This window comes from Lethenteron reissneri, chromosome 21 (genome assembly GCF_015708825.2).
Source record: "Lethenteron reissneri isolate LAM-NWPU_2019-01 chromosome 21, ASM1570882v1, whole genome shotgun sequence".
In the NCBI taxonomy this organism is placed as follows: Eukaryota; Metazoa; Chordata; class Hyperoartia; order Petromyzontiformes; family Petromyzontidae; genus Lethenteron; species Lethenteron reissneri.
In genome coordinates, this window is record NC_083799.1 from 15477058 (window position 1) to 15538005 (window position 60948).

Here is a 60948-nt window from a genome sequence, read left to right on the forward strand (position 1 = left end):
TCGAGTGTTCGTACAGGAATAACTATTGTTTAGAGGCCACTTTGCGTTGTAGTTGAATGACGCACGCAAGAGCGTTAACAGTCGTGGATGACAATCAGCAAACAATGAGGGCGGTAGGCGAATGTCCGCTCTGTTCACAAAGGGACGAAGATAATTCCACACTGAGCTGAATTGGCATTTCCCTCAAGATTTCTCTCCAATGCCACCGAGGGCCAATGCTTTGCAAAGACGATTTACACGACTTTTCGGTCAAAAATAATGTTTTGAATCACGCAGCGTTCTGAAAGGTCGCGCAGACAACAGCAGCATTACATAAACTGCAGTGCAGGGGAGCACGCACCATATCACCCGATCCCTTTTGTAACATCATGTTTTATACAGCACGAATTACACCTTGCAGACAATAAGACATACACACACTCTTTACACATCAGATTTCAGAGACCCACAGGAAGATGCTTTTAAGAGATGGGGGGGGGGGGAAACCCTACCCCAGTGTAAGAATATACACATTTGGAATCAATGTGTAATGCATATTTAAATGAAGTTTTAGTCGAATGTTTCTTTAAAAAAAAACACTTAACATTATCCAATCGATCATTATAATTAGCATAATCTTTTGAGCACTTTTAGCAAAATGTTTGTTTATTTGTGGCCCGATTTATTTCGATGTCTCGTTTTGTCTCCGTTTTAAATGCATTTAATGCCACAAAGCACCCGTTGCAACTACTCATCAATTTGCTCATTGTAGTCTAATCTTTAAAAAGCACTCTCAAAAGCTACTGAAAATGGACATACAGACATACATCCAGTGCCGGATTAAGCTGGTACGGTGTCCGTTCGCATATGTTATTAAGGGGACCTACATTTAAAAAGTGCAGAATCACTGAACCGGAATTAATAGCTTGAAAGCATAATAATAGGGGGTTTTACCCTTTTTTTTGGGCAACAAAATTGAAACCTTTTTACAAGGATTAATGTCTGCATTAATCACAATACTTGCAGTCAAAATGCAAACAAAGAACACACTGATAATATCTGCATTGTCCTTGAAAATGATTGGTCCACACCAAGGGACGGCTTTCTTTTTAGCCTCGACCCAATTGGTGCTCGACCAGAGGACGCCAAAATGCCTTAGTAGTAGTAGCTACATATGTAGCTACTTTTGCTACCAGGATAATCCGGCACTGCATACATCGAACGCACAAACGTTGCAGTTCATCCACTTTTATTTTGCTGCAGCCACCAGTTCGCAGGCATTTTACTGCACACAGAGGAAATACTAATGAGTATTAATATACGATTATTTCGTAATTACGTCGCAGTTTCACTCATTAAACAGTCGAGAACTACTCCGAGATGTACCGCAACATACGAATTGAAATGGCCAAATCCTAGGCAACAGCAGGGCAATTCAGCCTCCAGGAGGGAGAGGAATATCTCTGTCCAGGGTCTCACTCTATGTACAGTTTATAAACCGCATTACCTGCACCGTGAAATGCTGTGTTCTTGCAGTTGCAGGGTGGCTTCACACCGTATCCTGTGCTTTTTTTGCAGCCTCAGAAAATCGCTATACTTTTCCAATCGCTGGCTTGACCTCGTACTCGCAGTCTTTCGTCACGTTTTAAAAGACGAAATTCGCTTGAGCGCCACCAAATCGTTCCACACTGGGCCCCCACTCTCTCCTTACCACCAAGTTCGATCCTTCGTGAGGATAGATTAAATCATGAGAACGATTGTTTTATCCCGTCGCCCACCCCATTCTAAATATAATGTGCAAGTGTTTCAAGCCTTCAGTCAAGTGCAGTGACTATAAAAAGGCCAGGGAAGGGTGAAACTCCACTTGCAAGGCCCCCCCGCCTTGCAGAAGGACGCTCCTGCGCAGAGACAATGCATTCTTAGAATGTAGTTTTTCACGTTAATCACTCGTCTTATAAATGTACAACATTTTCTTGCATGTCTCGCCTGTACATGATGACAACTCGCAACCCACACGTCCTTTAGACGTGGTTGTTCGTCCCTCCCAGCCAGCCAGCCAGTAAAACTTTTAAACTAAAATCTTACGTAGAACCCTGACTCTACACCTTACTCTTATTTCATCTGCACGAGTATCCCAATGTATGTCTTACTTTTATAGGTAGGACTGCCGTCGTTAATTTAATGTATACCGTAATGTATTGCGATGCCCTCTTTGGTGTGGGCGAGTTTTTACTAAAAAAAGACATTGAATGAATAATTGGATGTCTCGCTTTATCTCTACTCCTCTGTTCCCCTCCTGTACCTCTCCCTCCCTCTCTCTATATTTCACCCGCTTCCCTCACCCATATCTCTCTCCCTGTTTCTATTTCGCTAAAGGCAAAGTCTATTTCGCTCACCCTCGCTCTCTCTCTCTATTCCCACCTCTCCATTTCCCGTCCCAATCTCTCTTGACCCTCTCCCTAATCGTCCATCCCACTTGCTCGTCGCTTCCCCTCGCTCTCCTCTTTCTGTTTTGCTCAATCTCTTTCCTCTCCGTGTTATTGCACTTTCACTCTCTCTCTCTCCCTATCCTCACTCACCTCCCTCCTTCCTCTCTTCTCGACACAAAATCTCGAGCTCTTAAAAGTTATGGGAAGAGTCGCATATTTATCAGGACGGCTACCTAAAAAAATAGGACGATCCTAGGAAAACCAGGACAAGTGATGAAAAAATAATAGTTCTTACTCTTTCCAGTAAGAATAGATGTTTAAAAAAAAAGTAACCCGTAAAAACAAAGTTTTTCACTATAAATCCTTTATATGCGTGGCATCGGTTTTATTTTATTATTCATTTCTGTTTTTCTTGAGTAAGAGTTTCATTTTTATCATATTGGTATTTTAAATTAAATATAAAAAAAAATTCCAAAAAAATGGAAAATTTTGGGAAAAATTTTTCACGAAAATAAATTGTCACGCACAACGAGTCTGTGTGCAAAATGTCAGCTCGATTGGATCACGGGAAGCGGGTTAAAAACGACCGAAGGATTTGCACGGTCGTAAGCGCGTAAGCAAGTGAACTTAATATAAAGGATTTAAAAATACACCAAATATCCATCCATCACGAGGCATAAAGTCTGCATGACCCACACGTGCTTGCGGTAAAATATGTAAACAGGACAAGTTGCAATCCTGTAATGCTGTAACGGATAAATGCCTATTGTTTTCGCATTGTGAATATAACCGAATTTGCAACTTAACTGGATTGCAACTTATCTAACCGATTTTAAATTGTCTCCATCCATAATACATTATCTGACAGGACCCCCATTAACAGAGGAGGTACTCCAGGTTCTCTGCTTGGCCCTGTCCTGTTGTCTCTGTATTGGGACATTAATATCTGTCATCTGCACTTTTTCACTAATGACACGGCCCTGTTGACCTCTGGAAATTCCACGGAGTAGTGACAACAGTGTATACAAAAGGACTTCAGTAATTATCTTAAACTTAATGCCCTAAAACTGGTTCTCGATGCTAAAAAGACCAAAGTTAGGTTATTCTCCACCTGACCCAAACCTGTCTTGGCACATTTGCGTATTGTGTCTCTGCACTCACACACTGGCTACTTGGAACAATGAGATAAAAAAAAAAACTAAATTGTATTCCAATACAGAAATAAATTAATATAGTTAATGCCATCGTCATGCTTATATTTGATTATTGTGACAACATCTACTGTCGAGATTCTGAATCTACCCTACAATGTTTCATTCTGCAATACCACTCCACTCCGTTTTGCCCTTTACACCCCCTATAAAACTCATCAGTGCAATCTGCACATTCACTCAAATCTGCCCCCCTAAATACCCAGAGAGACCATCAACAGGCTGTCTTCATCTGAAAGGTCCTCTTAAAATAAATCTACCAATTAGCTAAAGGACCACTTACTTTCTCTAACTCCCTTCCATAGCTTCGAGATTGCCTCCTTATTCCTTCTTAAAATTCAGTTTGCTAAAACTTTGCTTGATTAATCTCGCGATGCTTCTACATGTTTCTTTAAAACCATTGCAGCTCATCTTCAGATCGGCTCCCTTCCATTACTCTCCCTACTTATCTCACTATTAATCCAAAAACACGGCTGATAATTGCATCCACACTTCACATTTTTTTCTGGCGCCTCTTGCTCTCATGTTACATTTTCACAGTTTTATATATTTTTTTATTCGGAGGGAAGCCTGGGCAAACGCCAACCTGCTCCAGAAATCCATCGTCAGCAACCCCACGATCCTCCAACCAGGATCTGACCTACCGATGAAGATCTGGTCCTCGTTGAATCGAGATCCGGACACTCCATGCAAGATGTTTGGGACACTTTCTCCATGAAAATTAACGAGAGTCCAGTTTGAGACTGTGGTGGTGGTGATGGCACGAAATCTCGGACTGTGCAGCATCTCTTGAGCGACCGCCCAATCGGATCATTCAACGGCAATATGAAATCAATCCACGCGGCTACTGCTGAAGCAGTCGAATGGATATCAAATCTCGACAAGAATTTGTAATCTTTTGCGATTCCCAAAAATGGCATACGAAAGAAGAAAACAGTTTTATATTCATTGTGTCTTTCGTTGATGACCGTTAAATATCTTGGGTTTTTTGTGATTGCAATATTCCTTAAGGACTCGTTTGCTGTAATATTGAACTCGTTTGCTGCAATATTGATGTTTTGTCTTGGTTTTGTTGTGCTCACGCCCCACGAATCTTCTTTGTGAAATAGCTGGGCAACTGGCTAAACGGCATCATCCGTGTAACAAATACACTCTAACGCAAGCATAGTGGTCAGTGCAGATTGCTTCGGGCATTATTAGCCGCTGTGTTCGCCGTCACCAGGAATCGAGCTTATGTAGCTGGGTTCTTGGTGCAATGCGCTAAACATTGCACCACCAACACTCTCACCGCTTGTACATACCGTGACCGATGCCAGGCACTTTGTGACCCTTTAACTGAGCTCTGAAGTAAACCCATCAATATTCGCTTGGTAACGGAGAGCATAGGCGGGCCATGCAGATAGAATCTCGCATATTCAACAAGGGTTTGTAGAGCCATCTGGCAGCGACTGGGTGGAACTGCAGGAAATGTTTCATCAGCCAGTGCACGTTCACATTTGAATTGGGCCATTGTGCATTTTTTAACAATTATCTCTACTGCTGGATGAAAGTCACCCGAAGCTGTCGCGCCATCTCTCAGGGCAACGTGATGCAAACATCCACCGTAGCTCCTGCACGCGAGCGGATTAAATCGCTTCGTCTTCGCAGTTGGCTTGTTCCTTTCTTTCGAGATGACCAGCTCGCTCGTTTCGACCCGTGGCACCCAGACACCCATCAGCCCTTCGAGCGCCATGTCCAGCCCAAGGCCACTCTTCCTCCGGTCACAATGTCCCTAACTGCGGCACGTTCTCTCGTGCGTGCGAAAGGGAGCCCCGTTCCATACGAGTCGTCCTGGCAAGGGGACTTTTCTGATGATAGCAACACAACACTCATAACTACACACACTCTCGCGGGAAACTCTCTCGCCGCCAGTGAAACCCCGCGCTCACGTCGCATCCCATTTCTTTTTAAACATCAGAATCAGACGATGTATTTATGCTGGAGGAATCCGATGAGCTGTAAAGCTCTTTTTCACAAATATCCAGTAGGGCCGAGTCAGAACGTTACAAATTAAAAAGATTATACTGGTAGGAACCTCCTGGTTACACCAGCCCACAGGGGATTATTGTGTCCGTCCGTCCGTCGTGCAGGAAGGGGCTGGGTGGGGAGGGGCTGGGTGGGGGGTGGGAGGGGTGGGGCTGGGCTGGGTGGGGAGGGGCTGGGTGGGGGGTGGGAGGGGTGGGGCTGGGTGGGGAGGGGCTGGTCACCCCGTGGTGCCCTTATAAAACTCAACGTTTAACCTACTCACGCCGACTTGTGCCCGCCCTCACAGTCGGCCATATTTGCGGAATACACCACGCCGCCGTTGACCCTGGACATTGACCGAGCAACCCAACGTTCCTACCAGCTCCCTCCGCAGGAATGTGTTTTTGCTGCTATAAATTTGCACATGATAAGCCACATTGCTGAGATATTATTTGTGGCCAGGTCGCTTCTGAAAAATAAGTTAATACCTTAGTGGGTAAGATAAATAAAAACACAGTTGATTTGTATTTGTATATTTGAAGTGATGTGTTTACCTTTATCATATTCTGCACTCCTATCGTGTTTTTGTACCGTGTGTCGTTGTAACGTTCTGACCCCGTGCCCCTACTGGACAGGTGTGAAAAAGAGCTTCATAGCTCATCGGATTCCTTCAGCAGTGTCAATACAGATTCTGATTCATGCATTACCCCGTGTCTTGAGAAGGGGCGGAGGCCTAACTCTAACTGGGCGTGGTCTAAACAAGAAGAGGCGGGGCTTACAGAGGAAGGGGCGGTGCCCAAAAAGAAGGGGGTGGGTGCAAATAGGTGAACTTCCCTGTTGATAGTCTTGGTTCTTTCAGTAAAGTCATGTAGAAGGGAAATAATACAATAATAATATTAAACAATAAAAAATTATCACGTTTCGACTGCAACACAAGCAATCATCATCAGGAGTGAAATCCACAGCAAGATTTTTTTTTCAATATTTTTTTTTATCTTTTTTACTATTTTATTATTTTCCTTCTACGTGACTTTACCGAAAGAACCAAGAATATGAATCCCTGCAGTCACGAAAGCTTTACATCAAAATTCCCTGTTGATATTTAACAGTGCAGTAATAAAGCTTTATACTGCACAGTAATCGAACACGTGCAGCGAGTGTCAGCTTCACGTCCTCAGTGCCGTGCGCACGCGGTGAGAGGCCAACTGGCCGAATCTATAGGTCGTCGTTGCCAAAGCAGCTTGCACCCCAAATCGTCGCATCACATCCTACAACGAGCTCGGGGCATTGCTGCTGCTCGAGTCGCTGTCGGCGATCCACTTGCCCGGCCTGGCACGCACCGCTCATTCTTCTCTCGGCACTCCACTGCCCGGCCTGGCGCGCGCCGCTCGCTCTTCTCTGGGCGCTCGACTGCCCGGCCTGGCGCGCGCCGCTCGTTCTCTCGGCGCTCGACTGCCCGGCCTGGCGCTCGGCTGCCCGGCCTGGCAGTGGCGGTTGACGGGCCCTCCCCCCCCCCCGGTGACGTCATCGCCTAGCCCCTCCCCATCAGTGTCGTAAATGGCGGCCGAGTGATCGCCGGGCCCAGGCTCTGCCGCGTCCCCCCCGCGTCTCCCTCCTCCTCCTCCTCCCCGGCGTCTCATGCCCGGCGTCTCCCCTCGGCTACCTCGACTGCGTCTCTCTCCTCGGCTGCGCGTGCCGCCCGCCTGCCCGCCTCCCCGTCATGACCGTGCTCCAGGAGCCCGTGCAGGTACCACACGCAAGCCTCGGCGTGACCCAGGCCCCGTTGTGGGCGAGGGGAGAAGGAGCGCGGCCAGAGCGGCACAGGGGGCACGGGGGGGCACGGGGGGGCAAGGAGGGGCACGGGGGGGCACGGGGGGGGCACGGGGGGGGGCACGGGGGGGGGCACGGGGAGAGCGGCACGGGGAGGGGGGGCACGGGGGGGGCACGGGGAGAGCGGCACGGGGAGGGGGGGCACGGGGGGGGGCACGGGGAGAGCAGCACGGGGGGGGGGGGGGGCACGGGGAGAGCGGCACGGCGGGGGGGGGGGGCACGGGGAGACGTTCACAGTTGGGGTGGCAAGGAGCGCATGGGGAGTGGGGATCTGGGGCAAATTGACACAACGATTGGGCTGGCAAGGGAGAGAGCGTAGAGAGAGAAAGAGGAAGGGAGAGTAAAGATGTAGGAGGGTCAGGCGGAACAAGGGGAATTAGGAATAAAGAAGGTACTGGCCTGTCACGGGGGGTAACAAAGGAAAGGGGTGGTGGTAGTGGTGGGGGGGCTGATAAGTTGCAGGGGGGGGGTGACAGCGTCTGTCGTCCCTGACCTGTCAGGGGGGAATAAGACGGGACCAGGGCAGGTGGGAGCGGATAATGAGGAACAAGGCTTGGCCCGCTTGGCAGGAAGCAGTGACCGGTGGAGGGAGAGTGGCAGTCGAGGTTTGGGCTACTGCCGGCTTTTTAGATGCCGAGAGCACGGCTCCATGGGGCCGCGTGTGACAGCAGCTGACGGTGACAGCCGCCCAAGATGCCCCATTTTTGGTGGTCACTCTCGCCTCTCCCACCAGGCGCAGAGATTAAAACCCTTTGTGACGAGCTGCTGCTAATGCGAGCACTCCTGGTGCTGCTGTGGTGATGATGGCTCCTGCCATTTAAGTACAGTGCATTTTTTAAAAATAACCACGTTGAATATAACCAGGAGCAGCGGCTTGTTAGGGATATTAAAGGAATTTCCCATTCTTACAACCACAAGTTAACCCGTGGTCCCACTGATGAATGACAGTGCGTACTTATATTAGGGGCCAGCCACCCCTAGGCACCTTAACACGTCTTGGGATCTCTGGGCCCCCAGTGATTTCACTGCAAGGTGATGGTGCGTGGCTTGATCCATGACCGTGTGGCATCAAGGAGTCTTATAAGCGGCTGGTCGAGTGCAAACCGATTGCTTTTGTCACGTACATAATTCACATAGAGCCGATACATTTTAGTGTTAAATTATTACACTTCAAGCAACGCGTTTACACGGTGCCCTTTTGTCTGTTGTTGCACGCAGGCTGCAATTTGGCACGCCTTGAATCACTACGCCTTCCGAGATGCCGTCTTTTTGGCCGAGCGTCTCTTCGCCGAAGGTACAGTGATGGTAACGCACGGGTATAATATAGAGCTTTCCCCTATGGTACGGTCCCTAAAGTTGTCTTAGTCTTGACAGCAGCAGTTTTGCTCCAGACAGCCTACATTGTGTGTGGATTCTTGCAGTTGCATCAGAAGAAGTGCTGTTCCTCCTGGCCACTTGCTACTACCGCTCGGGGAAGCCGTACAAGGCTTACAGCTTGCTGAAGATGCACTCGTGTTCCACGCCGCAATGCAAGCATCTGCTGGCTCGCTGCTGTGTGGAGCTTGAGAAGTGAGTGCTCTTCACGATATCACAACTGAAAGAATGTATGCAATTTTTGGTGGATGTATCTGCTTTTGTGATTGTGGTGTCAGATTATGAAAGGTTCGAACGATTGTTATTAAATGACTCTCAAACTACACTACCAGGTGAAACTATTGGACACCACGAGGTTTATTTGATTAGCGATGTATTTATATTGTTTAACTCTGCTAGGAATTTGTCCCTGCACTGGTCAAGTAGCTCAACCCTGTAAATCATGTAATTAGCTAGTTATCTCCACAGGCTTCAAAGCGTAAAGTGTTACGTACTTGTGAATGTGTATATCACGTGAACAACCCTTGCTGCTGTTGATTGTATAAGGCATCCAATAACAAAAGAGGTGTCCGTTAAATGTCCTTTCCAAAATTCTACTGTCTACAGTGTACCGATTCTGTCTCAACTATTTCAAATGGATTAGTTTTCAGGCCCGCATATTAGTTTTTTTAATGTAACTACCCTATGGTTTTTAACACTACATTTCTTATATAGGTTATGACGGTAATTTTTCGCCCATACCCCAAAATAAATTGTATTGCTAATTTTAAATAAAAATGCCACCCTTTGCTCGTTTGCTGTAGGCAAGCTTTATTAAATAAAACAAGATAATTGTCACAGTGCAATTTTGATCTATGCTACAGACTCGCAGAAGCAGAGCGCATCCTGGCTGGAGGCATCTTGGGGAAAGCCCGCACCTACGAGGAGATAACGACCGAATTTGGAGATGCTGCGTGCTTCGTCCTGGCCACACTCGGCCAGATCTACATGTTAGTCCGGGATCAGGGACAGCTCCTTTAGTTGTTGCTCATTGTACAGCACACCCAGTACATTTGCCATTACCAACTAAACATGCATTCTAAGGTGGCTGTGTCACTCGTGGTCACTGTGTTTTTGCAGTAAAACTGAGCGTACCACAAAAGGTGCAGAGTGCTTCCAGAAGAGCCTGGGCTTAAATCCCTTCCTGTGGTCCCAATTTGAGGCCCTCTGTGATATAGGTGAGTGCTCAACTGTTATGCACGCTCTTATAATGCTTCATTTTTGGTATTCTATGATTATTTCCACTCACCATGAAACTGTGCTTGATTACAGGTGAAAAGCCAGACCCGGACCAGATCTTCAGATTGTCGTCATTGCAGAACTTTGGGACCTGTCAATCCAACTACCCCACACCATGTGGCAATGCTGGGCCTCGTGTGCAGGAAACTCCGGTCATGGAGACCCCACAGGACACCTTGGTAAGGATTGGCAGCGGTGCACAGGCACAAACCAAAAAAACTCAACACGGTCAATAACACTGCCTTTAAGCGGAAAAGTATATAATGGGAAATATTTCGGGCAATGGCTCTTCACAGCACAGAGCGAGGTAGAGTGGTGAACCATGTGATGTGAAGAAGGGCCATCATCCAAAGCATCACCTGTTATGTGCTTCCTTTTAAGGCCACAGTGTTATTAACGAATGTGAGTTCTTAGTGAGAATGAGAGTGGAGTACCAATGCAAAAGGCCAATTTTCTTGGGCATACAGCTGTGCACTATACAAGCATGATGTTGAAGTGCATCATAGTTATTTGTTAATCAACCGTTCTAAATATGCTGGTGTGTACAGGATTTTGCATACGGTTTTAACTAATGCCTAATCTTAAATATAAATAGGTGTTTTCTGCTCTAAGATGCAATATATATGGCAACATTGAAATATTGGTTTAATAATGATTTATTTAAGGCATTCCAGAACTAAATTTAGACTTAAAATAAGTTACAAGCATGCTTATTTATTGCAGACAGCATATATGCTATATTATATTTATTTTGTTTAACTACTTGAAAAGTCATCAGGACCAGGATAGTCTCATTTGAGAGTGACATAGCTAGCTTATTTTGCTCTGCAGTTCAGTATTTTTTTTCTCTTTTTCTCATGATGGTCAACAAGGAACTGAACCGGCTAAACCTGGAGTCGTCGGTAGCGTCGCGACACGCACCACTCACACCGTCCGCCTCGGGCTCCGTCATCGACGTGTCGGTCAGCTCCGATTCGGTGGGACTGCTGACGGGCGACCGCAGCCTCATGTCCCGCCCGCCTCGAATGCGTGCACGGGGCACGTGGAGTATGCTGACCGGCTCCGCCAGCCCTCTCACCCCCAGGTGATGCGGCTTGCACGACGTTTGTTGGGAATTTTATCTGTGCAAATGGGTCATCGGCTCTAAGCTCTGCCGTCGAGTTATGTGAAAGTGCCTAAAAGTACAGGTTCTAGGGAATTCTTCTGGAATTGAGCAACTGCTATTTAAGCCACTATACCAAGACACACGTGCCCCTTTACATACCATTCTGCAACATACAGTGATGTAACTGCTACTATTTCTCTAGCTTTGGGGTTCTGCCCATGGACACCCCAAGCTCGGCAGACTCCTCTGTCCTGTCAGGCATCACGCCTACTTCCGCCATGATCGAAACTGGGCCTGTCTCTGCTCCAAAGAAGGTACAGTGTTCTTCATGATATTAATTACTTGGGAGTTTGCCAATTTCAAATAATAACTGTTTAAACATTGTATGTATGATATTGCCTGTTTTTTTTTATCAGACGCTGACTCGCCTCGGTCAGGGAGTGAAGCCAGTGTTTAGCCAGTCTGGTAACAGCCGTGAAGTCGGAACAAACGCTCTGACCCAGAGTTCCACTCCTCCGTCCAGGTCAGTCTTGTGCAGGTTCTTTTCAGTCATGCCAAATGTGAAAATTACTAGGATGGACACATTCAACAGAACTTTGTGTGGGTGGTGCCTCCTCCAGTACTACCCAAGTGCTCTTCCCTACGAGCGGTGCTCCTGCCAACACGTTCACCAACGCTCCCCCGCGGAGGAGCTCACGCCTATTTACTAGTGCCAGCTCAACCGCCAAGGTGAGTTACAGTTTGAACAGTTTGTAAGTTCCCTTTCAAATTAATAATGGTTCATATTCTTAGGTTTTTTCGGTAAAGTCACGTAGGTAAAACATCAAAATTAATAAAAATAAAATAAAACAAAAATCACGACGTTTCGGAGGCAACACAAGTCTCCGTCATCAGGTGGGACCGTCACAGCCGGATTAGCTGCATGAAGTGATGCAGACTTGTGTTGCCTCCGAAACGTCGTGATTTTTGTTTTATTTTATTTTTATTAATTTTGATGTTTTACCTACGTGACTTTACCGAAAAAACCTAAGAATATGAATCCTTGCAGTCACGAAAGCTTCAAATCTAGAATTAATAATGGTGTCTTCCCTGGACACTGCACAGTTGCATCTTGCTAATACCATTGGAGATTGGCTTTTTCAGGAGAACAGCAAGAAGCCAAAACTGAAGTTTGCATCGCCGAGCAAGTCGCTCAGCCGCAAGCCAAAGAGCAGGAGCAGTAAGGGGGGCCTGGTGCAGCCCAACCTCGGCGAGGGCTTGGACGGCACTAAGCCAGAGCCTGGCCAAATCGCGGAGAGGCTCAACCCTGCACAGGCCGTCACGCTGCAAAAGGCTGCGGCGGGTAAAATAGCATCGCTGGAATCACTTGCATACCAACGGCATGACCATCGAGTATTGTAATGTTTTAAAATATATTCTGGATGAATTTATAAATCTGCTTTATTGTTGGATTTTGACCATTTTTTATATAAAATAGAACTAATTGTACCATTGTTTTTTTTGCTTTTATTGCAGAAGGGCTAATGAGCCTCCTCAGGGAAATGGGGAAGGCCTACTTTGCACTGTGCTCGTACAACTGCAAGGAAGCCATCAACTTGCTGAGTGAACTCCCACCCCACCACTATCACACAGGCTGGGTTCTGGGTCAGCTCGGAAAGGCACATTTTGAGTTGGCAGAGTACACGCAGGTATGATTGAGCACAAGCATGCATGTGCACAGTGATACAACCTTCAAGTAAAGTGATTTACTGTGTATGTGGCTAGACATGGCTTCTGATTTGTAAGTAATTTTCTTTCAACGCATCCCCTGAAGATGCCCTGGTCCGAGCCAAATGGAGAAGACTATGCCGAAAAGCGGACCCTGCGCCACAGCGGGAACAACGCTAGGAAGAAGATTTGTTTCTATAATTTGCTGGTTGATATCAATGAAAAGAAAACGTGTTTTTGTTATACGTGCGTGTAGGCAGAGAAGATATTTCTAGACTTGAGGCACAAAGACCCAACACAGCTGGAAGGCATGGAGACATTCTCCACAACTTTGTGGCACCTCCAGCGGGATGTCGCCCTCTCTGCCCTGGCTCAGGACCTGACCGCTATGGACAAGAACTCTCCACAGGTGAGCCATGGTGGCGGTGGGTTATTTTCACCGTGTGGGGCCCTTTCACAGTTCAGTCCTTTCAGAATAAACATGCCATCATTGCCAAAGCCATTGATGCCACCAAGCCTTGCCCATGCTTTTGACATTCTACTCGAGCCTACAAGTGCTGCACAGAAAACACATGGCATCTCAAGATCTTTCCTAAAAGTATTCCACCATCTGGACTTAGGTCTTCCCCTTGGTCGTGGGACTTGTGGAGACCACTCCAATAACCTTCGGTCCTTTAACAGAGTTTATAAACGGTCAATAGAGCGTTTGTTAAATTGTAAACATGTGCCTTACATGATTTTGGGTTTTGTCAACTTGAGTCAAGGTACTGATTTATTTTTTGTTCCCAAAAAGCCATCCTTGAGGCACCACCTGCCACTAATTCCAATGCGTCTCTTCTTTGAAATGCAATTCGGTCATGTTCACCTTAACTTATTACAGAGTGGTTTTTCAATATGCTAACAGCACATGTACGCCGTGGTAGCGAGATGTTAACTCCTTAGCATGCAGGCGGTTGTGGGTTCGATCTCAACCCTGATGCCTGTATATTTGGAATTTGTATGTTCTCCCTGTGGTCGCCTGGATTTTTCTCCCAGGTCCTCCAGTTTTTCCATCCACATCTAGAAACATGCCTATTTGGCTGCTATAAATTACCACTTGATAAACCACTTCGTTGAGTGATCATTTGTGGCCAAGTCACTTCTGAAAAAGAGCCATATAGCTCGGTGATCCTTACCTAGTAAAATAAAAAATAGTTTTATAGTAGTTTAACAGCTGCAGCTTTCCTCGAATGCTCGTGTTCCGGCAGACGTGGTGCACAGCGGGCAACTGCTTCAGCCTGCAGCGTGAGCACGACGTGGCCATCAAATTCTTCCAGCGAGCGATCCAGGTGGATCCCAGCTTTGCCTATGCCTACACGCTGCTGGGCCATGAGCTGGCGCTCATCGAAGAGCTCGAGAAATCCCTGGCGTGCTTCCGCAACGCCATCCGCATCAACCCTCGCCACTACAATGCATGGCGAGTAGATCTGTGCACCGCCCTGTGCCCTTGTGCACCCTGTACACTCGCTTGCCTTGTGTAGAAACCACCAGGGCGAGTTGTGCATGTGTTTTTCTTAAATGTGATGAAGCGGTGTGATTTAAAGTACTGTTATTCAAAAGTAAACCTTTTGTCCTGCAGGTATGGCCTGGGCATGATTTACTACAAGCAAGAAAAATATAGTTTGGCAGAGGTTCACTTCAGGAAGGCGTTCAGTATAAACCCGCAGAGTTCAGTGCTGCTTTGTCACATTGCTGTGGTAAGTGATAATACAACATTGCTAACAATTGTTGGTGCCATAATATTGTAAGTGCTGCAACACTTGAACGTCTGGAATGAGCTTTCTTTGAACTATCCCCTAATGTGAAAATGTGACCCATTTCCCATCCCACAGGTGCAGCATGCACTGAAAAAATCTGATGCAGCACTCGAGACCCTCACCAGAGCCATCAACGTCGAGCCCAAAAACCCACTGTGCAAGTTCCACCGTGCCTCCATCCTCTTTGCAAATGAGAAGTACAAGGTGAGAGCACGGATTTCTGTGCAAGCTGAGGTGCATGCAAGCCTGCTCGATGCACGCCGCTCCATCGGCAGCGGTGCGAGTGGGATGTAATGTTGTTCCCCACTCTGGTTTTTGTTTGAACAGGCAGCCTTGCAAGAACTTGAGGAGCTGAAGCAGATTGTACCCAAGGAGTCACTGGTGTACTTCCTCATAGGCAAGGTAATGCAAGTTTGTGAATGATGAAGGTACATGTCAACAAGGGACCGTCTTGGGTTTGAAAATTTTATTTTCAGTGTTGGAACTTATTTTGATCATGATATATGATGTTAAATCCCGATATGCGCCAAATGCTCTTTCTTCTGATCTTAGGAATGCTCTTCCGATAATAGGAAGCCACTGGAGCTATTTTAAGTATAGATTGAAAACTCATTTCTTTAAAACTGCTTTTTGTGTTTAGTTTGTTGTCATTCCCCCACACCTCCGAACAGCATGGTTGGCTATGTACGGTGGGAAAGAAGGTCTACATACATATGTAGTTATTGACTCGGAGACACTAAGAGGAGGAGGCACTCTGTTTATTAACACGGCCTGACAGTAACACTTAGTAACTACGGTTCCCAGTCAGGACAGCTGTTAGACTGCCTGACTGGCGACGCCGAGATGGTGAAGACTCCAGCAGCACGACGGAGATCTCCCCACTCCAAACGACAGCCACGAGCTCCCCTCCCGGGGGGGCCCCTCTTTTTCTGTCGGCGTGGCCTGGCTCTGCCCTGGAACCTACGAGCTGGTTCTCGACGTGTCCATTCCGTAACCTTTCCCCCCTAGATCCCTCTCTGGTCTATCACGTGGCCTGCTGTCACAGGGCTGCTGCACGCTGCAGATCTCCTTCCCTGCCAGCAGCCAGCGCTATGCTGCTACGTGACCGATTCTGTGTCAATACAATACACGCACACTGTGCCTGGGCATAAGCTGATGGCAATTATGTACATAGGTTTACAAGAAGCTGGGTCAGGGCCACTTAGCCCTCATGAACTTCTCATGGGCCATGGACCTGGACCCCAAGGGAGCAAACAACCAGATCAAGGAAGCAATCGACAAGCGGTACCTTCCGGACGATGATGAACAGGGTCAAGATTCGGCCATGCAGGATCCCATGGACTTCAACGAGAATGGTAATGCAGCTGCAGCAACACCAAGCACTGGCAAGATTTATCGCCGCTTTTCAATCGCTTATGATAACGCAAGCAATCTACATTTTCGTGAACTGGAAAAGGCATCCAGTGACCTCCACAAAATGCACTGTTGCTGTGTAAATGTAAAAGTCGACTTATAAAATAAACCCCCCCTCCCCGCCCCTCCCATCTTTGTGCGCAGCGGAGGGGTTTGACTCTCACGAGAGCAACATGACGGACGCGGAAGACACTCAACTGCATGCGGCGGAGAGCGACGAAAGCCTGTGACGGTGCCCAGCACCATCCGGGGTGAGGCGAGGCCACGACTGAGCCACGCGCATTCGCTGCACGACCCAGAGCCGGCGGTGCTATTAAAAAGGGGTCTCGCTGACAGTTGCGGCACATCATGTCTCGCAGACCCCTGGGTCTGCCTTCACGAGATGTTTCATGCAACATGCATCCCCAGAGTTCAAGAAGGTTGCTTAGGACACGTTTGTGGCTATGGGTGTCTCGCAGCTTTGAGAACATTGACATGTGCCCTCGTACGATGACTGCAAGCAACCATTTAATTGTAAAATAGCCCTGAACATGCTTATTGACTAGTCATGTTTGAGATAATGGGAGAGCCATTTCAATGCGATTGGCCTCCATGCTGTCTCTTTTAATGTGAAGTGCAGTCAGTTGCTGCACCAAGCTAGTGGATGTGGGTTTGTTTTAGCTCGCGTTAAAAGCAAAACCACTGAAGGTCATAATATACTCATCTTAACAATGGATTCAATTTTATTTCAATGGGCTTGCTTATGCTTCTGCTGGATTCCAATATTCTCATTTTTTTGCAGTGGTATATCCGATGTATCTAAATCTGTGCGTTTCTTTTTTACTCGCTGTTGTATCCACAACTACAAATTTGGTGGGCTACCATCACACACTTGTTCTCATTACCACTAACTTCTCTGCGTGCAAGTGTATGCTTGGTCAATCTGTTCTGTGTGACTGTGTGCCTGGTTCTGTGATTATAAATGTATGCATCTGTAAATTGAACTAAATTACGGCAAATACATGTTCAAGTTTTTGTTTCAAAGTCCATTTAATAAAGGATAAAATGCTGAGTATATGAAACGAGCTGCAGCTGGTGCCATTTTTCTTGCTTTTAAAGATGAATGGCATCGGATACCTCGTCGCTACTGTAATGTAGACTGCAGTATACAGTGTATGTGTACTGTATTGTAGACGAATGTTCCAGTAAGGGGTCCATGTTTCACAAGCATAGAGAAGACATGATTGTGGTTGAGAAGACCCGAAGCGTCGTGTGGAACGACAGCGGGTAGCTTCCACTCAGCGTTACATCGCTGATAAAAAAAAGAATGCCGCTCGACCTGATTCGGAGTGGGACCTCTGCTGTCAAACTAGAACTGGTCACAGGCACACTGCCAGGTATGGAAACGCCACTCTCTCCACAACTCCCCCATCACCAATGGGGAGTTGAGGGGGTGGAGTAAGAATGGCTTTTACCATTTCTGATGAAACAAGTGTTAAGGTGTTAAAACACCAAACATACCTTTTGCAAGGAATCATATCTGCATCAAACATATACTTGTGGTGAACATGCACGCAAAAACTCTGTTTTTGATACTGTCAAGAAAGATCCCATGAGCAGGTTGGAGTGTTTGACAAAATACCCATGCAGGCGATTTGTTTTGGTGGGGCTGATGGTAAGGCCCCGCATCTTAGTAACACGCTCCAGGTTCGACAGGTGCACCTCAAACTCTTGAGCAGCAATCACAAGATCATCAGCATACACAGCATGGTTGACCAAATAGGGATTTGCGTTGGCTAAGTAATGTATCCTGCATGCCCAGCCACCGCATGCCCAAGCAGCTTTTGTTTGGACAGATAGAGGGGGCTAAATGGGTTGCGGCACAGGCTACAGTAGAGATGGAGTGATGTGATACAAGAGGATCTGGAGCTGAGTGGACTTGCCGATGATTGGTACCAGCTGTCAAGATCGGCCTCTGTGGAGGAGGCTCGTGAAGAATTGTACTGGGCAGTTGGAGGCAGTTGCCCTTCAACAAGAGTGGATGGCAGAGGAGCAACGCTCACAACGAGCAGAATGCCGTGCAGCTGAAAGTTTCCACAGGAAGGGACACAGGAAATGCATCTGACATATATTGACTGAGATATGGTACCTGGATTTGTCCCCTGACCTGCCAACGAGCCTTCAACACTTCACCTAACTTAAAAGTGCACATAGCCTGGCAGAAGCGCCATGGTGCCGTTACCGTCACTTAGTGGCGAATGGCGATCATTGTAGATTAGTGTCAGTGCTGTATTGTAGGGTGTCGTGTAGGTGTACTTTAATAACTGCAGATACACCACAAGTCTTATACCAAAAGACATATCTGTATAGCCTCCACATACTTTTGGGGCAAGTGTGGTTGGTGAGGACGTAATGAAGGTTGGCACGGCACACAAGGGGGTGGATGACCACCACCCACACCAACAATCTCGCACACATCTTCAGAACCATCTTATGGGACGTTCGCTTCGGTCGGCAGTCCAAGGCTTGACGCAGGGCTTGGCCTCTTCCACGACTTTGGCTGCCCCCCACGGAGCGAGACGTCGGCTGCACCCATGGGATCGACCCAGAGAGGTTGCGGTCCTCTGTGCTGCCTCTGAACGCCACTCGCCTGCCTACGCAGGCATGCCCATGTGGCCTGCCCGTGTGGCCTGCCTGTGCGCTGCTGCCCACTTGTGCATCACTGCCTGCCTGTTGTTACCACACCTTCGCTGCAGGGGTATACCCAGATACCTGACCTGGCCCGCTCTGCGGGTTGCGGCTGCCCGCCCCTCCACCTTCACTATTGAGTCTCTGCACCTCCATTCTTTCCTACCCAGAATGGCTCTCTCCTCACCCTTCTCTGATCTGCTGCTTTCTCTCCAATCTCATTCCACCTCTCCCCAACCTCATTCATCCTTGCACCACTTTCTTTGGCTCTTGGTTTAAATTCCTTCCATGTGGCAGCACCTAATCTCTGGCATAACCGAGCAAAAATGTTTGGGGTCAAAACCTCACCATATCCTTGTCCTACTTTACATTACTTTTGGATCTCAATTTCTATGGAAGTTGAACTTCATTCGCACCGCATGTAGCCAACCATGCTAACTGGAGGTGCGATTGGCACGTGTGTAGGTGCCAATTGATCACTGCTTTGCAGAATAAGTTGTACATGTGATGTGTTCCAGTAGCCGTGGACGTTCTGTGCTAGTTATGCCACATCGAATCACGACATTCTGTACTTGACTATGTACAGTTGTTTTTGGATTGTTCGTTTTTTTGTGCCGTAACTACGGTAGGTGTTTTATGTCTCCATCTAAAATGAACATTTATTGCCCAGTGGGGTTTACCTGTGCCAAAATAAAACCTAAATGCATAAAAAGTAATAATCCAATTGCTGATTCAGCATCATGCTTGTTTGTGTTTGCAATAACAGTTTTTACACAACACGTACAAATTAATTTGTGTACTTTATTCAAAGAGTATGTTGTGCATGTATTCATAAACATAAGATCGAATTAAAATGTGTGTTTAGTTTTCTAACCTATAAATGTCACATTGCGATATTGCATACCATGCGCGTATTTATCTGTTAAAGAAATAATAGCCTTAACAACCCCTGAAACAAGAATCCTAAATTATAAATCACTGAAGCATATATACTTTGAACTGTGGGAACTAAGTCCGAGCCTTAATAAACTGCTGTAGGGTAAAAACCACATGAAATATGCAAACATGTTGTGTTTTTACAGCAAGTACTCAAATTCGATAATGCGAGTAGAGTGCTGTAATTATTTGTATGGTGTCCGAAGCTAATTGAAGAAAACATACAAGTGCATCGAATCTGCAAAGGCAATGTATCTGCACCTGATTTTAAAAGGAATTCGACACAAGTTATGACTACAAAGAAAACCCTAGGATAAATTCACTCATGATAACAGTCTTAACATTACCGGTATTTTTGGCAAAATTGAAACTTTTCAGCACATTCACTTATGGCAGCCGTTGTCTACAAACCAGCAGTCTACTACTGCACTTTTATGAATCACACTACATTACTTATTACTGTCAATTCTTACGATGATCACGTGACATGTTTGCTCTCAAGCTGTAAGATGCTGTACAGGTTAAATCTGTTTCACCATTGGCTTGTGGACTGTACAACCACTGCATAGTTAAGAGTAATCACAGCTTGCACAACAGTAATGTACTTAATCTAAATATCCTTATATCCAAAAAGAAATGCATCAGTTATATGTTTGTGTGCGTGCTCAGCTTGACTACAACTGAGACCACATCCTCGTGTTTTAGTCAAGCAAAGGTAAATTAAGTCATGCATATTCAGGTGACCAACACACGGTAGCCAATCTCCTTCATTACAATTTGAATTTTATGAGATGTTCGGGGTAGGCCTGGTTATCATTAAAGATGACGAACATAGCTGGGTTGTTCATATTGTTCGTCACGCTGTCGTACAGCACAGAGTTCTGCTGGCCCTTGGGTGGAGGTTCGATCATTCCCTGTTTCCCCGTCGTGAAGTCACCTGTCAGCACACGTGCCCGGTACATATATTTGCTGCCATCGTTCTCGGCTGGTGAATATGTCGGCTGTGCCGAGTAGTTAGCACTGACGGCAAAGTACACTCCATTCCCATAGCACGTGGCTAAAATGAGACATAGAAAATGGGATTCAGAGATAACGTTTGTCATAGAATTATTCCAATACAGTATAAAACAATGCCGCAAAACTGTTTCACCTATTTGGTCTCTCATTTAGCCCAGCAAAGAGTTTGGTCGACATTCACATGGGCAACACAGTGCGTGGCACACTGCCATGAAATGTTGTGTCAGGCATAAACTTTATCGAACGTGTTAAGACTGCATTGTTACGAGGTGGGCCGTAGGTGACAGTACATCTATACCCTATATGAATTTCACTGGTATCCCCATCTTATAAGTTGCATATCTCCAGGTGCATATACTCGATGTCCAGATGTCACAATGCAGAAGCCTCCTGGTCAAATGTCTTGAGACTCAATAAACATTCATCCCCTTCTTGGTTCTTTCGGTAAAGTCACGTAGAAGGGAAGTAATAAAATAATAAAAATAAAACATAATAAAATAATTCTCACGACGTTTCGGCTACAACGCAAGCAGCCGTCCTCATGTGAAGAACATGTCTGTCGATAAGACAGAGTCTAAATGACACGTCTAAGGCTTGGAGTGTCTATTTAAGCTGTGAGGGAGGAGGAAGAGAGCCTTGACAAAAGAATTTGCATTTGAAGAGGAATTTTGCATATTTATGGGAAATGCAGGAATGCGAATAGTGCTAATTGTGAAATGCGTGGGAGGTGGGCGGGGGGTTTTCAAAGTCATATTATGCCCATAATATGAATAGTATGCAGCTGCAGCAACTGCATACTATTCACATTCCTTCCCTTTGTTGGTGCTGCCCCTGCCCCCTCCCTTTGATGCTGCTACTCCTGCATAATGCATGGGCATAATATGACTTTGAAAACCCCCCGCCCACCTCCCACGCATTTCACAATTAGCACTATTCGCATTCCTGCATTTCCCATAAATATGCTAAATTCCTCTTCAAATGCAAATTCTTTTGTCAAGGCTCTCTTCCTCCTCCCTCACAGCTTAAATAGACACTCCAAGCCTTAGACGTGTCATTTAGACTCTGTCTTATCGACAGACATGTTCTTCACATGAGGACGGCTGCTTGCGTTGTAGCCGAAACGTCGTGAGAATTATTTTATTATGTTTTATTTTTATTATTTTATTACTTCCCTTCTACGTGACTTTACCGAAAGAACCAAGAAGATGAATTCCTGCAGACACGAAAGCTTTAAATCGAAATTCATCCCCTTCTATCCCCCATTTCACATTCTTGTGCAATTGTCCACCTAGGGGTGGTGATATCAAAGATAATCGTGAAAATATCACTGGATGTAGTGGTGAGAGAACTAAACACTCACCATTTTTTCCACAGTAGCTTCTGTTGAATCCATTTGTGTTGATTTTATTACACGTGGCAAGTGCAGTTCCATGGAAGAGAATTCTTTCATTTAGCTGGGTGTTGGGTTTGTTTGCCTTATCCATCTCTTTCTTCTTTGTCATGTACAGTTGCCATAGCGAATGGTTCTGAATTTGAGTTATCTACAACAACAAAACAAAACAATACAAAAATGATGGCCATAGTATCTATAACTAGTGTGCTGTTCTAAGCCCATATTGGACTTTCCAAATTCATGTACATGGGCGTGCAAGTGCACTGGATTTCTTAACACATTTTAAAGTGGGTGCAAATGCAGCTTTCTGTTGTAAAAACAATGCAAATCCAAAAACATGCAGATTGTAACACAGACACCACCTCTTTATAATACGACATACTTATTACTGTTATATTGGCTCTAATAGATTTCCTGGCTCCTTAACACAAACCAAAAGCTGACCTCTTCAATCTGAAAGCCGGGCTGCTTGGAGAGGTTTCCCAGAGATTGTGTGAAGTCATTTGCAATGCTCCGATACTTATGTGACGTGGAATCCAGTGGCACAGATATAACGCGGTCCTGTCCCAAGTCACTCGCGTCCACCCACTCAATGGGAATAACGTCTGAAGGCACAGGGAGATAAATTTGCACAAGCATGTGATTCAGAGCGGAAAAGATGACATTAGTGGATCGAACAGATCATCATTTCTGTGACACACCCAACCCATGGGGCCTGTGAACAGCAGTACAGCAAGTGTGTGTTACTAATATAATTCATGGAGGTTCTCTGGGTTTTCCCACGCATGCAAAATACCCATTTAAATGGTAATTAACCAAGCATTCCAAATATGCCTCTTAACGTTTGGAGATTCATACCACATTCCCATAACCACATTAACGAGTCGCAAACCAGGCAAGTGGGCCTGGCCCAGATTCCCATGCTGCCCGAGCCAGCACCAACTCGGCCGTGTGGCCTGCTGCATGGATGGTTTTGTCAGGGTAACCTATTTCTCTGGACTCTCTTTTGCCTCCAGTGCTTTTATTTACACATGGCACCACTATAGGTGGGGGCACAGTGTGTGGGAAGGGATAATTCAACTGCATACGTTCTTGGGCATTTTAAAGTTGATCAAATTATGCTTTCCAAAGGAACTACACCCACAGTGTTCTGTTTAAAAGCATCCTATACCGTTAAATAGTCGTATCATTACCATAGACGTTTTATTTATAGCTACCTGTAAATCACTCTGGTGCATTTCCTCTTTTGCAAAAGAACTCCTGTATGTGAAAATGCAGAGTACAGGAGACCGAATGGAAACTTGCCCTGTGCACCAGCTCTGCCTGAACTCTCCCACACGCATGGCACGAGCTAGAGGTCACTTACCTTCGGCCTTCTTTCTCTTAATTTGGAGAGTTTTTCCATCCTTGGTTTTGTACACTTTTTCAGCGACACTGACATGACCTTCATGCTTGTCCTCTGCTATGGAAATCACACCCTGGTTCTTCTTTGACGCCTCCTCAATCAGAGCATTGTGCTTTGGGTTGAAGGCAATGTACTGCTCGTCTCGGAGGAACATCCACTGCACGTTCTTTGCCAGCATCTCCTCCTGCTGAGCACGATCCCTCCTCTTCCTCGTGTCATTCACCATTTGGTGGAGCTTGATTATGACTTGGCTCACGTCAGTGATGTTGCCTTCGACGCTGATTGTGTCTTGTGCAGTAAAATGTATCAGCACTTGGTTTTGATCTTTTAGTAAAGATATGGCCTCGTGCTCCTCCTCTCCAAACTCTGCAATTATTTCATCGCTGATTTGCTTGTTGCATCCTTCGGTCGTCAGCTTATCATCGATCTCATCAAGGACCTTGCTGTTGATCTTGTCTGAAGCTGAGTAAACCTGGATGTGGACTTGCTTAATCCCCATGTTCGTCTGAGCAGTGTGGTTATCTTGCTCCTGCAGTTCACTTCCAACACTAAAATATGATTTTAATGTTCCTGTGGAATAAAAAATATTTTTTTTAAAGTGGTTTGTAACAGGGAAGAAAAATTCATAAGCGTAGATTCTGTAACGCTTTCCAACATGCGTTTGTCCTCGGAAGCATTAAACTAGCTATCAATGTTAAGAGTTAACCCATGTGCCAGATGCACAGGAAGCAGTTCGTCCGTGGATATCGGTGAGACAACGGGGGCACGCCTCGGCTGGCAGCGATGAGAAGATAAAGTGGGGTCCTCTCACCGTGTTGGTTCTCTATGCTTTGGGCGACTATTAATTTATCCTGTTTTCAACAGGGTAAGTTCTAAATAGCAACACAACTGTATACTAAACTGTGGTACATGTTGGATCACCTTTATGAGCGTTATCATCCACAGGCTGCAAGACAACACGTCTCAGATTGTGGTTCTGCCAAAAAAAGGCACCAGGGCGAGTGCTTGAAGCACTGCATTTGTCTCCAAGTTTTAGGCAACAATTTTATGAATATGGTAAATTTTTCCAAGTCCTTAATAACAACACAACTTTATAGTAAAGTTTAATTCATATTGGATCATCTGAATAGGAGTAATCATGCCCCCCATCCCACGTTACAGACGGACAGAGCTAATGAATAAAGGCCTTAATCTGAAGTTGTTTTCACACAGTGTATTTGAACTGCCACTTACTTGTCCACCTTGATAACAATCCTCTTTGCTGAGGACCGGGTTTCTTCAGTCGGTCCTGCAGCTCACGGTAGAAATCCTGAAGCATGTCCACCTCGAAAATGATGACTCTGACACATCGCAGTTTCTTGGGTCCCTTCTGAACTGAAAACTCGGCCACCGCATCCAAGATGGCCGAGGCAGAGTCTCGGGGCGAAAGGCGCCCACCACCTTAGAGACAGGCGGTGTGAGGGGCACCACTGAGCGGCCTTCAATTATTTACAATGTTTTTCAGAAAATAAAGTAATTACGCGTTGGAGTGATTCTCAACCTGGCTCGAGTAGCGAACGGCTACAGAAAATTACGCAAAGGGGCAGTGTAAAGTTACCCGAGATTCTGCGCCAAAACTCGTGTCCCCACACACGCTCGCTCTCACAAACACAAACAATCCTCTGTGTAGCCTTAATATGCATTTGGGAGAAGTGCTGTTAGCGAGAAGCACCTAGGAAGTCCGGCACGACACGCGAGGAGGTGGGTGGCCAACACCACGCCCGGCCGCAATTGTTTCCCCCTTGGAAATGTTTACACATCGCACCAGGTATTCATTTGAGGCCAAGTTAACCTATGGGAGACCCAAGACCGGTTCAGATCGTCAATCGGGTCGCCGGGTTCATAGCGCTGCATGCTAACCGCTGCGCCAAAGCTCCCCACACAGATACATATGTATATATGTATACATGTACAATTTATTTCGCACCATACATAGCCAACCACACTTATCGGAGGTGTGGGAGGATAACAAGCTAAACACAGACCCGGAGACACAGACACGAATACACTCAAGCAGTTGGGAAAATTCTAGTCACGAATTTTGGCAGTGCCACTTGATTTCCTCGTTCTCGCTAAGTATAAGCAAGGCATTGTGAATTCTCTCTCAGCTACAACGCATTCCCACCGACCCACCCGAGCCCACGGCGATTTTTGGTGTCCTCATAACTACTGCAAAGTACCGCACATATACCGCAAGTACCACAAAGGCCCCCCACCGCAACCGGTCACCAAAGCTGTAATCCCCCCCACTCCCGCACCCTTCTCAAGCCTCCCACAAACTCTCCCCCCACTCGTCGCTGGCCTATTGCACTATTTCCCACACATGTGCCTGCATTTGTAATTGAACAATAACAACATTTTAACTGAAGAGCTCAGAGCAGAGGCAATTTTAACATCAGATAGCACGTAACAGTCTCACAGAGCACAGGGAACATCCACGCCATACACTGCACACTGATCACATTCTCAAATGCTCTGACCTACTCACCTGTTCCTAGAGCCGGTACAGAGATGGAAATCATGCCCAGATCGTCGCAATGACCCAGGGCATTGAACAAGACCTGGCCGAGTTCTTCCATGGAATTGTTGAATACAACGTGAACAATCCTCTTGCAAGGAAGATCCCCAGAGTCAGTCACTGCAAAACCCTCATTGATAACTGGAAACAAAAGACGAATACACGAGTGGCTCAACAATTGGCAAATTATCACAAGAAATAAAGCACACCAAAAGGAATAAAAGTATGAATTAGTTTAGCAGATTACAATTAAAATGCATATATTGGGTGTGGCACAGGTGGTGCATCTGCCAGTCATGTCAGTCAATTCATGGCACCTGGGTCCATCCCCTGACCTGCCAGTGAGCCTTTTGGCACTTCCCATGGCCTCGGAGTGCACCTGGCCTGGCACAAGTGCCGTGGTGACATCGCCGCCACTTAGTGGCGAGTTTCAGCTGTTGCTGTTGTGGAGGTGTGTAATCTAACAACATGGAGCTGGGGTTGGATTGCTCACACAAAGAATGATGCAAAATGTCTGACACTCACATGCAGAACTATGCAGTGCCTGCAGAAGACAGGGGTGCAAGTACAATATTTACCTGTCTGTGGTTCTTTCGGTAAAGTCACGTAGATAGAAAAAAAACACGACATTTCGGTCGGACGTGACCAAAACGTAATGTTTTCTTTTATTATTATTTTAATCTACGTGACTTTACCGAAGGAAACGGAGAGTATGGATTCCTGCAGTAACGAAAGCTTCAAATCAACAATGTTTAGGTGTTACAGTTAAACGTGTATGGATGTTTATATAGGCACTCCAGTTCTATGCTATGTTGCAAATTAAATAATGCATAAATGAGCCTAAACACATCTGATAGTGGCGCTTTTGCTGAATGTGAGATAAGTATTACATAACATACCTGCTTTATTGCAGAGAGATTGGATACGTGGGCCAGCAGCTTTCATGATCACAGCAGAGACGCCTAAAGGGCAGGTAACGAGGTTTGACCACACGAGTACTGGTATGAAGGAAGGTCAAGTCTCCTTGCGCAATGCCAGTCACTGCATAAGACGATTGCTGTTGACTTCCCACAAACCCAGAGCGATACTTATTTTGTTGACCACATAGTATGTACTGCACTGTATGTATGTTGAACTTATTACATAGCCAACCGTTCTAATCGGAGGTGCGGGGGAATGACAACAAACGAAGCACATGTAGATGATAGGTTTCATTTTGGAATATAATTTTCCACCTTCCAATTGAGTTAGAACCATCCAGCAAAATGAAATGAATGTGGACACTAAACACCACTTATATGAATGTTTATTATTATTTTACTATTTATTGCATAACATTTTGGTATATGTATATGGTGTAAACTGTTTAACACGTAGGCTTACGCGACCAATAACCATAATCGAGGTTTTTGGGTAAAATCGTGTGAATATAGATGTGTCGTTAAATCCACCACCACCCGACACAGCCAATTAGAATTGGCATGTTTTGTTTACGTAACAAATCTTACTAATTAGCTGCGTCGGGCGGTGGCGGGTTTAACAACACATTTACCCGATCTAACCCAAAAACCTCTATTATGAATATGGTTTAAACTGTTGGAGGCCTGGTTTGTTGAACACAATCATCACCAGGTAAGCAGCAGAACCACTGTCCACTCATACATCGCACCAAACATAACAATGTGTGCACCTCCCTCTGTATAGACCTCACAATAACTCAATGGCAAGCAGACTAACTGTTTAAGCTCTTGTATTGCCGTTTATACTGCCCACAATGGCATGACTTACACCAAACATGCCATCTCTCACCTGAGCCATGGCTGAAATTGTTGTCAGTAGAGTTCACGATGGCATCCGTGCGTTCCTGCACGATGTTTCCCTGCTTCACCACCACCACCACCTTTCCAAACTTCATCTGCAGCGTCCCCAGACCCTCCTCCTTCAACTCAGAGTAAAAACCTGTAATCAGTCCAACCAAACAAAACAAAATTACAACTTTATTCATCCTTCAATCACTGTAAGAGTAGTTTGCGGCACTAATGATGATAGTGGTGGCAAAGATGTTGATGTGGATGGGCTGGCTGTCAGTACAGATGAGGTGACAGTGATTGCCACCTTATCTCAATTACATGACGGATATCATCGCGAGGCAGACTCACAGGTCAGACTTATAGGAGAGGAACACACTCATTGACAGATAATTAATGGTTACCAACTCTCAGGATATACTTGCTTCCGCTGAGCATTCAAACCCACATATAGAGAGCATATTTGGCCCCTCGGACATACCACAAAATCACCATGAACGCTCTCAATCTTGTCAGATCTAATATGCTGGGGATCAAGTCTGATTAGTGCTTGGATTGGTGACCACCAGTCACATCAGGTGATGTATACTGTACTTATGGTTGAGAGGGCGATAAGATTCCAGATGGCAGTCCAGTAATGGGAGCGATGCACAGTTAGATTTGATCTACTTGCCGAATTTGATCTATGCATTACATCTGAGTCTTATCGCACGTATATGTGGCACTTCTCCAGGTTCGCTGGTTTCCTCCCACAAGCCACACATGCGTCAATGGAATTGGCCAAACATCCTAGTTCAGCCGGTCCTGAAAAACAATCTTGAGCCTTAGTGAGGCTTCCTTATACAAATAATTGACATTTTAATAGAACCTGGTGTGGTCAACGTTCCCACTCTCTATGCAAAACATTCACTCCCCTCATTCTCCTGTTTTACCATCATTTCCTTGGGGTTCTTTTGTGAACGAAGGCGAAGCATCGCTCCCTCCCCGAGCACCTCCTCTCCTCCCGTCGATGATTTCAAATTCTTCTTCATCTTCTCCTCTGCCACTGCCTTTCACTTCTTCTTCGCTTCCTCCTCCTCCTCCTCTAGCATCGTCCTCTCCTGTTGCTCCTCTTCTCTCATTTTCTGCTGTTCTTAGCTTCTGAAGTTCGTTGTGGAAAGCCTGGCAACAGCCACATTTATATTTGCATTAATAAAAGTAGACTCGTGTCGACAAAATCTAATAAGATAATGGTATAGTAAAGCAGTGCACTCACTAGGAAAATCACTAGATCTTTAACATCGGCTGCATGAGCTATAGTGTGGTGGGACTGCCATCACACTGTGTTTTTAAATACTTTAAAACGTAGATAGATTTTTTTTTAGAACTGCTTTTTCTGTTTAGTTTGTTGTCCTTCCACCACACCTCCGATTAGCAGTTGGCTACGTACGATTTGAAAGAAGTTCAACATACATACATACAAACACATCCTCGAAGAGGCAATTTTCCAGACTGCATTAAGGCTTCAGCAGGGCTCAAGAAAAGGTTCTTCACCTCATATGAAAATCATTCAACTCTCAACGAAGTTTTTCAATGTAAGAACTCACTGCGAATGTTGCATCATCCTTCCCATACACCATTAGCCGAACATTCTGAAGCCGAGTGGTAGGGTTCTGTTTGCTGAACTCCACAAATTCATCGAGCATTAACTTGGCCGTGATGGGCTTGGGAAAGTTCAAGTTGCCAGTGCCGATGGCCGGAAAGGAGATGCTTTGGTGGTTTGATGATTGAGCCATCTTCAGGCAAGTTGACACGATTTCGCTCAAAACCTTGTGAGGGAAACAGATCACATGTAAAAGTTTAACCCCACCGGCCAATATGTACCATTAACGCGATTCAACAGACGATTGTAGCTTAGAAATGGTTACCGTTCTTTTGAAACGTGCGTCCCAGGAAAGGCATGTTCATATTCCCCCCTCATGTTCAAACCAACCAACCAGACGGGCCAAATTACAGTGTGTTGTTCTAAGGAAGTATCTCCAGTTGCACTTAAGTGGATAACACATCAAAGTAAATTCTTACATAACCCACTCTAACAAGAGTGATTGATCAAGGTAAAACATACACCATGACCGAAACAGTGAAAAGGGACCTTCAACAAGTCGCAAATTGACAGAGGCCTGTAAATTATTACTTTAGTTTTATATCCATAGACACAATAAAACCTCGTTATTTCGGTATTTGATCATTCATAATTGGGGATAATTCAGCATCGCTGCGCTTTCGGCATATGTACAGTGTTGGTAATTCGCCATGAGCCGAATTACCATACCGAATGGTCCAATTTTGGCATATACGTGGAGCGAGGTCACGCACCATGACCAAAACAATCACTCAGTCTAGTGGTGGTGCGTGTGGTGAGCGTGAGTGCTGACCTGTTGCTTTGGACTTTACCTTGTTTGTGCACTGTGTGCACGCCAACCCTCCCATAAATGTCGTCTACACCTACATCAAGAAGTAATAGAAAGGGACTTAAGTATAAATCCCTTAGTTTGCGAGACAAATCCAAAGTTTTGGAGGGAATTGAAGCAGGTGTGTCAATGGTTACTGATAGTAAATGTTACTTTTTTAGGAAAATATTTTTTGTAAAACAAATTTGTGAGTTTTACCATAATGTGTCAGACAAGTACCCTACAACAAAATAATGATGCAATTTATAACGCACGCAATATTTTACAGACATACACGAGTGTGACTTTTATGCATGGAGCGTCCTTACAAGCGAAAACAAAATGTGTCCTTGTGTAGTTTGGACGTGTTATCAGTGTGAAGGAGAACTCTGAAGTTTAAATATGTTCATGTATATAAGGATGACATTCATTCGGCAAAACCGTAATACTGAAAGCGTTATTATAGAGTTTTATAAACCGAGCTCAAAATTCTAATTAAAATGATTACAAACTAATCCAAATTTCAATGATAGTATGTTGTACAATACCATACATTAAAAAAGGTGTTCTTATATTGCATGTATTTTATGGTTATTAAAATCTTATTACAGCCTGCCTAACATGATACAATTCAAAAACGACACGTAAAGAAAGCCAAGCTGCTTTGGAAGTGGGACCTGCTTTCTCAGGAGTTGCTTAGCATGCTGAAGGTGAAATCTTGTTCAATGCTTGGCACATGTGGACACTGAATCCTGGTAAGTCTCCTTTGAAAGCTGAAAGTTAGTGGATAGTAAAAACATGCCTATGTGTCACCACACCTCTAATTCCCGCACCTACGATTAGCACGGTTGGCTACGTAAGGTGGGAAAGACGCTCAACGTACGTACGTGCACATTATTGGCCATGATGACTCAAATGCAAAAATCATTAAAAGTACATTATCACATCATATGACAAAATGTGTTGAACATTTCCGTTGGAATCTTAATGGCGATATTTGGTACTATTACAACATTATCGTCACCTTATATGAATATATAAATGATGGATTATGATCAAAGACAAAATGTATATGACCATACCTTCTCAGTTCCTCCACCTTCTTTCCAGCTACAACACACAGTGTGGTAGATCTCTCTACACGCCAACTTGCAGCCCTTGGTTTTCACTCTCAAGACGTTTCCAACTCCCAGGGACCCTCCTCCTGATCCATCATTCGTGAGCTCCTGCAGCCGTGGGCCAGCTTTCCTAAGAAGAGCTGCAGAAACTGCTCCTCTGGTCAAGTCCAGGTCATTGGCAACCGTGTTCACAATGACGTCCACCTGTACCGAACAGTGTCATCGCAATCGTTAAACCTACAGACATCGCTCTGCCGGTCCAACGAGACCTAAAAGAATCCCCACCCCATAGGCCGAAATTCCAGGGAAACTTTTCCGGATGCGTGCCTCTGCTCTAGCAGCCAAAAATAAAAACATCAGGCCTGTACTGGATGATTCACGGGTGGCTATGGACTTGGCAAATAAGAACCTCATTAAGGACCCGACTGTGGAAGTGCTGGGTCCCACGACAATTATGTTTCACTCTAAACCACAGTCGATAGCTACATGGGAAATGCTCGTCCAACTTCGACAATTGGAAGATCCAAGAATTGCCGCACTGTGAGTGTGGTAAAGTCCAAACCATCAAAGACATCACCGACGAATGCCACCGTGCATGTACATCCTGGCGGTGTTGCTGCAATCGATACAGTCTACTGCCTCCTTGGGTTGGTAAACAAATGTTGTCATTCAACTTTACAAAATTTAAAAAGGGTTGCTTTTCCATTCTGCCATACGAAAGAACAAAAAGAACCTCCATGACGAATCTGGTTGCAGGAGTATAGGGTGGCTGCATAGACACTTTGTGCAAACAACAGCTGTGGGCTTTATTCCGTAAAACTTACTTCTTCCTCTTCCAGATTCCCCTTGACCAGATGTATCTGCAGGCCCTCTTGTGTGTGGTATTCATTGGGGTTGGGTGGTTGTGTTGTCTTTTTGAACGTTTGTAATTTAGCAGTTTCCTGTTGAATATAGTACATTTAACTAAATCACACATTAAAACAAAAAATATAGTGAATAAAATATAATTGCTGTTATCTCGCAGTGTCATAACTGAATTTTATTGCACCAAAAAAGTTGATACGAGATTACACTGAGGATTTCCCCGTGCAGTAGTGTGCCTGCACACGTGGCACATTTGGCTGTAGCAGCTGTTGTATTAATCTCTGCATTGTCCATTCTGAACCTTAATAGCGCTTTCACAACAGCATCCACAGCACCTGCATTCCTCGAACTTCAAACAGCACCGTTCTTACCTCTTTTCTCTGCGGTGGACTAGTCCGGGCTTTCTCTTTGACACTTCTGTCCTGACTTTCACTGCTGCGCCATCTCCCAGGCTCAAATGAGTTCGTCACGTGGGAGGCGTTGGTTCCATGCTGGGAAAATGACGATCCGGCAACGGCACGGTCCTGCTGCTCAAATGTGTTTTCGAAGGCCAGCTGCATTTGATCCACTGTGACACTGTCATTGTTAATCAGCTGGATGGACACGAGGGAGGTCGGGCGATGTGCAGGATCTTCACAAAAATCTCGAACAGCCGACATGATTGTGCTACAGCACAGGGGCAAAGGGAATCCAAAGATTCCAGAACTTATGGCCGGTATGGCAATAGATGTAAAGTTATTTTGCGCTGCAAGCAAGAGACTAAGCTCCACAGCTTCCTTCAGCAGCGCCTTTTTATTACGAGACCGAGAGGCATCCCATCGAGGGCCAATGGCATGAATCACGGCCCTGCACGGCAGGCTCCCTGGTCCCGTCATCACTGCCTGACCTTCCTGGAAAGGACCATCATTAAGCCTCACCTTCCTGTTGCTTTCATCCTGAAGGTCTTGCCCACCTGCTTTCAGCAGGTCCTTTGCCAGCCCACCGACATGCCGCAAGTCCCCATTGGCAGCATTGACCACCACATCTACAGGGTGATACTGTAGGTGTCCCTTCAGTACCGACACCGTTATTCCGCACAAGGAGGTTTCACAAACCACATGAGCCTTGGCGTTTTTCTGAGGTGCCGTGTCCTCGTGATCTCGCGGCTGGTTGAGGAGGATTATGCACTTCTCTGTCGACTCCAACACTCCCAAAAAAAGTTTGCCTCGCCCGTGCAAAAAGCTGGCACAACCTGGCTTTTGAATGGTCCTCTCTTGACACTTGATGTTTTTGGACATGTCTCCTATCAGTTCTATAATTCCATCTTTGTGTTTTGTTTGTGTGGCGATTGTAAAGCCATTTCTATCATTGTCTAGTTCTATTTTAGTGCCATTTGGCAGCATGCTTTCCATGTCCCCATGTGTTTTGAGGTATTGTAGGACTCCCTTAGATTTTATGGCAATAAAAAATTCAAGTGCTGCATTCATGTCCATTAACTCTTCTACTTGTTTAGCAACACGCTGGATAACATCTTTATAGCCAGTTATGAGTACCTCACTCCCACTGGTCCACTTCATTTGGAACTTGGCGTCAGTTTCGATTTCACTACATTCTTGAGATGCTGTCAGCTCTTTCTGGAATTCTTCCCACTCCTTTACATTCTGCTTCATGTCAAACCCTTTCATTGCCTTCACTTTCACCTCCACAAAGGTCATGTTCAGAAGATCCTCTGCTTTGCTCAGATCATCTTCACTCGCACCAACAATCATGATGTCATTTCCCCTTTCTGAGATGGATGCATCTACGCCATTTTGGCTGAAGGTATTTTTTATGAAAGCATCACGGTTCAGCTGTAACACAAAGGCTTTAAGTTCTTCAGAGATTAACCAGGGCTTCTCACTGCACTGCAGCATCATTTGCAGGATTTTGCTCTCAGCTGCTAAGGAGTCATCCTTTGGGCCTTCCACGGTGATCAACCTCTTTTTGACATTAACGTGAAAATCTACTTCAGGAAAGTCATTCTGCAAACGCTTTTTAAAGTTGGGCATCAAATGAACAAGTGTTTGTTTGACATTCACTTCCCCCCGTCGTAATTGTTTTATTTTTTTAAGGTCCTTAACAACATGTTCTACATCCACTTTCTGACCGATTATGCTTATCTTAGATTGTTGTTTGTCCGGTATAATCTGCACACAATTTTTCTGACCTGTAGAAAGCTTTGCCACAAGTTCATCAAATACATTCGCATGGATGGTTTCAGAGTAATGCATATAACTTTCAAAAAAATTAGTAAAGTCATTGGAGATGGATTTTGACCATTTGCTTTTCAGCATGAAATTGGCTTTTTGGCTTTCGGCAAAGGCAGGTGAAACCTTCATGACGTCCTGCGTGGCCCCACTTGGCCACTTGAAGGTGGCCATGTGATTATTTAGAAACTCTTGCAGCTGCTGAGATTGCTCTGGTCGCGCTGTAATGAACTCCATCAGCACGGGATCTACTTTTAGGCGCTGAGGCTCAGGTGCCTTGAAGCTCCCTTCATCCCAGGAAAGCAGCGCCAACCCATGCGCCTCGTAATAGCGGTGTGCTGTGACGATCATCTCTTTCAAACGCAGCTCGCTCTTCAACACTTTCTCAACATCTGTAATACCAAAGAGGAATGATGTATTAGCAGTTTTGTTCAAAATAACGTACATTTATGAAAACATTTGGAATAAAAAAGCCAATGTACCAAAATGAAGTGTATAGGATGATTATTAGGCCAGGGACAGAGATGGGAATGCCGAGATGGATTTTTAGAGTAAGTAGAAGGGATCACGTAAGAAACGCAGAAGTGGGATGATAAGCGAAAGTAGCGTCGAGAGAGGAGAAGGTGAGTGAGAAGAGCTGGAGATGGTTCGGAAATGTCACCAGAAAGTCGTAAAATTACGTAAGAAAGAACACTAGAGCATGCAAAACTACTGTGGAGATTGAAGACCGTGGAGAAAGAGGACTCAAAAAGAGGATCCCACCGAGCAAGCGGACCCCACCTCGTGAGACAAATCCTCGGAAGAAGTGGAGGCAGGAAATAATTGAGCTGATTCGGAAGATCAACTCCGGCACCACAGCCTAATGTAGAAAATTGGTAAACTCTGCTCCGGCACCGAGGACTCGGAGCCGGCTCCAGAGTGGCAGTCTGGCCAACCCTCCCCTCTATATACATCTCAACAATGGAGAGCCTCTTCCCATCACCACCTCACCCTCATTGCTCTGGAGACGGACGACAGCCGCGCTGCATCCAGCCCTGAACTCCACCTCTTTCACTTTGACGGCAGGCCCACTCCTGCTCTCCAGGTAGAGCTCCAGGTAGTCCCTGCTCACGCCCTCAGGCAGATCCTCCAGCAGCATGCTGCTGGTGAGCGGCAGCTGCTCCGCCTTGATACTCATACCGGATAAGGGCTTCATGCCACAGCGGCCTATGACGGCTTGTGTGTCTGTGAAGTGACCAGTAATTTTGTTAAAATTACAGCATTTAAAAAACTAAAATAGTCTCCACGAATAAAATTTGGATTTACATTGCAAAAGGTTTAAATGTAACTGCTTCTCAAGATGATATGCACAACATAAATCAGTTGCAAAATTAAATATTGATCTAATCCCCAGAATACAAAAGTTCACAAAAGAATGATAAACACCACACAGCACACCATCTGCACAGAGATAACTTGTGGTAAAAAAAATGGTCCACTAACCAGCACGGTTTGTCGCTTACCAATTTGTAACGGTGCAGAACCTCACCGGTGTGGCTTATGAATGCACACACGCCAAGTAATAACACTGAAATCTCACCTGTGTCGGAGGAGAACGATACCACTCTGCATGAGTCATCGTCGGTATAGTTGATGCAAAAGTGATCGGTGCCACTGCAGGTCTCCACGTAGAGGTTGAGGAGGCTGCTATCCGCATGCTGCGCTAAGCCTCGCAGCAGCACCCTGCGTGGATCAGGCTCCAGCACTTGGACCACGTGCTCCACTCGGGGCTTCTCCACAAACTCCGAGCACACCAGCGGCTTTTCGGAAAACGTGTGTTTGGGGCGTGACAGGACTCGCCCAGCAACTGCTCAGCCACCAGGAACAACAAAATCAGCACCATTAAACTCCGCCATGACAATAAAGTGTCGGGCAACTGTGACATGTAGGAGGATGCACAAACTAAAACCAGCTAGGACATCATTAAGCATGCAATTCGATGCAAAGCTTGGCAGATAACACAGCCAATTCATTGCTCACCCGATTACATATGGCTTTGCAACATTAAAAGCATGTGCCAAGATTATTTTCTATTGCTGTTTAGCTCAGAAGAGCTCTTCAAATGTAAACTACCCCAAGACTCCTACATCATCTATATATATCACCCAGGGTGGAAAATGACTGAACATATTTACCGTTTTTCAGGTCTTTTTAAAATCTTGGAACTTAGTTGCATTATTGTGTAAAACACCACACCCACAATGTGAAATGCAGCCCAGTGCTATTGTAAAACAGTTTCAAAGGTTACCTGCTGGATCTGCAAAAGTAATGATCCAGTACTGTTCCCTCTCCTCCACCTTTGTGACCTCTCCTCCTCCAGATCGTTGCTCGTTTTCAAAGTACAGAGCCACAGTGGTCGAGTCCAGGGAGTCCACCTTGTCGACTCTAATGGTCGGGTTACCCTCAGGATCCTCTTCCTTTCCCCCCTGTGATGCTGCACAATGGGGCATCACATCAGCCATTTTAATTGATCTGTATGAGGTAACAGCAGGAGTGACCCATCCACGTAACATTACACCTGCTCTCAGGCAGATATTGATATTTAAGTTAAATTAAACATTTAAATCCACTTTATAAGCAAATAAATGACAATTGACTTTAGTGTAACTTTTTTTTTACAATAAAAACATCACAAGTGTTTATCAAGTGGATGAATATATACATCACAATTAAAATGTCATGGGCTTATTAAATAATGTACTACGACAAAATATGTCACGCGTGCAGACTAACACACTTTTCTGGTAAACTCACCGACTGGCAGCGCTGCAGTCACTGTCTTGGCAGGACTTTGTCCAAGAGTTCCATCGGGCCTTCCCTATCAAGAAATGTACACGAGTGCATTGACACAAGCACAACATGACCATGGCACACTACTCGATGAGATTCTGGGTTCAAGTTTTTCTGTGATGAAACTGGATTATCATGTGTCGTGTGCCTGGTCACCTATGATTGGACCAAAAAAACATAATGAAATTAGATTGTGCTTAATTTGGCAAACTTCCAGCTCTTGACAATTCAAAATGTGTTCAATTGCAATTTGACAAACATGTAGTTCTGTAGCAGGGCAGATGGCAAGGTACTACCCCCTAATATGGATAAGGTCAGTGGAAGATACTTTAGAAGGCATTTTGTGACATCTCCTTTTGCAGACCATTCTTCGACACAAGGTGGCACACTGCTCTTGCGATAGAACCAACTAGACTATGTCTCACGACTTGACACCAATCAGAACACAAATGGTGAAAAGGCGAATTATTTTGACAAAAAGACAATGACATATCGCCAATACATTGTTGGAAACGCACGCCTCTGGTGTGCGGTAAATATTTTGAAGAACATTTATTCATTGCCACTGACGCTGAGCTGCCCACCGTGTCGCGTCCGGTGACTCTCGTCGGTGTGGTGCCTCCTACTCTCAGAGGAGACTCCTTGACTTCTCCATCGGAGCGAGACACCTCCAGCTCACACTGCTGATGGTTGATCTCCAGGACGTGCTTCTGCACATTCAGCACCCGCTCCAGCACTGCGCACACGGCAGCGAGTCAAACAAGTATTGTGGCATTCTTTAATTTGGACGAACACACAAATTACAGTGTTTGTGTAATTTACGTGGTGTTCAGGTTTCAAGTTAATGTAGTTTAACCAGATAATAAATCAAGAGACCAGGATCGTCTCATGGACTTGCAAACTCAATTTCCCTGCACAAGAATACGGGGTATAAACCGTGTGGGTTGACGAGGGATGCCACTCGTCCACTGAATGTCCCCCCTGGCGTGGCACGTGTCAGGGGTCGATGTCGGGGCCTCACCGCCCTCCTGCTTGAAGAGAAGTCGTGCCCGGCCACCGGGCAGCAGCGCCAGCTCTTCGCATTCCCCGCCACCTGACAGCTTCTTGCTCTGGAAGTACTTCTGAAGCTTCATCATCACCACTCTGTCGTCCGCAGGGACGGCGGGGAGGCCCTTCACCTCCAAATAGGCCATCACGGTCAGGCCTGCAGCACTGCGGGGGTTAGAGGGACAGCCAGAGAGGGAAGAGGGAGCAGGGCAGAGCAGAGCGCAATGATTACTACAGCTCGGAGAGACCCCTGCTATTGTATCCTGGTGTTCTTTAACTCATTTTTCAGAGGCAGGGGAGCCACATTTGCCGATAATACGACATCAGTGTGAGTGCCGCCACACCGCTTCCAAGGGGTTTTTCACTCTGTGTGTATTCTTCTTTTTGGTTCTTTCGGTAAAATCACGTAGAAGGGAAATAATAAAACAATACAAATAAAACATAATACAATACAATTCTCTCTGTGTGCGCACTAAAGGCCACCTCCAGGGGCCGCCAGTGACCCGCGGGCCTTGCAATGAAGGGCATTGCTGTACCCTGTCCTGACCAGACCGTGACCTGACCAAACGTGATTTTAACCCCGCCCAGACTAAGCTAATCTGGCCTCACCGGCACCGACCTGACCCCTGCCCGAACACCACCTCGCCTCGTCAACAGATATAACCCAAACCTGGTTCTCACAGAACCCGGCCACGATGTGTGTGTGTGTGCACCGAGTCTCCACTTGGCTTAGCCTGACACAAACGTCACAGGACCTTTCCTCACATAAACCTTCACCAGACCTTTGCTGACACAAACCTCACCAAAACTTTCCTGACACGAACCTTCACTGAACCTTTCCTGACACGAACCTTCACCGGACCATTCCTGACACCAACATCACCAGACCATTCCTGACACAAACCTTCACCAAACCATTCCTCACACAAACCTTCACCAAACCTTTCCTCACACAAACCTTCACCAAACCTTTCCTCACACAAACCGAATAAAACCACGGCGACTCCTCCAGCCCCTACAGTCTCCATTCCCCAATCTCTCCTCTCTCTCCACCCGCCCGGCTCTCGTCCACTCTGCACAACAACAACAACCTCGTGCTGCTGTGTGACCGCCTTCAACACCCCGTACTCCTCTGCGTCTGCCTCTGTGTCGATATGTCTGTGTCTGTAGCCCGTCGCCTCTGAGCTCCACTGCGCATCTCTCTCGCGATTTCCGTGTTTGTGAAGCTGTCTGCCCGTAGTGTTGCGTCTGCGCCTTGCGCTTCCGTCTTGTCTGCGAGCCTCTAATTACCGTGTGTCCGTCTGCCTGTAATTACCGTGTGTCCGTCTGCCTGTAATTACCGTGTGTCCGTCTGTCTCTTCGTGTCTATTTGCGTGTCCGTGTTTCCGTCTGTCCCTACATCCAACTTTTCATGAAGTCTGGTTTCCGTGTCCGTCTGTGTTGTTTTCTGTCTCTTGATGTGTCTCTCTGTTTCTGTGTGTCTCCGTCTGTGGTTCTGTCTCTGTGTGTCCCCGTGTCCCCCTCTACCCTCTACCTTCCCCGTGTGTCCGCGTCCACCCACCACGCTCACCCCCAGCACCACCAGGCTCCGCGCGTCTGCCCCCGTGGACCGCTCTGCCGCCCTCCTCCTCGCCACTGCAACAAGTTGCGGCAACCGCAGGCCGACCGACCGACCCCCACCACCACCCCCACCGGCACGACGAGACCGGCGACGTCGCTCGGACGAGAAGAGAAGCAGGAAGAGTAGGCAGTGGTTTCGGTTTCGTCATCGCTGGAAATCCCCGCTTCCTCATCCTCCGCCCCTCGGCGTGGCGAGGCCCCTGGCGCGCACTCCGCACGCCGCCCGCTTCGGCGCTCGAACCCCCGAACCCCCGAACCAAGGCGGCAACCAGCAGCACGCCCGGGGGGGGGGGGGGGGCTCGGAGGAGGAGGGGGAGAGGGGGGGGTGAGGGGGGGAGGGATGATGAGGGGGGGATGAGGGGGGGGGGTGATGAGGGGGGGGATGAGGGGGAGGGGGATGATGAGGGGGGTGGTGAGGAGGGGTGGTGATGAGGGGGGGGATGATGGGGGGGGATGAGGGGGAGGGGATGATGAGGGGGGGATGAGGGGGAGGGGGATGATGAGGGGGTGGTGAGGAGGGGGGGTGATGATGGGGGGGATGATGGGGGGGGGGATGAGGGGGAGGGGGGATGATGAGGGGGGGGGATGAGGGGGAGGGGGATGATGAGGGGTGGTGAGAGGGGGGGTGATGAGGGGGGGGATGATGGGGGGGGGATGAGGGTGAGGGGGATGATGAGGGGGGGGATGAGGGGGAGGGGGATGATGAGGGGGTGGTGAGGAGGGGGGTGATGAGGGGGGGGATGATGGGGGGGGGAGATGAGGGGGAGGGGAGTGATGAGGGGGGGGATGAGGGGGAGGGGATGAGGAGGGGGGGATGAGGAGGGGGAGGATGAGGGGGTGTGAGGAGGGGGGTGATGAGGGGGGGAGATGGGGGGGGGGGGATGAGGGGGAAGGGGGATGATGAGGGGGGGGGATGAGGGGGAGGGGTAGATGAGGGGGTTGTGATGAGGGGGGTGATGAGGGGGGGGGATGAGGGGGGGGGGATGATGGGGGGGATGAGGGGGGGGGGATGATGAGGGGGGGTGAGGGGGGGGGTGATGAGGGGGGGGAGATGGGGGGGGGGATGAGGGGGGGTGAGGAGGGGGGGATGATGAGGGGGGGGATGATGGGGGGGGGGTGAGGGGGAGGGGGGATGAGGGGGGGGATGGATGGGGGGGGGGGGGGATGAGAGGGGGGTGATGAGGGGGGGGATGAGGGGGGGATGAGGGGGGGGGGTGATGAGGGGGGGGGGGTGATGAGGGGGGGGGATGAGGGGGGGGATGAGGGGGGGGGGATGAGAGGGGGGGATGATGAGGGGGGGGGTGATGAGGGGGGGGGTGATGGGGGGGGGTGAGGGGGGGGGGGGGGATGAGGGGGGGGGGATGAGGGGGGGGGGGGATGGTGAGAGGGGGGGGGGGGGGGGTGATGAGGGGGGGGGTGATGAGGGGGGGATGATGAGGGGGGGGGGTGGGGGGGTGATGAGGGGGGTGATGAGGGGGGGGGGGATGAGAGGGGGGGGAGGGGGGGGTGATGAGGGGGGTGATGAGGGGGGGGTGATGAGGGGGGGGGGTGAGGGGGGGTGATGAGGGGGGGATGAGGGGGGGGGGTGATGAGGGGGGGGATGAGGGGGGGTGATGAGGGGGGTGATGAGGGGGGGGGGGTGGAGGGGGGGTGATGAGGGGGGATGAGAGGGGGGGGATGATGGGGGGGGGGTGAGGGGGGGTGATGGGGGGGGTGATGAGGGGGGATGATGAGGGGGGGGATGATGAGGGGGGGGGTGAGGGGGGGTGAGAGGGGGGATGATGAGGGGGGGGGGATGAGAGGGGGGTGATGAGGGGGTGATGAGGGGGGGATGAGAGGGGGGTGATGAGGGGGGATGAGAGGGGGGGGATGAGAGGGGGGGGGATGAGAGGGGGGTGAGGGGGGGTGATGAGGGGGGGGGATGATGAGGGGGGGATGATGAGGGGGGGTGATGAGGGGGGGGGATGATGGGGGGGGATGAGGGGGAGGGGGATGATGAGGGGGGGGTGATGAGGGGGGGGGATGATGGGGGGGGGATGAGGGGGAGGGGATGATGAGGGGGGGTGATGAGGGGGGGTGATGATGGGGGGGGGTGATGAGGGGGAGGGGATGATGGGGGGGGGGATGAGGGGGAGGGGGATGATGAGGGGGGGGGTGATGAGGGGGGGGGTGATGAGGGGGGGGTGATGAGGGGGGGATGCTTGAGGGGGGGGTGTGAGGGGGGGTGATGAGGGGGGGTGATGAGGGGGGATGATGAGGGGGGGGGTGAGGGGGGTGATGAGGGGGGATGATGAGGGGGGGGATGATGAGGGGGGGGGGTGAGGGGGGGTGATGAGGGGGAGGTGATGAGGGGGGATGTGAGGGGGGGGGGGGGTTGATGAGGGGGGTGCTGGGGGGTGATGAGGGGGGTGATGAGGGGGGGGGATGTATGAGGGGTGAGGGATGTGAGGGGGGGGATGATGAGGGGGGTGATGAGGGGGGATGATGAGGGGGGGGATGATGAGGGGGGGGGATGAGGGGTGGGGGATGAGGGATGGGGGTGAGGAGGAGCCGCGAACTTGCAGGCAGCAGTCACGCGAGCCGCCGCCTACAGCGGCGGCTCGGAGATGTCAACTACCTCGCCTGGTAGGCAGGAGGTCGTGGGTTCTATCCCGAGTGTCTCTCATTATCACAGTGGCTCGGAGATGTCAACTACCTCGCTGGTAGGCAGGAGGTCGTGGGTTCTATCCCGAGTGTCTCTCATTATCACAGTGGCTCGGAGATGTCAACTACCTCGCCTGGTAGGCAGGAGGTCGTGGGTTCTATCCCGAGTGTCTCTCATTATCACAGTGGCTAGGAGATGTCAACTACCTCGCCTGGTAGGCAGGAGGTCGTGGGTTCTATCCCGAGTGTCTCTCATTATCACAGTGGCTAGGAGATGTCAACTACCTCGCCTGGTAGGCAGGAGGTCGTGGGTTATATCCCGAGTGTCTCTCATTATCATCACAGTGGCTAGGAGATGTCAACTACCTCGTCTGGTAGGCAGGAGATTGTGGGTTCTATCCCGAGTGTCTCTCATCATAGTGGCTAGGATATGTCAACTACCTCGCTGGGTACACAGGAGGTTGGTTCTATTCCGACCCTGACAACGCCTGCTGCTGCTGTCTATTTGTAGTTTGCGTGTCTCTCTCTCCTTGATCGCGTGGTTTTTTCCTCAGGGCATCCGGTTTTCCCCCTCCACATTTAGAAATGTGCATTGAGAGTATTTGGCTGCTATAAATGTGCATTGAGAGTATTTGGCTGCTATAAATGTGCATTGAGAGTATTTGGCTGTATAAAGTGCATTGAGAGTATTGGCTGCTTAAATGTGCATGAGAGTATTTGGCTGCTATAAATGTGCATTGAGAGTATTGGCGCTATAAATGTGCATGAGAGTATTTGGCTGATAAAATGTGCATTGAGAGTATTTGGCTGCTATAAATGTAATGTGCATTGAGAGTATTTGGCTGCTATAAATGTGCATTGAGAGTATTTGGCTGCTATAAATGTGCATTGAGAGTATTTGGCTGCTATAAATGTGCATTGAGAGTATTTGGCTGCTATAAATGTGCATTGAGAGTATTTGGCTGCTATAAATGTGCATTGAGAGTATTTGGCTGCTATAAATGTGCATTGAGAGTATTTGGCTGCTATAAATGTGCATTGAGAGTATTTGGCTGCTATAAATGTGCATTGAGAGTATTTGGCTGCTATAAATGTGCATTGAGAGTATTTGGCTGCTATAAATGTGCATTGAGAGTATTTGGCTGCTATAAATGTGCATATGATAAGCCACTTCGTTGGGCTATCATGTGGCCGAGGCACTTCTGAAACAGAGCTGTCTGTACAGCTCAAATAAAATATAAAGTTTATCGGTTAGTTTATATTAGTGGTGAATGGCGTCTGCTGCTGCTGATACTACTGCTGCTGTTTATTTGGAGTTTCCATGTCTCTCTCTCCCCATTGCCGCGTGGTTTTTATTTTTACACGCTTTTATTTAACTCACTGTTGTTGCTGTCGTATCCTCAAATCTTGTAACTCAATTTTAACCCACTTCCCAATGTGGTATCGACTGAAAACTCGGTCATACTGATGACAATACTATATTCTATTATAAAAAATAAAAATGTATAAACATTCATTTTTATATGTTATGTTTCGGCTTGGGTCTTATTGTCCACGCTCAAATGACGTTGGATGTCAATCACCATGGCCCCTTACGTTATGGCAAGCTTTGGGGCCACGTCCTGGAGTCGTGGAGTTCTGCCATTACGAGTAGGGTACATTTCATTAAAGCGTGTTTTTAAAAAAAAAAATTTAAATATTACTTCTTTTTTTCTTCCTCCGGGTCCACCGGATTTTCCCTGCACATTTAGAATCAACTTCACTCGTTTAGAGTATTATGCTGCTTGAGATTTCCACAAAATCAACTTCATTGAGCTATCATTTGTGGCCAGGTCGCTTCTGAAAAACTGATATATATAGCTCAGTTGGCTTTACCTGGTAACATTTAAAACGTTTAGTTGTGATAGTTTTTTTTTATTTAGATCTCCCTAACCAGTGGTTCCAGCGACAGCTCTGCCAGGAAGATGAGGAAGAGGGTTATGTGGAGGGCCCTGAGGAGTATCTTGAGAAGCTGGAAGGGAAATAGAACAATCGTGAGGCAGAGCTGGAGGATCATTGGAACAGACGGGTATCTTGAGCATCGAAATGATTATTATACAACTCTTGAACAGCTGAAGGGCCATGAGCGAGAGAGGTGAAGCATGAGGCACAGAATAATGAAGGGGATCACAAGAACGTGTGTGAAGTGGATTGATGGGAGGGATATCAGTGGCCGTCCTGGAATCAAGGTGTGGTGCATGCGGCAGCAGCCCCATGGCAATGTTTTCATTACGCAGGGATGCTCTGCTGCTCTGCTGCTCGTGATTGACAAGAAAGATTGCAGAGTGACAGAATCAGAATCTTTATTTCGCCGAGAGAAATCCGAGGAGCTATGAAGCTATTTTTCACAGATGTCCAATAGGGGCGGGTCAGAAAGTTACAACAATACAAAACAACGATCGGAGTGCTATATCAAGGTGCCATAGCCTGGCTGGCCAGGCGACGGCAGGACAGTAATATTGCACTCCCTGCTGTTTCATCTGTATGGAATAGAGTATTTCTCCCTCGCACGTGTTGGTTTTCGCCTACACATGTAAATACGAATTGGTAAAAAAACACCTCGACAATTATAGGACCACTGAGCTCAGGACGGAATTTTGCAAAGATTTACCTCCTGGCTGCTACCACTTCCCGCTTGCCTGTGAATCCTCGCGACGAATTACGGCTGCTGACTGGTGCAGCGTTTGACACTATCGATTACGGAGTCTTTTTACACCGCATTGAATCTGCTGTTGGGGTGACCGGCATGACACTTCTGTGGCTAAGGTAACAAAAAATGTACAGGCCGGAGGACACTGGCCTTTAGCCCATCCATTTCTAAATCTGGTCCCGTCATGTTTGAGTTGTTCAGTACTCAAGAGCATGGTTTTTCATCTGTATACTACTCGGTTAGGTCATTCAGTGGTACGGTATAAAATACAATTTATATGCGGATGACACTCAAATACATACTTCATCAGAATTAGACATTGCCCCAAGCTCTTTCGTCTTTGTCGTTGTGCTTGGTCGATATCAAGTGGTTGCTGTCTTGTTTTCCACAGTTACACAGTGAGAGGCGTTGTTTGTGGACTCTCAGCATCTAAAGATGGCAGTCCACGCCACAGAGTAATTGCCAGATAAGTTGTTGTGTGCGTTAATAGTTTGGTGTCGTACCTCCAATTAGCACGGTTGGCTATGTACCGTGCGAAAGAGGTTCAACATACATACATACACGTGTATAAAACACTTATCAAGTGCCAATGAGTCAACCAGTTCAATTAGCAGGCAGTTTCAGAACTTGTCCTGGATATCCGTTAGATTAACTCAACCTTAATACTGGTAGGAATGAAGTGGACCAGACCACCAATAGATTAATGTGTCCGTCCGTCCGTCTGTCCGACAAGATGGCCGCCCGCTCCCCCTGCGATCTGTGAACTAAACAAGATGGCCGTCGCTTCCGCCGCCTCACGGCGAAACTTTAAACTTCGCTTCAAAATTACTTTACTGAAACGCAGCACGTTTTTTTTTTATTACTTTACTGAAACGCAGCACGTTTTTTAACACAGAGACAAGATACATTTATTAACACAGAGACAAGATACATTTAATCGCCTTATTTGTGCACGAAAAGCACGGCGCGAGGCCTAGTGCGGCAGGCTTCGCGAGGCCTAGTGCGGCAGGCTTATTAACACAGAGACGAGATACATTTAATCGCCTTATTTGTGCACGAAAAGCACGGCTTCGCGAGGCCTACTGCAGAGGCTTCGCGAGGCCTAGTGCAGAAGGCTTCGCTAAGTCTACTGCAGAGAAGGCTTCGCGAGGCCTAGTGCAGTAGGCTTCGCGAGGCCTAGTGCGGCAGGCTTCGCGAGGCCTAGTGCGGGAGGCTTATTAACACAGAGACGAGATACATTTAATCGCCTTATTTGTGCACGAAAAGTGCGGCTTCGCGAGGCCTACTGCAGAGGCTTCGCGAGGCCTAGTGCAGAAGGCTTCGCTAAGTCTACTGCAGAGAAGGCTTCGCGAGGCCTAGTACAGCAGGCTTCGCGAGGCCTAGTGCGGCAGGCTTCGCGAGGCCTAGTGCGGCAGGCTTATTAACACAGAGACGAGATACATTTAATCGCCTTATTTGTGCACGAAAAGCGCGGCTTCGCGAGGCCTACTGCAGAGGCTTCGCGAGGCCTAGTGCAGAAGGCTTCGCTAAGTCTACTGCACAGAAGGCTTCGCGAGGCCTAGTGCGGCAGGCTTCGCGAGGCCTAGTGCGGCAGGCTTCGCGAGGCCTAGTGCGGGAGGCTTATTAACACAGAGACGAGATACATTTAATCGCCTTATTTGTGCACGAAAAGTGCGGCTTCGCGAGGCCTACTGCAGAGGCTTCGCGAGGCCTAGTGCAGAAGGCTTCGCTAAGTCTACTGCAGAGAAGGCTTCGCGAGGCCTAGTACAGCAGGCTTCGCGAGGCCTAGTGCGGCAGGCTTCGCGAGGCCTAGTGCGGCAGGCTTATTAACACAGAGACGAGATACATTTAATCGCCTTATTTGTGCACGAAAAGCGCGGCTTCGCGAGGCCTACTGCAGAGGCTTCGCGAGGCCTAGTGCAGAAGGCTTCGCTAAGTCTACTGCACAGAAGGCTTCGCGAGGCCTAGTGCGGCAGGCTTCGCGAGGCCTAGTGCGGCAGGCTTCGCGAGGCCTAGTGCGGCAAGCTTATTAACACAGAGACGAGATACATTTAATCGCCTTATTTGTGCATGAAAAGCGCGGCTTCGCGAGGCCTACTGCAGAGGCTTCGCGAGGCCTAGTGCAGAAGGCTTCCCTAAGTCTACTGCAGAGAAGGCTTCGCGAGGCCTAGTGCAGTAGGCTTCGCGAGGCCTAGTGCGGCAGGCTTCGCGAGGCCTAGTGCGGGAGGCTTATTAACACAGAGACGAGATACATTTAATCGCCTTATTTGTGCACGCAAAGCGCGGCTTCGCGAGGCCTACTGCAGAGGCTTCGCGAGGCCTAGTGCAGAAGGCTTCGCTAAGTCTACTGCAGAGAAGGCTTCGCGAGGCCTAGTGCAGCAGGCTTCGCGAGGCCTAGTGCGGCAGGCTTTATACTAGTAAATGCATTCGAGTTTCCCCATCTAAGGTCAATTAATCTCAGATGTGATCGTTTGGAAATGAAAGACTACGAGTCTTTAAATCTCACAGCGTTTCTTGTCAAAACAAACACTTTTAATTAACGTTACACTAGAATACAGTAATTTTCCTTTAACTCCTCTATACCCGGTCGATATCCCTGTACCGGTACTAAGTATTATTCCTACCAGCCCACCCCGCAGGGTCCTGTTTGAGTGCATGATGAAGTGCGTGGAGGTCCACACGGTTTTTTTTTCATTAAGAGGTACTTTATTGTTCCAGTCTTTAACACTACGTGCAATTAGCACGGTTGGCTACGTACGGTGTGAAAGTTCAACATACATATATACATCATCCCCACAAGAGCCCCATGCTCGCATCATATAATCCTCTTCTCCCTCTCGAACCATCTAGATTCTAGAATCTCTCACCTCCGCTGAAGTTTAGACTCCATATTTGGCTGCTATACATTTCCACATAAGCCACTTCATTGAGCTATCATTTGTGGCCAGGTCGCTTCTGAAAAACAACTAAATAGCTCAGTGGGCCTTACCGGGTAAAATCAAAAATGTTAGTTTATAGTTTAGTTTAAGTTCCCACTTTCACCAATCCCCTTCTCCACCCCTATCCGTTTCTTTCTGGCATCCTTTCCCTTCGAATCTCCTGGCCATTCATGTGGCCCCTTCACTCATCTCCACGATCAATCCTTGCTCCTGGCCCTGCGTGCTGCTAGCCCGGCCCTCTGATGAGCCTTTGCGTCTTCAACGCTGACAACGACTCCTGCGGCCCTTTGGCCGGTTTATGTTCAACCACAAGTGTATAAACAGCACCGTTGAGGCGAAAGAAACCTGCTGTAGAGTGCTATACCCACATATCCCCCACAATGAGCTATTGCTGTCAGCACCTGACAACCCAGTCATACAGATACAGCTCTATTAGGCATCATTATCTTGTGTGCCTGATGTGTGCGATACTAACCATCTTATGTGTCATACCAGCCTTAATAGGGTTTCGCTAGAATCACTTGTGTTAACATACCATATTTACAATAAAGGGCACGTTTGTTTGCTTGAGGTTTGCTGCTGTCTTCGATTACTTGGCAGCAGACTCAAACTGCCACACACCACAGATGCCAACCAGTCGAATTTCCGTCGCATTTCAGGCCTTCGTCTTCAGGGGCAGAGTGTGAGGTTGACGAGAGCCTCGTTTGGGAGGCGGGGGACTACAGACAAAATGTCACTGACATTTTTGGAGTCTTGCGAAATAATTAGTTAAAAAACTTGCCTAAAATGTGTACCAGTTAAGATTGTTAAAGGATCTACAACCAAAGACTTTCTTGCAAAAGTTATTTACAGCATTAAATGCCATTGTTATGAACGTTATAGCCAGGTTAAAAATTACTGGGGTGCATTACCTCCGAGATATCCTTTTGGAAAATATATGGGAAAATGTAGAATACAAGGGCCCTCTGTGTAAGCCCTCTCTACTGCACTCCCTTAGACATACACGGCCCTCACTGGTGGTCACTTACTAGGGGCCACCTTTTTTTTATCATGGGGTGAGTTTTTCCACACTTGGTTTTCTCACACTTGGTTTTCTCAACGTGTTCAGCGATATTGACGAAACCCTCGAGCTGTCTGCTCTCCCACGGAAACCTCAGTCCTGGTTTCTTCAGCGAAATGATAAAATCCTGAATTCTAAAGCGATGGCCTGGACAGCCCGTGGTCATCGAGAAAGAACATCAACTGCATTTCGTGCGCGAGCAGTTCATCCTGCACAAAGTTTCTCCTCCGTTCTTTTGCATCATTCACCATGGCGTAGAGCTCAGCCGAAGCTTGCCTCACACTGCTGTCGCTGCCTTGGACACTGATCTTGTCTTGTGCAGTGAAAATAATTCGTACTTGGTATTTATCCTGGAGGGAACGTATTGCGTCTCGCTCCGTGTGAAAAAACTCTGCGATTGCTTTATCATCTATTGTATTTGGGCATCCTTCGGTGGTGAGCTTTTCTTCGATTTCATCGAGGACCTTTTTGTTGGTCTCGGCTGAGGTTGAGTAAACCTGGATGCTCAACGGCGTCACGCCATCGTTTGCCAGGGCAGAGAAATCATCTTGCTGCTGCAGTTCACGCTCAACGAAATATGACTGCAGGGCCTCGTCACATCCTGTGAAATGACAATCATGAATTTTAACAAGCATACAACCTCATTCTGGGTAATAGATACACATTTAACAGAATTTGTTTCTTTTTTAAAGTAGTTTAAGTTAAGTTCAGAAATAGACAATATATTATACTGCGTAGTATGTTTACGTTGCATCTTACCAGTTATTCCATGCCTGGAGGTTTGAGGAGCTGCATTTTGCTGAGATTCTTCTTCCTGTTGGTCCCTGGGCTGATCGATGAGGATTATGCACGTATGTTCCCACTCCAACACCCCAAACAACATTTTACCTCGTGCATACAGAGATTTGGCAGTGCCTGGCTTTCGAATGGTTCTCTCACAGGAGGTTATGCTTTGGGAAATATCTACTATCAGTTCTATAACTCCATCTACATCTTTTTTTTTTGTGGTAATGGTAAAGCCTCTCTGTTTGTAGTCTATTTTAAATGTCGTTCCTCTTGGCAGAATGCTAGTTATATCCACAAATTTCTCCAGGTATTGCAGAACACCCGTATAATGAACAGGAATAAAACAATTGAGTGTAACATTAAGATCCATGAATCCCTCTACTTGTTGAGCAACGTGCTGGATAATGTCTCTATAGCCAGTGACGAGTATCTCACTCCCACTGATGCAATTCATCTGGAACGTTGTGTCACTTCTGATTTCACTCAATTCCTGAGAGGCTTTCAATTCTTCCTGGAATTCTTTCCACTCATTGACATTCTGCTTCATGTCAAACCCATTCCTTGTCTTCACCCTCACCTCCACAAAGGTCATGTTCAGTAGATCCTCTGCTTTGCTCAGATCATCTTCACTCGCACCAACAATCATGATGTCATTTCCCCTTTCTGAGATGGATGCATCTATGCCATTTTGACTGAAGGTGTTTTTTATGAAAGCATCACGGTTCAGTTGTAACACAAAGGCTTTAAGTTCTTCAGAGATTAACCAGGGCTTCTCACTGCACTGCAGCATCATTTGCAGGATTTTGCTCTCAGCTGCTAAGGAGTCATCCTTTGGGCCTTCCACGGTGATCAACCTCTTTTTGACATTAACGTGAAAATCTACTTCAGGAAAGTCATTCTGCAAACGCTTTTTAAAGTTGGGCATCAAATGAACAAGTGTTTGTTTGACATTCACTTCCCCCCGTCGTAATTGTTTTATTTTTTTAAGGTCCTTAACAACATGTTCTACATCCACTTTCTGACCGATTATGCTTATCTTAGATTGTTGTTTGTCCGGTATAATCTGCACACAATTTTTCTGACCTGTAGAAAGCTTTGCCACAAGTTCATCAAATACATTCGCATGGATGGTTTCAGAGTAATGCATATATCTTTCAAAAAAAATTGTAAACTTATTTGGGATGGATTTTGACCATTTGCGTTTCAGCATGAAATTGGCTTTTTGGCTTTCGGCAAAGGCAGGTGAAACCTTCATGACGTCCTGCGTGGCCCCACTTGGCCACTTGAAGGTGGCCATGTGATTATTCAGAAACTCTTGCAGCTGCTGAGATTGCTCTGGTCGCGCTGTAATGAACTCCATCAGCACGGGATCTACTTTTAGGTGCTGAGGCTCAGGTGCCTTGAAGCTCCCTTCATCCCAGGAAAGCAGCGCCAACCCATGCGCCTCGTAATAGCGGTGTGCTGTGACGATCATCTCTTTCAAACGCAGCTCGCTCTTCAACACTTTCTCAACATCTGCATCACCAAATGATAATGTACAATTCAATATCAGCTATTCTTAAAACATGTAATTGAAGTAAAATTAGTTTTCATACATTTACTTTATCCTAATCACTACGATAAAATTAATTAAATAAATAATACACAACAAATCCGTGCTATATCTGGTGTGCTGTGTATTGCGCTTGTACTGTTTGGTTATGTAGTTACCATTGAGGTGATGATGCCCTCCGGCAAGTAAAATATCAGTAAACATTAAAACCGTAAAGTGTGTTTAAATTACGTTTTGCAGCAGATCGGTTAAGTGCAATGAGCTGTTCCATACAATTGAGAGTCAATTTACATGCCGGTAAATGTTCATATAAATTCTTTAATCGGAAGAAAAAAAATCTGTCCTCACTTCCGTTATGAACAATGGTGCAATAACTCAAGGTAAATTAGTTTTTAGCTGTGTCACGAAGACGTGAAGCTATCCCTGCATGTACATCCCAACAAGGGGCAGCCTCTTCCCATCACCACCTCACCCTCATTGCTCTGGAGACGGACGACAACCGCGCTGCATCCAGCCCTGAACTCCACCTCTTTCACTTTGACGGCAGGCCCACTCCTGCTCTCCAGGTAGAGCTCCAGGTAGTCCCTGCTCACGCCCTCAGGCAGATCCTCCAGCAGCACGCGGCTGGTGAGCGGCAGCTGCTCCGCCTTGATACTCATACCGGATAAGGGCCTCGTGCCACAGCGGCCTATGAAGGCTTGTGTGTCTGAGAGGCAACATGAAATGGTGTAAATACACAACAAAGACAAGGATCCATACTCTTGGTTCTTTCGGTAAAGTCACGTAGGTAAAAACATTTTTAATCACGACGTTTCGGGCACAACACAAGCGTCCGTCATCAGGTGGTAACAACCACAGCAAGAAACAAGTGACAACCACAGAAGAGCTGATTGTGACAAGGGATTATATAGCTGAGGAAGGGGGGAGGAGCCAAGGGGAGTGTGGGAGCAGGGCGTGGGTCAGAGGAGAGTGGCAATCAAGATCCAAATGAGGAGAGAGGGTGCGGGGGAACGTGGGTCAGAGTGCAAAGCTGCAGGCTCGAAACAATGCACGGCAAATTTCCAAGTGATGGGAGTGAGCAGGGCTGGGAGTAAGAAACTGGAGATGCGGATATGAAAGTAAACTATAAAGCAGCTAAGGCTTAACTTGGTTAATAACATCCTTCCAATTGCTCAATTTGTATCCATCTTCTCGGTTGGAGTTATGTCTATGTTTGTATATCTGGATGGCTTCATGAACAAATCTTTGATGGTAGCCAGACGGCTTGCAGAGCACTTTGGTCTCGGAGAAAACAATATCATGAGAGCCCACAGCATTGTAGCAGTGATCAGCCACGGTGGAAAAGTTAGTCCTGCCGTGTTTCAAATCTGCCTTGTGCTTGCGAATACTGCCAATAGTGACACCAACGTGTAACAGCGCAGAAGCAACTTATGTTGCTTACGAGGAGCGCACAGAGTGATAGCGTTGAAATGTCACCTGTGTCGGAGGAGAACGATACCACTCTGCAGGAGTCGTCGTCGGTGTAGTTGATGTAAAAGTCGTCGGTGCCGCTGCAGGTCTCCACGTAGAGGTTGAGGAGGTTGCTATCCACCTGCTGCGCGAAGCCTCGCAGCAGCACCCTGCGTGGATCAGGCTCCAGCACTTGGACCACGTGCTCCACTCGGGGCTTTTCCACGAACTCCGAGCACACCAGCAGCTTTTCGGCAAACGTGTGCTTGGAGCGTGACAGGACCCGCCCGGCCACTGCTCAAACAGCCACCAGCAACAACATCAGAAAGCAACATACATCTCCATCATTACAACAACGTGGTGGGGAAATGTTACGTGTCGCAAAAACACATCAAACACGACCTGAACGAATGTGCAAAAGCATACCCGAGGGGTGTGAACTAAAATGCTAAAATGCATAGCTCAATTTTTTCAATCAAGTCCCATTATTGATTTTAACTGGTCAGATTTTCGTGCACTTCGATGACGTGCATCTTCTCTGGTCACATCCACCGTCTTCATTTTTAATTCCACTACATCCTTCTACCTCACACCCTTCTACTCGTTCTGCCCGTCAACTGGAATTTGTATAGCCCTTCTCATGGTGACTTTTGTCGCTTCTTGAGAAAGACCCAGAAGGTTGGTGGAGCACACGGAGTGTGTGGAAGGTTCGGTACAGACGGCGGTGTTCGACGAGGAGGTAAAAAAGAGGTGTGGAACGGATATTGGGGCTCGTAGGTCCGAGCGCAGTGGGAGGGGCGGCTGTACCCATGGAACCAGCCGTGGCAAGGGGGGGGGTCATGTAAAATTGGGTGCCCTATTGCGGGTACCCTTACTTCTCTGTTGCCAAAAGGCCCTCATTGCTTCGTCCTGTTACACAAGTCACCTTAATATGTTCTGCCCAGTTGAGTCGTATGGAGATGGCTGCTCGAGTGGAGGTTCGTGCTGGGCCCAGGGAGAACATTTACTGTATGTATAAAAAAATGTTTTTACCATGGAATGTAGTTTGTATTGTGGAGTACACCACACCCGCGGTCTGTAAGGCGGCCGAGTAATATCAGACAACAGCTTAAAGGGTAGGTTTGAAGCTTTCGTGACTGCAAGGATTCATACTCTTAGGTTTTTTCGGTAAAGTCACGTAGGTAACAAATGTAAATTAATAAAAGTAAAATAAAACAAATTAAAAAATGCACAACGTTTCGGAAGCAACGCAAGCCTCCGTCTTCAGGTGGAACCGTCACAGCCACGACAGCTGTATCAAGTAAATGAGAGATCACAAGAAATACTACTCCCGTATATATACGGGAGTAGTATAAGAGTAGCTTAAAGGGTCACCAGCTGGATCTGCGAAGGTGATGACCCAGGACTGTTCCGTTTCTTCCACGTTTGTGACCTCTCCTCCTCCAGATCGTCTCTCGCTTTCAAAGTACATCGCCACAGTGGTCGACTCCAGGAAGTCCACCTTGTCGACTTTAATGGTCGGGTTGCCCTCGGGATCCTTCGTCTTTCCCCCCTGTGATGCTGCACAGTAAGGCAGCACAGTAGCTGTCTTAGTTGACCTTCGTTAGTTTAACAGCAGGACTGACACAAACATACGACCTATCACACACACACACACACCTGTTTTGAGTATTGGAAGTGGAAACAATTGCAACATTCAAAGCCACATAAAAGCTGTCTGCATTTTTTCGTGATACATTGTAAAAGAATTTATACACACAAACTTATTTTTCTATTGTACAACCTTTTACAAGGGGATGAATACATACGCCATCGTGAACATTCTCGGTCTATTTTTAACAACGCAGTCTTTACAAAATATTATGCATACGAACCAGATTTTCAGGTTCACTCACTCACCGCGGTTCAGCTGGTCAGTCAATTGAGTTGCATCGGGCCTTCCCTATGAAGAAATGTACACGAATGCATCAACACAAGCACAACATGACCACGACACATTACTCTATGTGGCTGGGTGGCTCAGAGGTCTGAGCACTGAGCTGCCACTGCTGAGATCGTGGTTTTCAATCTCACTAAATTGGCTTTTCAACTGTAGTTTGTTGATGGTTTCAGCCTGGTCACCAGCAATTGCGCAAACACAAGACTCGTGTTTGATTTTGTGCTTAATTTGGCTAAATTTAAGTTCCGAGAATTACAAATATTGGTTCAAATGTAATGCAGTGAACGTGTCTCTATGTAATCGTACGGGTGGAAGAGTACTGCCCCGAGTGTTGATCAGACAGCTTGTAGTTATTTCAAATGTTCTCTGATAGTTATGTCTATTTAATCCGGGTTTCATCAGCATCACGTATCATGACAGGATGCCGATAGCACAATAATTTCCCCTTGTAATCCGCACGGTATGTGCTCACTTCCCGAAGAAGCGCAAGGGACCGCGGAAAAAGCGAGAAAGGCAGCGAGGTGGTGAGCTGTCGCCAAATTCGCCCCAAGCTCTGCAGACCTCTATTAAGGTGTTGCCGGCCAACGAATGTGAGTTACATGTGGGAGGAAACTGGAGCACCCAGAGAAAGCCCACACTTGCAAGGGGGCAACGCTCTATCCCATATAGATTTAACCGGTCGAGTTAACATTTCCGTGACCCGTGTCTGATCCACCAACCCTCGTCTCCACTGTCCTGGTGTACCGGCGTGTGCCACCACTATGTGCCAAAACCAGGAATCACGGTGGGGGACAAGACGATAAAATACAAAAACTCGTGCGCTGTTGGAAATGCGTGCCTCTAATGTGGAGTACATTTTATCGAAGAACATCCACTGCGACTGAAGGTGAGCTGCCCACCATGTCGTGTCTGGTGACTTTAGTTTGGGTGGTGCCTCCTGCTCCCCGAGGAGACTCCTGGAGGCCTTCTTCATCGCAGTGGATGTTCACCTCCAGCTCACACAGCTGCTGGTTGATCTCCAGAACGTGCTTCTGCACATTCAGCACCCGCTCCAGCACTGTGTACACAGCAGCGAGTCAAACAAGTGTTGTTTCATTCTTTAGTGTGGAGGAACACACACTAATGTACAGCGTTTACGTGCAATAGTTATCATCCGAGTATCTGTGTCCACCGACACTGATGCCGCGTGGCGTGGCGCATGTCAAAACCCCCCCAGGGGTCGATGTCGGGGCCTCACCGCCCTCCTGCTTGAAGCGAAGTCGTGCCCGGCCACCGGGCAGCAGCGCCAGCTCTTCGCATTCCCCGCCACCCGACAGCTTCTTGCTCTGGAAGTACTTCTGAAGCTTCATCATCACCACTCTGTAGTCCGCAGGGACGGCGGGGAGGCCCTTCACCTCCAAATAGGCCATCACGGTCAGGCCTGCAGCGCTGCGGGGTACATGGCCAGCCAGAGATGGAAGGAGGAGCAGAGTAGAGCACACGCGTTCACCACTGCTTGGAGCAACCATGCTATATCCTGTCCTGGCCCAACCTGACGATGACCTGTTTCCTGCCTGAGCATGACCCGACCTGACCCCTACTCAACCACAACGTGATGGATGCAGATGCGGCTAGTGGCTCAAAAGCTTTGATCGGGCATTGCCGTCAACGCAACAGTAGGGCAGGGAGGGGATACAAAGGCATTCAATCCGGAAGTGGATTGATGAAAGGCTGTAAATTTAAACCATGAGGCCTCCTTTGCCAGTACCAAAATATAATAATAGGGTGCGCCTTTTGGCGTCATCTGGTTGAACACCGTATGGGACTTGGCTCTTGAGAAAGCTGTCTCTGGTGCATTCTGACTGCAAGTACTGTGGTTAACGTAAACATGATTCCTTGCAAAAGGTTTCAGTTTTGTCGCCAGAAAAAAGGGGAAAAACCCTATTATTGTAGGCTGCAAATTATTGTATAGTATTAATATAGATGTTATATATAGGTTATTGATTGTACCACCTTTTATTGAATGGATAATTAAATCGGAAACCCCTGTTTCAAGGTGGGGGAAAGAGGAGGACACATTTTTACTTAAAATTATCTATTTTAAAGCAAAACTTTAGGTGGGGTGTCCCCCGCAACGCCCCATACAGCCCTGCTTCCACTGGATGGACATCTCCTTCCATCACCAACTCCACCAAGCTCTGCCCTTAACCTTGACCCCTTACTGTGACCCTAGCTCCTGGTTCCAAACCCCGGCTCACTTTCCTGTTCCCTTGTCCACTTTGTCCGTCGGTGTAACTGCCTTTAATCCTCGCCTTGAATGTCTGCGTGTCTGTTCATGTGTTTGTAAGCATGTCAATCTGTTGGAAATTGTCTTACTGGTATGTGTTCATCTCACCCTGTCCATCTGTCCGTGTCCATGTATGCGTCTTCCATATGTGTGTGCCTTTGTCTTTGCCGCTGTTAGTTTATATCAGTCTGTCTGCCCGTGTCTGTATTTTGGCACTTTAAACCAGAAGGTTTTGATTGATCGCCTAGGATATAATTTTGCCATCAGTTGCACAGATGTGGTGGCTCACACCGTATCTCTCTGACAAAAGGTTCGACGTCAAGGTTGGCAAGTCCTCAAGCCCAGTCGTTGCATTCACTGCAGGTGTTATTCACCTGGAGTGGCACGGTGGCAGAATGTTAACTACCTCGCCTGCTATGCAGGTGGTTGTGGGTTCGATCACAATTTTCGACGCCCGTATATTTGGAGTTTGCATGTTCTCCCCGTGGTGGTGTGGATGTTTCTCTGGGTGCCCCGGTTCCCCCTCCACATTTATAAACGTGCATTTAGAGTGTTTGGCTATGATGCATTTCCACATGATTAGCCACTTTGTTGAGTTATCATTTGTGGCCAGGTCACTTCTGAAAAAAGAGCTATATATCTCAGTGAGCCTTACCTGGTAAAATAAAAAAGAAATAGTTTAGTTTTTAGTTTATTCAAGGATTCGTCCTGGGTCCTTAACTTTTTTCAATCTCCCCCAATTGGGCATCTCATTGGCAGCAATGGCATTAACTTTCACACCTAAGCCGCTGACAATCATACTCCACTCTAATTTCTACTTGGGGCCCACTCAAACCTTCCAAATGATACCTCAACCTTACAGCAACAGCAGTGTTGCTTGCCGCCAAATCATGTCCGGAATCTCCCTTCTAAGATCGTGCTGTGATCATCCTAGAATCTCACCCAGATCCGGAAGAACGCCGGCGAACAGAGCGTAACAACCCTGACATTCAAAATAAACGCCACCTCATTCGTGACCCAAACATCGCAACCTCCCGTCTTTGACATTTCGTCGAAGACACCGGTAGTGTAACCATCGACCGCATCAGAACATCGGCAGGACGATGCGCAACATCTCCTTCATGAATGGAAAATAAAAAAAACACAAGCCACAGTACGACTGTGGCCATGCAAATCAAATCACTGTGCTCCTCCAATGAAGGAATAGCAACATTACACAAAACTCTCTCCTGATGCCTTCTTACGGCCATTTTGCTCTTGAACATATTGCCATACGCGAGAATAGAACGTTTTGGTTAAATCCCTTATTAAACCTAGTTTGTGTTTAGTTTGTTGTCCTTCCCCCGCACCTACGTACAGTGCGGAATAAGTTAAACGTACATCACACGCAATAAACCCAGAAACATCGAATAGGCCTTTTTTAGAGGCACCAGACAGACAGCTCGATCAAAATCAACTCACCACCGGCTCCACGATCAGTCTCTTAAATACATTTGAACATCCTCAGCATCACCTACGACTTATTTTTTTTTTATCAATTGACAGCGACCCCTTGAACACGACAGAGATATCCAATGCATCCATCTCAGAACAACATTCGTCGGCCGATGTTGACTACAGCAGCCACAGAAAAAAAATACTTGTGAGCAATGTCGGCATTTGCCACGATTATTGCAATGCCATCCTTACCGGGACACCAGAAGAAGAAGAACCAGGCTACAGTCTACATTATAGACTGCCAGTACACTCACCCAGCTTAATAACCAGGCTACAGTCTATATTATAGACTACCAGTGCACTCACCAAACTTTATAACAAGGCTACAGTCTACATTATAGACTACCAGTACACTCACCCAGTTTAATAACCAGGCTACAGTCTATATTATAGACTGCCAGTACACTCACCCATCTTAATAACCAGGCTACAGTCGACATTATAGACTGCCAGTACACTCACTTTACTTAATAACCAGGCTACAGTACACATTATAGACTGCCAGTACACTCACCCAGCTTAATAACCAGGCTACAGTCTACATTATAGACTGCCAGCACACTCACCCAGCTTAATAACCAGGCTACAGTCTACATTATAGACTGCCAGTACACTCACCGAGGTTAAAAACCATTGCTACAGTCTACATTATAGACTGCCATTGCACTCACTCAGATTAAGAACCAGGCTACAGTCGACATTAGTGTTTTTTTCTTTTGTATTTTTTTTCACTTCATTTTTTAGATTTTTATATCTACGTGACTTTTACCGAAAGGGCCAAAGAGTATGAATAAGAAAACACCTCTTGACAAACTCCAGTGTCTCATAAACAGCCTCTCGCACGCTGTCATGCCTCTCCACTCCATCGGCCACAGCAATCCAACGGAGCGCGCCTAATTGTAGGATCGTCCTAACCAGAACCAGTGCAATGCTGGTCGATCTTATGCCTGGCCGAGCGGCGTTTCTCTGCAAGCTGAAACTCTTTCCCACCGCACACCATCCAAGCATCATTCCCCTTCAAGCAGCAGCTCAAGACGAATAGGTTGTACCCTTTCTGGCAGTAAAACCACCTGTGTTACGGTGTTAAAACACCAAACTGAAACCTCTTGCAAGAATTCGTGTTTACATTAACCACATATACTTGTGGTGAACATGCAAACAAAAAAACCACATGCTATGGTAGTATATGCATTGTCAAGACTCTCACCTCTTCAGCCTCTCACCTGTCCAAGCTCTCACCTGTTGAGGCCCTCACCTGTTCAGGGTCTCACCTCTTCAGGCTCTCACCTGTCCAGGATATCACCTCTTCAGCCTCTAACTTTTTCAGGCACTCACCTGTTCAGGCACTCACCTGTCCAGACTCTCACCTGTCCAGGCTCTCACCTGTTCAGACTCTCACCTGTCCAGGCTCTCACCTGTTCAGGCTCTCACCTGTTCAGGCTCTCACCTGTCCAGGCTCTCACCTGTCCAGGCTAGCATACGAGGAGGGACTGAGCTCTGGCTCCGCGCCTCTGAGTTGTCAATAGAACAATGCCTCCCTTTCGTGAAATATGTGCACACTTATTACATTTTATTATTATTATTTCTACCCACCTCGCTGTGCGTGTGTCCATCTCTGTCTAGGTGTCTGTCCGTGTAACTTACCAAGTGTTACGTCTCTTAGGTTCGCCGCCACCAGCACATGAGCAGGGGGCACAGGCGGCGGCCCACGAACAGGTGGTGGTGATGTTGTTGATGATGACGACGATTGTAGTTGTGTTTTCAGAAGGGGCTGCCTCGTCTCGCCGGAAAGTCCCACTGGCTCAACTCTTTTCCCTCCCCCCCTCGCGTGACACCCACGCCTCAAGTGTCCTTCCTTGGCCCTTGGCTTCAAACTTTAAACGAGTTCCGTCGACCAATGCGCTCTACATTTTTAATCATCGGCAATGGGTTTTTTTGTGTGTAGTCGTTTTCTTCGTTGATGAAAGCAGTCTCGTTGGTCCGCTGTTAGTCAGTCTTCATTACTGGCCAATAACGTTTTATCATCTTAGTCCACAGATTTCTGAAGAGTAGTGCTACTATTAATTATTTTGTTTCGTTTACTTCTG

General features: G+C 47.1%; 3 protein-coding genes across 6 annotated transcripts; 1 reads left to right on the forward strand and 2 right to left on the reverse strand.

Annotated features, from left to right (window-relative positions):
* Positions 1-7164: 7164 nt before the first annotated feature.
* CDC27 (cell division cycle 27) lies at positions 7165-17187 on the forward strand. The gene is made up of 19 exons (XM_061555943.1): positions 7165-7370; positions 8672-8747; positions 8875-9022; positions 9691-9816; positions 9947-10044; positions 10139-10284; positions 10978-11189; positions 11413-11524; positions 11627-11733; positions 11831-11939; positions 12354-12552; positions 12726-12898; positions 13174-13326; positions 14165-14373; positions 14536-14653; positions 14789-14917; positions 15041-15115; positions 15888-16068; positions 16271-17187. Exons 1-19 carry the CDS (start codon positions 7344-7346, stop codon positions 16354-16356), a joined length of 2484 nt encoding a protein of 827 aa, XP_061411927.1. The 5' UTR covers positions 7165-7343; the 3' UTR covers positions 16357-17187.
* A 2393-nt stretch (positions 17188-19580) lies between these two features.
* Positions 19581-40134, reverse strand: LOC133345301 (protein mono-ADP-ribosyltransferase PARP14-like). Of its 4 annotated transcripts, none has more exons than XM_061555940.1 (20): positions 40004-40134; positions 38396-38586; positions 37959-38110; positions 37339-37402; positions 36833-37018; positions 36125-36391; positions 35536-35769; positions 32692-34937; positions 32281-32397; positions 31421-31660; positions 29496-29717; positions 28842-29070; positions 27911-28060; positions 27001-27063; positions 26072-26242; positions 24778-24984; positions 23506-24114; positions 22584-22744; positions 22107-22287; positions 19581-20786 (listed from the first exon to the last, which is right to left on the reverse strand). In XM_061555940.1, the coding sequence occupies exons 2-20, from the start codon at positions 38565-38567 to the stop codon at positions 20500-20502; spliced, it is 5958 nt and encodes a 1985-aa protein (XP_061411924.1). In that variant the 5' UTR covers positions 38568-38586; positions 40004-40134; the 3' UTR covers positions 19581-20499. The 4 variants fall into 4 exon arrangements, with proteins under 4 accessions (XP_061411924.1, XP_061411925.1, XP_061411922.1 ...); XM_061555941.1 differs by having other exon boundaries at positions 38001-38110; positions 39992-40134; XM_061555938.1 differs by having other exon boundaries at positions 39992-40134.
* Positions 40135-47581: 7447 nt separating this feature from the next.
* Positions 47582-60618, reverse strand: LOC133345302 (uncharacterized). The gene is made up of 9 exons (XM_061555942.1): positions 60506-60618; positions 56336-56526; positions 55998-56155; positions 55059-55101; positions 54534-54719; positions 53187-53453; positions 52183-52416; positions 50132-51673; positions 47582-49973 (listed from the first exon to the last, which is right to left on the reverse strand). The coding sequence occupies exons 2-9, from the start codon at positions 56505-56507 to the stop codon at positions 49507-49509; spliced, it is 3069 nt and encodes a 1022-aa protein (XP_061411926.1). The 5' UTR covers positions 56508-56526; positions 60506-60618; the 3' UTR covers positions 47582-49506.
* Positions 60619-60948: the final 330 nt, after the last annotated feature.

Excerpts from the sequence above, each read along its gene's own strand:
- CDC27 (XM_061555943.1), top strand. The coding sequence starts at position 7,344 with ATGACCGTGCTCCAGGAGCCCGTGCAG. Across the intron at positions 10,285-10,977 it reads AGACCCCACAGGACACCTTG|GAACTGAACCGGCTAAACCT; the intron begins GTAAGGATTGGC and ends ATGGTCAACAAG. Across the intron at positions 11,525-11,626 it reads CTGTCTCTGCTCCAAAGAAG|ACGCTGACTCGCCTCGGTCA; the intron begins GTACAGTGTTCT and ends TTTTTTTATCAG.
- LOC133345301 (XM_061555940.1), bottom strand. The coding sequence starts at position 38,567 with ATGGCCTATTTGGAGGTGAAGGGCCTCCCCGCCGTCCCTGCGGACGAC. Across the intron at positions 24,115-24,777 it reads ATTGTTATCAAGGTGGACAA|GAACATTAAAATCATATTTT; the intron begins GTAAGTGGCAGT and ends TTTATTCCACAG. Across the intron at positions 20,787-22,106 it reads AAGCTACTGTGGAAAAAATG|CCACGTGCTATGGGAATGGA; the intron begins GTGAGTGTTTAG and ends GTCTCATTTTAG.
- LOC133345302 (XM_061555942.1), bottom strand. The coding sequence starts at position 56,507 with ATGGCCTATTTGGAGGTGAAGGGCCTCCCCGCCGTCCCTGCGGACTAC. Across the intron at positions 55,102-55,997 it reads AAGTCACCAGACACGACATG|GGAAGGCCCGATGCAACTCA; the intron begins GTGGGCAGCTCA and ends ATTTCTTCATAG. Across the intron at positions 54,720-55,058 it reads GACTGACCAGCTGAACCGCG|CATCACAGGGGGGAAAGACG; the intron begins GTGAGTGAGTGA and ends CTTACTGTGCAG.